Raw genomic sequence first — 72,089 nt, forward strand, 5'->3', positions numbered from 1 at the left:
GTTCATTTGTCTTTCTAAGTTGAATTTCAAATGCATGTTGATAGAAGAATATGATTTGGATAATTTGTGTCTGATAGATATAAAATAAATGAAGGCATAAACACTTCAAAAGATAATTGTAGGGCTAAGAGCCCCACAGGGTCGTGGGGTGTCCCTTATGCTGTGCAGAGGCGCAAGATCTGAGAAATAAAGAGACAGGACATGGAAGTACAAAGAAAGCGCAGCTGGGCTCAGGGGGGCCATGCCACCTATAAGCGGAGAGAGGCGAGGCCGCGAATGTTCATTGGGTACAGGTTAGGGGGCAGAGTAGTGAGTGAAGTCATCCTTAAGGATAGTGATAGGGTGACGAGTAATAAAACAAGGTGTCCACCCCCATTAGGCCACCTAGGCTAGGAGGTGGACAGTGCACAGCAAGGGGTCCACCCCCGTTAGGTCACCGAGGTATGGTGGTGGGCCGTGCACAGTGAAGAGGGTGCAGTGTGCAATCCCTCCATCTATGGGCATGCTACTCCTAAGAATACCTATAGGAGGATACTTAAGTCACACACCGACAGAGCTGTCAGGGTCTACTGCTACCTGCTGGCAGCTTCCAAAGAGTTCTATAGGAGGATGCTTTTGAGCTAACACAGTAACAAGAGCTGATAAAGTTCAGTCACCAAGGTGTGAGTATCCAGAGGGGTCTTGAGCCCTCAGATGCTGGAGGGATTGCCGGTCTTAGGGCAGCCTTTCACAAGAACTGGAGCAAGGTCCTACAACTCCTTTATCAGGAAGAGTGGCTCTTGCCCAAAGCCTGCCATATAGCAGTTATCTTTACGATACTGAACGCTGCAGCCTGGGCCATGGATTCTTGTCCTGGTATAACTGTTTTTCCCTTAAATCATCTCTGCATCATGTCTGCTCCAGACATTCCTCTTACTATAAGCTGCTTATTCCTTAGTTCATGCTTCGTACTGTGTCTACTCTAGGCATTCCTCTGAACTAAGATACAGTTATATATATATGGAAATAAATGAGTGGTAAAATATCCTTTAGGCACTCATTCTACAAACAAATATGATTATATAGAGAGGATTATATAAAGGGAAATGACTGAGTAGTAACACTATAAACTGAGATATTCAGGCACTAATTGTGCCAGGATTCTGTTTACCTCTCCTTCCTCAGTGCCTATTTGGGGGTTACCCACAGATAATACCATATTTTCATAGTATTCATTATATTTCTTAGTGATAATCAGTATCGTAGTAACAATGATAGTCATTGTCTGGCTGAAGCAATAACACAATCACAGCTCACTGCAACCTCTATTCCCCAGGCTCAAGTAATCCTCCTGTCTCAGCCTCATGAGTAGCTAGGACTTCAGGCATGTGCCACTACATCGAGCTAATTTTTTTAATTTGTAGTAGAGACGAGGTCTCACTATGCTGCCCACATTGCTCTAAAACTCCTAAGCCCAAGCCATTCACCCACTTGGGGATCCCACAGTGCTAGGACTACAGGCATGAGGCAACACATCCAGACACCACACATTAATTTAGATTTGCATGTTTCTTTTAAGTCTTCATTATCGTTTTTCTTACAATGTGTCTGTTACTAAGATGTAGCTGTGCTTCTTGCATACAGTGGCACAGACTTTCAATCATATTAATTAAGAGCTAAAATTCTGACTCTGAAATTAGTTTTCCTAGTGTTTAATAGATGTTACATCATCTACTAGCTATAGACATTATAAAAGCAATGATAAAAAGATAAAGAAAAAATGAGACAATAGATTTAAAAATTGTTAGATCAGTATATGTTATCTAGTAAGTGTTCAAATATTTGTGTATGTTTTTAAGCAGCTTGTATTTCTTTCATGCCATCTAAGAGGGAATTTTCTACCTTAATATTATTTATATGCTTATATATTTTTCACATGTGAAATACATTTTTGGTTTCTTTGGTTCTTCCCTACTCAAATAATTGTATCATTATTAACATGATATTTAACTTCTGCATAAGAGGCAGGGAGAATTCACATTTTAATAGTGTAGAACAAGGGTTTGCAAACTATGGCCCATGGAACTTAACTGGCAAATGGTCTATTTCTGCATAACCAGTGAGGTAGGAATTTTAAAAATATTTTAAAGGATTGTTTTTAAAAATCACATGTTGAAAGCATAAAACATTTACTTTCTACAACAATGAAAAAATTACCAAACTCTGATTTTGGAGCCTTTCTATCAAGTAATATTGCATAAATATTCATTTGTTTAAGTTAGTATTTGAAAGATACTAGGAACATTTAGATCTAGACTGGCTAGATTCAAATGCCATTTCTGCCACCTACTATATATGTGCATTGGCAAGTTTCTCTAAAGCTCAGTTAACTTATCTATAAAATAAAGATAATAAAATAATTACAGAATTCTTGTGATGAATAGCTTTGTGCTAATATATGCAAAAAACTCAGGATGAGTGAAACAAAGTAAAGGCTTGATAAGATTTGTTGGTTATTCCATTGTGTTGCTCTTTAAGCAACATATATTATTAACAAAAGGAAATTTCATAACAAAGCTTCAAAAGATAACACATTTATCTCAGTAATTGCTGGAACAAGCAGAAAAAAAATATTATTATTAAGGTTAGAGATTTGTTCATTGGTTAATCAACTTTACCCAATGAATATATGTAGAACACACTACTTACAACAGCAATGTATTTTTTTAAGTACATTTCAAACATTTGCCAAAATGGACCATATGCTAGACTGTAAATGAAGCCTCAATTATTTTCACAGAAATAAAATTATACAAATGATGTTCTCTGACCACAGTGAAATTATTAAAGTAGAAATAATAAAGAACTAAAAATTTTCACATTTGGAAATTCAGCAATATAAAAAATCCAAGAGTCAAAGAAAGAATCTCTTAAGAAATACTTAAATATTTTGAACTGAAATGTAATGAAAAACAACATACAAAAGCATGTAGGATGCTGCTAAAACAATGTTTAACAGAAAGTGAAAAAGGGTAAAAAAAATTCAGTGATCTCAATCTTCTACCTCAATCTCAAAAAGAAAAAAAGTACAATAGAAAAGAAATAATAATATAAGAATAAATACATAAAATATTAATATACGGAATAAAAAGTCAATAAATCAAAATTTTGAATTTGTCAAAAATATTAGCAAAAGAAATAAATGAGAGAGAAAATGAATTAAAAATACAAAAAAAGTGGCTATCACTACAATTCCTATAGAAATTGTAAAGCCAGAAAGAGGCTATTTTTAACAAGTGAAGGTTTTCCCATAAATTCAACATTTGTTAACATTTGAAATTAATGTGATCCATTAACAGAGAAAAAAACAAAACCATATTCTCATCTCAATTAATAACAAGAGAACTCTGTTGGATGGTTTGTAACACAAAGGATATATGCTTGATGGGATAGATACACCATATTCCATGATATGATTATTACACATTGCATGCCTGTATCAAAATACCTCATGTACCCCATAAATATATATACCTATTGAGTAACCAAAAAAATTAAAAATAAGTTTTTTAAAAAGAGAACATCTGATAAAATTCAACATTCATTCATGAGAAAAGAAACAAATATACTAGGATATAATGGACCTTCCTTAATTTGATATAGCGTATATACTAAAAATCAACAAAGAGCATCATAATAATGATGAAATACTATACTTTTACTTTATTAGATGATGAACAAAATAAAGATGATAAATATTAATCGGAATGTCAATTCTTTTTGGATAGAGTTGAGCCAATGAATCTTGCTATTCATTTTCAACTATTTTGGTAAGTTTTGCCTTACCCTCAACAGCTTTCCATATATTTTTGTGTTAAATTAGTTAAATGTCTGTCTAATTTATGATCTGTATTGCCAAAAATCTCTTCTTGAATGCATTTATTATTTTGGATATTTGTTCATTGTTTCATTATGCTAATATTTTATAATTAATCATTATTTATTTGTTTTCTTCAAATTTATATTGTAGTTCTTTTTCCACCTTCCAGGTTAGAATCCTTAATTCACTTAGCTGTTTTTATTTTTCATTTCAATTCTTTTACTTAAATGTAGACCCTTTTCTAAGTAGTTGTGTGTGAGAACAAATTATTTTGCATTCTTTTTTTGAGCCAGCAGAGGTTCGCTTCTAGAGAGCAGTTTACCCAGCAGAGTTCCTTTTACTTCCCCAGATTGCAAACATATCTAATCTGCGTGAATTCTCATTCATTTTATTTTATCCTGATTCCTTTGGGTAAAATCAGAGTAGAGAAGCTCCTAACTTCATCTGTTCGACTCACTTTTCTGTTCTTTTTTTTTTTTTTTTTTTTTTAAAGATGGGGTTTCACCAGGATGGCCCAGCTGGTCTTGAGCTCCTGACCTCAGGTGATCCACCCACCTCGGCCTCCCAAAGTGCTAGGATTACAGGCGTGAGCCACCGCACCTGGCTATTCTCACTTTTCTATTTTCATTGTCCAAAATATGGTATTGTCAGTTTTGTTGAAGAGTATAAGTCTCATACTAGGGAGAAATTTGCTTTGCAAAATTTGTTTTAAACCTTCACTTGGGAAAGCATAGTTAGCCATATTTTCTAACCAGTTTCAACTTTATTGCATAGTTAGCCATATTTTCTAACCAGTTTCAACTTTATTGCATTTACAATTTGGGGTTACAGACAGTCCTTTGTTGTGTCTAGTAATTGCAATGTGGATCAAGTGGCAATATCATATGAATGTCAGAATTTATTACAGTATTAATACTGGAATATTTTATTTAAAAGTCAGTTTCAAATACATAAAGAAATAAGTAAAACTAAATAGGCAATACATTTCTAAATAAAGGCATAAATGCATTCTAAATCATCAAATAAAACTAAATGGGTTTAAAAAAAAAAAAAAAAAAGCATTGGCCTAAGGAGCAGAAGACAAAGCTATGTTGGATCGAGAGCATGCAGATCATTGAGATGGTGACTATGTGCAATGGTCTTGGTGATCTGTTGTATTCTCTTCCCAATAGGCCTGTGCCTCCTGCTTGACCAGGATGTCCTAAGTACCATCCTCTGACCAGCACTCTTGCTGGAACTCCACTCAAGTAGCCAGTGACAATAAATTGGGTTTCCCTGTGACCTGTCCAGGATTCATTTGTGGAAAAATATTTCAGTTTGTGAAATTTTAGAACTGGCCACACATCCTTGACCCTCACCTTGACCCCCTACTCTCTATAACACCACACGCCAAACTTGGCTAAAAATTTCCTTCTAACTAACCTCAATATTCTCCAACACCATTTACCTGAAAACTTTTGCTAAAAGTTTTAGGTAAATGGAAGTAGGATGAGAATAAGCAAAGTACGGGAGAGTTAAGAACAAAGGCAGTATGAAGACAAAAGAAAATAAAGGCGGAGGGAAAAGGAGATGGATTAAGGTTATTTACGAGTAATTTCTGCTGACTTTATCACTTTCAAATAATTCTTTCTGGTATTTGACTATTTGGGAGACATCTTTATGAACATTTTAAAGAAAGACGAACAATATGACAGTAGTCAGTAACAATTTCACTATTTATATCCTCTCCACTATTACAAGAGCCACTAGCCTCGAAACCATATTTCTCATAATAGTTAGCAGCATGGTTCCAGGATACATTTTCCCAATGAGAAGCAATTATGCAAAATTTGGAAAGAAAAGAGAGGTAGACGCCATTATGAGAAGCAAATAACTCAATCTGATGGTATAAACAATTGATATAAACCATTTAGATTTTTTCCTGCTATTCCTGTATTTTCTGGGCCCATTCTGGCTTACCTGCGTTTTGCTCTAATACTCTTCCAGTATTTTTATTCATTTCTAATTTCCTATTTTAAATTCCTTCCTGTTTGGAATATTTGGAGAGGTTTCCATTTTCCTGACCAAATCATAGCAGATACAGACTGCAATATATTTATTGACAGAACTGCTAAACTTTCTTTCTAGAAAATCATTTATTTTTGTTCATCTGAAGTTCTTCATATACATGTAGATGTTCTGATGTTAAATGTATAAATTGTAATGCTATATTATTATATTTCATATGTTTAGAAAATATTTGAATGACAATAAGAATTATATTGCAATTTTAACTTGCAATAACATAACATAGTTACTTACTGCAATTCTATAAAACACACACCTGTCTGGAGTTTAAACTGCCAATTCTTTTACAAATAAAATAATCTGTCTTGAGCTACAGATGTAAATGATTTAGAAACTAAATTTTAAATTGACAAAATAAGGTTATTACATCAACAAAAGTACATTTTCAATGCTTAAAATACCATGTTCTGGTGAAATGTTTAAAAATGGACAACTGTTATTGCAATCACTAGTTTCCATGAAAATAGTTTGTATATTTTTGTAATTCTCCCAGATATATACTGGTTTTTACCAATAGAAAAATGCATAAATTATCTCTTTTTGTTTAATTCTTTCTAATCTTTCCCTTATTCTGCAAATCTTCACCTATTATAACCCAGGTATCTCATCATCATTGAATAAAATTAGATAAATGTGGAACAGAGTTTTTTTCCGCATCTAATTTGAAGAGTTGTAGTTTCTTTGCAACTAAATGGGTAATTACTTAAAGAATAATGTAAAGACGTTTGTCATCCTTTTTAAATTGTATTTAAAGCTATTTCTTCTCTTAACTCATAATAAAACATATGATAAAGAACATTGTATTAAAAAGGGAAACTGGAAACCACAGTCTTTAGATAATCATTTTATCTCCCATACTCTTTACAAACTCTAATTCAAATTGTTATCAAACCCAATGATGGATTAAACAGTGAAGACAATCATTTATGTAGGAATGGTAATTTCCGTTCTTGGAAAAATGAATAATTTATAGCTATTTGTATCTAAAAATATGCAGTACTCAATTTTAATAATATATTACACTCTTATTATAAAAATAAAACAATATATTTTTCTGTAACAAATTTTTAACATATTCATATGATTCTTTAAAAAAATCTTTCGTCGAAGATGATTGTCTGATAGAAACATCGGAAAGATTAAGAATTCTGTTGGTAGAACCCAGCTGAGGAGCTTGAGAGAAAAACAAGATTAGAATGATTTCAGAAAGCATGAGTTTAAGAAACAGTTTTACACTTTTTTCGTCTGTCCCAAGGACTAAAACATTTGTTTGAAATTTGGTTATTTTAAATATAGAAACTCACTAATTACATTGTAGAACACAATATTGCAGTGACTCTTTTTCACTGGATGCAAAAAACAAGGTCTTCTGAGACACATTAGTATGGTTTCAACCTGTTACCTTGGCTGCCTATTGAAACCATGTTTACAAATACTGGAGATAAATTTATTTTCGAAATATTGAGCAGAATATGTTGTTTTACTAAGGAAATTATTAAGCAGAATATGTAGGGTATTTTTCTATATAGTTTTCCAAGAAACAATAGAGATGCTTATGAAGTGGTTTTGATAAATGAATATGATTTGAGGCACTTTATCAGTTTAGGAAAAGGACATAAAATGTGGGAAACAGAGTTTAAAATAATATGCTTTTGATTGTTTTTTAAAAAATTGTTGAACTCTCCAGGAAGCATTGTTAAATGACAGATTATTTCTGCATGTTGAATATGTGGTATTCTTAACATTTTCAACTTTCCCCCTTCATATATTTATCTAAACTATTTTTTCCTATACTTGAATTTCTATTGAGATTTCAAATAATCTTTATTTATTTATTTCATGCCTCATTAAATTTACATTTAAAGAGTTATCAAGGCAATTCTATTCCTGTCATAACTCAGGAGTGTATCAATTTGCCAAAAAAAAAAAAAAAGAAAAAGAAAGAAAGAAAAGATTTAAATTTGTAGATAGAAAGCAAGGAAGCCCACTCCTTAAGCCAGCCTGGTGCATACTACACCAGGATTGGTAAAAAGTAATTAATAAAAACTGAAATAATAAAAACAGATTATGTAAAATACCTAGAGTTTTAAAGCCACTCTTCTCAGATTTAACATATTTAAAAACAAAAGGTATATTTGTGGCATTACTATGAAAACTAAGTTTTCCTAGCAAATAAATTGTTTGTATCTGATAGAGATAAAAATAAAATAGAAGATATCATAAAACATAAAAATATTTCTCAATTTTTTATTACACAGGTTATGTATTTAAAATAGAGAACACAGCCTGGGCAACATAGTTAGACTTCATTTAAAAAAAAAATCAAAAAATTAGCTGAACTGCTATGTATGTACCTATGTAACAATCCTACATGTTCTGAACATGTACCCCACAACCTAAAGTGCAATAAAATATATTTTTTAAAAAATTAGATGAAAGTGGTGGTGTGGACCTATAGTCCTAGCTCTTCAGGTGGCTGAGATGAGAAGATTTATTGAGCATGGGAGGTTGAGGCTACAGGTCTCTCTCTCTCTCTCTCTCTCTCTCTCTCTCTCTCATAAACACACACACACACACACACACACACACACACACACACATACATACACATGTTGCTTTAATAAGGAAATTTCCTGTTTTACTAAGAAAATTATGTACAAGGAAAATTATTAAGCAGAATATGTAGGATATTTTCCTACCTAGTTTACAAAGAAACAAGAGATGTGTATATATATCTACTATATTTTCTCTCTATATATTTTCTCTCTCTCTCTCTCGATATATATATGGAGGGAGAGAGAGAGAGAGAGAAGCTCCATTGACCTCTCTTTCATATATATATATATAAAATCATGATATCATTTATATTGGCACCACAAAAAGAAGATGCACTTAGGAATTTAACTGTATATGCACAATATCTTCATATGGCAAATTATAAAACTCTGAGAAAAGATATTAAATAACTAAATAAATGGAGAGAGAATTCATGTTAATGGATAGAAAGACTCAACATTATTAACATGTTAGTTCTTCCTAAATTAATCTATAGATTGAACACAATACCAATCAAAATCTATCAGTTTAAGGATATTAAAAAAATAGATCTAAAGTTTAAATGTCCTAAAGTCCTAAAGTTTTGCAGAGCCTAAAACCCAGAATAGTCAAATGGATGCTGAAGGAAAACAACAAAGTTTACATGCCAGCATTACCCAACTTGAGGATGTAGTATAAATCTGCAATAATAAAAAGAGTTTGGTATGGGTGAGAGAAAAGACAAACAGTTCAATTAACAGAATATGGTTTCCAGAATTCAACTACAGGAAAATAATCAATTGATCTTTGACAAAGTAGCAAAGGCAATTCAGCGGAAAAAAGATACTTCTTTCAAAAAATGATGGTATAAATACTGGATATCAACATGCAAAAATCAATAAGTGAATGTAGACACAAAATTTACTCAAAATTAGTAACAGAAATAAATAAAAACAAACTGCAAAACTAGCAAAAAGTCTAGAAGATAACGTGATAGAAAATCTAGATGAGTTTTTAGATATGCCAAAAGAATGATCCATGAAAGAAAAAAATTAGTAAGTTGGTCTTTATTAAAATTAAAACTACTCAGAGAAATACAACATTTGTTTCTTTTTTAATTGTACTTTAGGTTCTGGGGTACATGTGCAGAACATGTAGGATTGTTGATCATGCAGGATTGTTGCAGATCATGCAGGATTGTTGTGCATAGGTACACACGTGGCAAGGTGGTTTGCTGCCTTCATCCCCCTATCATCTATATCTGACATTTCTCCCCTCTTTATCCCTCCGCCTCCCCCCCACTATCCCTCCCCTAGCTGCCCCCCTACTGACCGCAGTGTGTGATGCTCCCCTCCCTGTATCCACGTGTTCCAATTGTTCAACATCTGCCTATGAGTGATAACATGCGGTGTTTGGTTTTCTGTTCTCGTGTCAGTTTGCTGAGAATAATGGTTTCCAGGTTCATCCATGTCCCTATGAAGGACACAAACTCATCATTTTTTATGGCTCCATAGTATTCCATGGTGTATATGTGCCACATTTTCTTTATCCAGTCTACTGATGATGGACATTTGGGTTGGTTCCAAGTCTTTGCTATTGTAAACAGTGCTGCAATGAACATACGTGTGCACATGTAAAAATACACCACTTTGAGAATGAGAAGAAAAGCCACAGACTGGGAGAAAAGACATACTAAGCACATATCTAATAAAGAACTATATCCAAACAATATACAGTACTCAAAATTCAACATTAAGGAAAGACGACAACTTGAAAATAGGCAAAGATCTGAAGAGACAGCTCATCAAAGAAAATATACAGATGGCAAATAAGCATAAGAAAAGATGTTCAGCATAATAATGTCATTAAGAAATGCAAATCAAATAACAAGATACCTATTAGAATGGCTAAAATGCAAATTAGCTGACAATGCCAAATAATGCCAAGGTTATTGAGCAACAAAGTAATCATACATTATTAGGAGAAATGTAGAGATATATAATCACTTTAAAGGACGATTTGCATTTCATACAAAGCTAAACATAATCTTAACACAGAACCCAGCAATTGCTTTCTTAGATTTTGACCCATATGAGTTAAAAGCCATATCAACATAAAAACTAGCACATGAATTTTTATACAAGCTGTATTTATAATTGCCAGAAACTAGAAGCAACCAAGATATCCCTCAAAAGGGCAAGTGGATAAAAAGTTGTGGTACATTCAGACAACGTAATATTATTCAGTAATATAAAAAAGTGGCCTTCAAGCCTCAACAATATGGAGGAACTTTAAATGTCCTTTGCTAAATAAAAGAAACCAGTCTGAAAAGGCTACATTCTGTTTGATTCCAACTACGTGCTACATTCTGTTTGATTCCAACTACATGACCTTTAGGAAAAGACAAAACTACAGAGACAGTGAAAAGATCATTGGTTACCAGTTGTTCAAGTTGGGAGAAGAGAGATAAATAGTTATATCCAAGCTTTTAGTATATTTTATTATACATATAAAAATATTTTGTAGGCCGGGCACAGTGGCTCACACCTGTAATCTCAGCACTTTGGGAGGCTGAGGCAGGCAGTTCACGAGATCAGGAGATCGAGACTAGTCTGGTCAGCATAGTGAAACCCATTGTCTACTAAAAATATAAAAAAATAGCCAGATGTAGTGGTGTGTGCCTGTAATCCCAGTTACCTGGGAGGCCGAGGTTGGAGGATCAGGCAAAGCTAGGAGGCAGAGGTTGCACTAAGCCGAGATCGCAGATGGGAGAAATATGTTAATAGGTAAAACACAGGGGATTTCTAGGGCAGTGAAACTAGTCTACAAGATACTGTAATGGTGGTTATGGGATATTATACATTTGTCAAAATCAATAGAACTGCACAACTCTATATTAGCATTAACTCTAATATAAACTATGGATTTTAGTTAATTAATATTTCAGTATTGGTTCGTTAACTGCAAGAAACGTACCACAGAATAGAAGAAACTATCAGCAAGGGAGAATGAGTACACAGGAATTCTATATGATCTGCAAAATTAAAATTGCTCTAAAAAAATTCTATTTAAAAACATTAATCTGTAAACAACATAAATAACTCCACTAAAAAGTTAATCAACTAGGATATATTTCCCAATTTAAAAACAGATCATATTAAAAAATGCACTAACTAAAATTTATATAAAACTTTGCATATAATTTTCTTTGTAAACAATGTAACAAATGGCAATTTGTAATCAGTAAAATAAAATTAAATCTATATAATGTCCAAATGGTTTGAGATATATATATATATATATATATATATATATATATATACACACACACACACACTTTTTTTTTTGAGATGGAATCTTACACTGTCACCCAGGTTGGGGGGCAATGGCACAGTCTCGGCTTACTGCAACCTCTGCCTCCTAGCTTAACTTGATCCTCCTTCCTCAGCCTCCCAAATAACTGGGATTACAGGCACACACCACCACCACATCCGGCTACCGGTAAAACTTCCGAGTAGCTGGGACTACAGGCTCCCACCACTACACATGGCTAATTTTTCTATTTTTACTAGACACAGGGTTTCACCATATTGGTCAGGCTGGTCTCAAGTTCCTGAACTCAGGTGATCTAACCGCCTCGACCTAATGAGTTGCTGCCACCACACCCAGCAAATTTTTGTATTTGTAGTAGAGACAGGGTTTCACCATATTGGTCTGGCTGGTCTGGAGCTCCTGACCTCAGGTGATCCATCCACCTCAGCCTTCCAATTACTGAGATTACAGGCATGAACCACCGCACCCAGCCAACTTGTACATAATTGCAATAATTATGTACAAGAAATATCCATAATGACTAACTACATTTTCAGCAGGCATTTTTCCTGAATTAATTTGAAAACATTCTTCTTCAGACATTTTCAGATCTCAGACCTGTGAATTCAGTATCTAGTAACATAATTTAATTCTATCTTCATATCTCAAAAGACAAAAAAAAATTAGGTAAAATGTTCACTAATTATTCCTATTCTCAGAGGTGGTAACAGCATAACTTATGATCATCACATCCAGAATATGCTTGTTTTCTATTTCTCTGATGGGAATAAATTTATCAAAAAACAAATTAAATTCAATTACAAAAGCCCACTATGTACCCCTATTTGAATAAAATGCATTGAAATAATTACTTGAAACCGGAAAGTACAAGTTACATATTTAGAGAAATGATATAAAATGTACACATGCAAGTTTGTTTTCTTTTATTCATTTTTTATTAAAGATTTTTTTCAAGAACAAATTTCATCGAATTAATTAGTGGGATCAAAGTCTATTTTAAACTTAGGCAATAGTGTGCAGCAGGACAGAAGTCCAGCAGCCTGGAATACGAACCAGGAAGGAGTGAGGTCGCAGAGAAAGCAGAGTTGGGAGTTGGGGGAGTTAGTAAGGCTTCTTGCCAGGGTTCACAGTCCCAGGCTTAATTAACCATCTAACTTTGTGTTTTATCCAACTTTGTCTGTTTCCATTGTCATTACCTCTTTTACGTATGACCTGCATTTCCTTCCTTACCTTTTTGAAATATAAAAGAGACTCACAGTGAAGTAAACAGAATAATGATCTCCTGAAGATGTCCACATCCTAATCTCCAAAACCTATGAATATGTTAGGCCAGTGGTCCCTAGCCCTTTTGACATCAGGAAGCAATTTAGTGGAAGACAATGTTTTACATGGATGGGGGTTGGGGGTGAGGGATGAATGATTTCAGAATGAAACTGTTCCATCTCAGGTCATCAGGCCATTAGTTAGATTCTGATAGAGATTGCATGACCTAGATCCTCTGCATGTGCAGTTCACAGCATGGTTCAGGCCACTATGAGAATCCATTGTCACTGCTAATCTGACAGGAGGTGGAGCTCAGGTGGTAATGGTTGCTCACCTGCCGTAGGCCACAAGACAGAGGGAAATTAAGGTTGCTGATGGAATTAACATTGCTTATTACCTGTCCTTGTTTTGTTACAACTGCTAGAAAAAAGAATGAGGAGAGAGAAAAAGGGGCAGTTTGTCTTGTAATTAGTAAAATCATCAGCTAGATATTTTAGAATGATGTTCTAGTTCTCAGACAACAAGTAGTTGTATTTTCTCAGGGTTACCATAAAAATTACTATTCAGTGCCTTAAAATAGCAGAAGTTTTTCTGTCATAGTTCTTAAGGACAGAAGTCTAAAATCAAAGTGTTGGGAGGACTGCAGTCCCTCTGTAGTCTCCAGAGGAGAATCTTTGCTCATCTTGTAACTTCAGATGTTCCTTGGCAGGGGGCTGCATAACACCAGTCTTTCCTTCTGTTTTCACGTTTTTTTTGTTTTTTTTTTTTCCCCTGTGTGTCTTTTTCCCTGCTTGTCTCTTATAAAATCACTTGGCATTAAATTTATGGCCCATTATAAGCCAGGATAATCTCATCAAGGCACTGTTATCTTAATTCCATCTGCAAAGACTCTTCTTCCAAATAAGATCACATTCACAGGTTCTGGAGGACACAGCATTTGGGAGGCTCATTAAATCCACTACCCCAGCTTTGTGTCCTGTATTCTATATATATTATTTAAACATCAAAAGAGATTGGAGAGGATGCAAGAAATAAGAATAGTACATTTAGATAAGCATTAAGATAGTTTTTCGACTTTTAAACACCCCTGGTTTACCAAAGTTATAAAATCTAACAATAAGTGATGTTAGTAAAGATTTGGAGCAGTAGTAACTCTTGTGGACTGAGGGAGGGATTGTAAATTTATACAATGAATTTGGAAAACAGTTTGGTTTCATCTAGTAAAGTAGCAGATGCACACCAGTAATTCCACCTTGGGTATATAAACAAGGAAAACTCTTCTACATGAAGCAGGAAACATACGCAAGACCATTCGTCTTGTCCATCAGCAGAAATACAGTTGGCAATAAAAATAATTAATACAGAAACTTATAGGGCAAATCAAATGTCATAAACATTATATGAAGTTAAAAAACACATATAGACCATGAAACATATGTATAAAGTTGCAAAATAGGCAAAATTAAATCATTAGGGCTCAGTATAAGATGATGAAACTGTAAAGAAAAGTAATAAAATTATTATTTAAAAATCATATGTCTGGAAATTTTTAAGAGAAAAAGTGGTCTTTGGAATTGTACAGAGGCATCTGGGGAGCTTCCGAGATGCTGGTAATGTCTTATTGTTGACTTCGGCACTAACAGGGGTGTTTTCTTTATCATTATTCTTCCAAATAAACATATATATTTTCTAAACTCTTTTCTGTGTAGGCTGAATCTCATAATAAAATTAATAAAATAATGAATGAAAGAAATAGAAGGCGAGATAATACTCTATGCTTTGACAGCTTTTGAATGTGATAGAAAGGAGAGAAGACGGTAACAACTACAGAAAGGCAGAGAAATAAGAGATTTATTTTTCTTGCATTCAGATAATCTGGACAAAGTTCCTAGCATGTCAATAAAAAAGGGGGAAAAGAGTAATGTTTTAATTTCAGTTTAAGTATCCTATTAAACCATCTATAATACTCTAAGAATCACAATGTAAAGAAATGGAGTGCTGCTGAAGATCCTCTGTGTGACTCTGGTGTTAGAGTAGGGTTACTATAGCACTGGGCAAAAGGCTGGACAAAAACCTCCACCTGGGGCTTCTTCTTTCCTCTTATTAGAAGTCTGGCTGCCCCTTTGTTATCAGACAATAATCGAGGCTGTGCAGAAATAATGCTGAGATAAAGAATGAGGACTGACTGTCTTATGGATAAGGTTTGGAAGAATTGGGGAGAGAAGACATCATTGGCTCTTGCTATGTGCCAAAAGGAGAAATGAAGAGAGAGCGAAACGAAATCACAACTGGAGCAATAGGGGAAAAAAGAAGCTCATGTGGTCATATGGAAAGAGATAAAAAATGGGTTCCTGAGCTCTCTGTTCTGCAAAATTGAAATATACTGCAGTCATTAGGCTGTCAGTAAGCTGTAATGAAGTTAGGAAATGTTAATGCAATACATTAGCTCAATTTAAAACACAAGTGTCAATTTGATTTTAATTGATGAATAGCAGTGGGATATTCTTCTGAAATGGAAGACTAATGTAAACTTGGTTTAGAAGTCGAAATATAAATTCAATTTCTGTTATACTTAAATCCTCTTCTGCAGAATAAAACAAAGAGCCAAGTAGCAAGGTAGAGTTTTTCAGTACATTTACTTGTTCAATAAACATTTACTGGGCATTATTTGCCAGGAATTCCTTAAGGTCCTAGGGATTCACAAAAAATAAAAAAAATTTAAAAAGACACAGTCATATGTGTTGGTTGGGTAAGAGGAAAGTGGGGCATTCATTAGAGATGAGCAAATGCGTTCAATATAATATGGTAAATACAATGACAAAAATTACTATCAGACTCTAAAAGCAATCGTTACACACACCTCACCTAGGACTGGTGCATAGGGGAATTAATAACAGTAGTTATACTCCATGACAGGAAAAATGAAAGTATATTCTAGGCAAAAGAAGTTGAGTTAAGTGGAGGTAGTGAAAAACATTGAAGTGTGTTTGTAAGAGAAATATACTAGCTATTCAGTGCTACTGATACATTAATATTAACAGGGAAAAATGATAAATTAGTTTGCAGAGTTAGGTATGGGGCTTCATCTCAAAGGGCTTTACACAAAATATAAAGACACTGTTCTTTACACTGTGGCCAGAAAAGATATTTTTAGTAGGGACATGGCATAATCAGATATATATATCTAAGGTAGGTAATTCTGAGAGCTGTGTGCAGTTGAGAGGCCACAGAAAATATTAACACTTGCTGAGAAATCAGTCATGAGGCTTTGGAGCAATCCGAGACAGAGATGAAAATCTCAACTAAAAAGAAATGTTGGAGATTGAAAATCATGTGATTGAGTCAGGAATCCCTCAGTTCCAACTGACAGAGATTTCATCCCAGAATGCCACAAACAGAAGAAAAAAAAAGCCTACATAAAAGCACAAATTGATAAGAGGCATAAATGATGCCATTATGCAATCCCTGGCTTCTGTATGCCAGTTGTGTTTCTCTCAGTTGAGCTCTATTTTTAGGCATTTTCTTCTCCTGCGCTAACAAAGTAGAAATGACAGCTCCAATCTCATAGCCAAACAATTCCAAGCAAACCCAAGAAAAGTGAATGTTTTGTAACAAATTTTATAAAAATCTTGAGATTTTCTTTGATTATACCAGCAAAAATCACATGCAGAACCATGAGAAATTAACAGTGACAAATGGTATACAACTGATGGGAAAAATAGTAGGTTGGGCACAGTAACTCACTCCTGTAATCCCAGCACTTTGGTAGACCGAGGCAGGTGGATCACGAGGTCAAGAGATTAAGACCATCCTTGCCAACATGGTGAAATCCCATCTCTACTAAAAATACAAAAATGAGCTGGGCATGGTTGCACGCGCATGTAGTACCAGCTACTTGGGAGGCTGGGGCAGAAGAATCACTTGAACCTGGGAAGCAGAGATTGCAGCAAGCCGAGATTGCACCAATGCACTCCAGCCTGCCAACAAAAAACAAACAAACAAAACCACCACAACAGAACTGCATTTTCTAGCATTAAAAAAAAAAAAGGTTCATAATAAATGCCAAATAGTATGGCATGGAGGAATTAAAAATTGGGTTCTTTTGCCCTTGAGTAAGATATATAACCATTCTAGGAAACTGTGGATCCAGTAAATAAGATAGAAAGATGCTCATTTTCTAACCACTACAATCAACAAAAATCCCTATTATTTTTTGTTATTGCAATGATCATTACAACCATTCATTTTATTTCCTAGCCAAAAAAATATGATTCATAAAGATATGAACAATGAGTCTAAATCTTAGAAGATATCTAGATTGCAGATGGTTTGGTTTGATTATTATCAAAATATGTATGGTAATCAGACTTGTATGGGATGACCAGGAAGTGTATAGGATGAAAAGAATGGCTAATTGCATAAAATGTCGGTTTATAGTGATAATTATTATTGTGTGTCACTATATTCCTTATTATCCTCATACACTATTTCATTTATTTCTTAGAAAACTTCTAGTGAACTCCATTTAAAGTATGAAAAAACCTAGGCCCAAGAGATTTTTTTATTTTATGACTTTTTTCTTTCCTAGGTTGATATTAGTAGGAATAATACAGCTTAAATTGTTAAATTATTGGGGAAGAGTCTCAGCCCATGTTACTTGTCACAGCTGATCAAGATACAGAATCATCAATTCAACTAATAGGCATTTATTAAAAAAAAATCAAAACTGCTTTTAGGATTTTCCATTGCGTGAGTCAACATTATGTTCCACAAAATGAACACTGGTCAACGTCATCACCTCCAATAACATTGGTAGAAGCTGATGGAGGTACTTAGGCAGATAAAGAATGCATTATTCAACAAAGTCATTCTTAATTCTGTTTATATATAATACATTAATAAAATGTGAGAGTAGTCATCAGCAAGCCCAGAATCACAGTATTTCCAAAAATAACTTTGGAAATTTCCTTACATTTTTATAATTTTGTTATGAAAGTGCTGTTACCGAATATAACGTTTTGAAAATGTTACCATTTCTCATGCTTGGACATTTAAGAAAAAGTAGAGTTACAGGAGTTGTATTGTTTCCTGTACATGCTCGTTGAGTTTACTTTAGAACAGAGAAAATAAGTATGCTTATTACAATATAGGGGCTTAATTTTCATAATATAGAGTAGAAAAAGTAAACAAGAAATATCTGTTGGATTTACTATTACAGAATGTGAACCGACATCAGCTAATTCTAACACAAGCAATTATTTTATTTGTTTTGGGGGTTGAGAACTTGTTCTTTTTTTCCTTGCCTGTATGCATTCTCATCAGGGGTGCACATTCACTATGAGGTTCTATTATTTTTATGCAGTTATGATAAAGAGGGAAAATCATGCAATATACTTCCCAAAGAATGAGCAATGCTTGCCCTCCCAAAAGCTGGTATTACTTCAATGCTGCTGGAACATTGTCTCCTTCTCTGTACTGTCTTTTTCTTCTCTGCAGTAAAATTAGGTATTTGAAGAGTAGAAACATGCCCAGGGGGTCTCGTTTCTTCTTGACTGGTATGTTTTGTTCCACATCACACCTCACACATTTATTACAAATTAATAGAACTTATTCTTTTGGATTTTTCTTCTGTCCTCACTTTAGCATATTTTCATTAATCATAAAAAATTATATTAAAGGTTGAAGGGAATAACAAACTACTAGCTTCCCCCCCAAAAAAAAAAAAAAAAAAAAACAGAAATCTTTTTCACTCAATAGTCTCAGAATACTTTCACTGTATTTAAACTGTTTCAGAGAAATAAATTTTGAAAATATGAACACATAATTAGTGAAGATAGTACAAAGACAGCTCCTTGAGGACATTCTCAATTTCTAAGATTTTTTTTTTTTTTTTTTTTTAGTGAATAGTACAGTATTCTTAGAAACTTCCTGTAAATCTGTAACATCTCTGCTTCACTATCCTCACAGATGAAAAAATAATCTTCAGATGACTTTAGTTGGTGACCTTATCTTATTTCTCCTGATTTATACTCTATGGAAATTTTTTACATGTAGCATAAGTCCTTTAATGCCTTGGAAAATTGAATTTTTTAGATGAAATGTGTTTGAAAAATGTGGTACACATTTGAGAATTCATAATGAACATTAGTATTCTTCAAATTCTGAACACTTGACTCACATATTTAGATCACTATCACAACTTGGATGCTTCTGTATACAAGAATACTCAAAATAAGTAGTTTACAAAACTAAATAATGCTATCAAATTAAATGTCATGAAATGGCACCATTATCTACCACAGTATACAAATGGTAGCAAGAATTCTAAAAGGCTCTGATAATCTAGGCCCTTTAATAATCTTCTCTCCCTGACTATGAGAAACCTTTAAATATAATGGGAGATTAGTCACACAATTAGGTTATTGAATTAGGGGTCTCTAGAGGGTCAGAAATAATGAAAGATTATATACACACATATATATACGTGGGAAATTTATTAGGTGTTAAGGACATGATTACAGCATCCCACAATAGGCTGTCTGCAAGCTAAGGAGAAAGGAGCATTAGTCTGAGTCCCAAAACTGAAGAACTTGGAGTCCAATGTTCAAAGATAGGAAGCATTCACGATGGGAGAAAGACGGAGGCTGGGAGGTTAGGACAGTATAGACTTTTCACATTTTTCTGCCTGCTATATATTCTAGCCAGGCTGGCAGCTGATTAGATGGTGCTCATCCAGATTAAGGGTGGGTATGCCTTTCCCAGCCCACTGACTGAAATGTTAATCTCCTTTGGCAAGACACTCACAGACACACAGAAAATCAATACTTTCATCCTTTAATCCAATCAAGCTGACACTCAGTATTAGCAATCAGGAGTAAACCCCTTGTGAACTAAAACCTATATACATCTGTTGGAATTCACTAAGGATGGTGGCAAAAACATTAACAGAAAAATAATATAGAAATTTACACAATGTAGTCTCAAACCCTTTTTGAAGGCCTAAGGGTTTTATCATAGTTTCACTGTAAGATTTGACTGAATGCAGCCTAAATCCCCTTTACATTTAGTTAATAAGTAAAGCATATAGCTAGTGTATGTGGGGGAGTTTAACTAACTTGTTTCCTCCTATAGTCTTTAAAGTAACCTTTGAGCTGGATGGCCATCTCGAGGGGAGGTTGACCAGGGATATTATCCTCTAATTGTGTTTGCTTTGGGCACTGGATCCTGTGCTTTAATCTTTAATCCTTCTGGTGTTGACTCAAGCCTTTGTCAACTCAACTTTAGTAAATAAATACAAGTCTCATTGAGTGGTGGGGGCCTGTGGTTGCAACTGTTTACAGGATTCTCCAGGGTGTCTGTAAAGTGGCCTCGTACCCTCAGGTGAACTGGAAAAGCATAATATCTGTGTGTCAGTGTACTTTATTCATCTTTCACTAAGTCAGGGTCCGCAGGGCACACCCCCGAATATGGCGATGACCCTGCAACACATCTCCTGAGATCACACATAATCTTGAAAGACAATAAAAAGGTCATAACTTCACCTCATATAATACAACTATCCTTTGCACAACTGGAAATACACCAATCCCCAAGCCAATTACTATTAAATAAAGTTTACAATACATAAATGCTGATATAAAGTCAATAAAACTTATATCCAATGACAAAGAAAAAGGGAAATTAAATGAAAATATTTTCATTGTACAAGTTTATACATGCACAAACACATTTTTAACAAAAGAAGGAAGAAATACTCTTAAGCGTTATACTCCTTGTTTCTGCAGCTGGTCATGTGGTCATACTTGGTATTGAGGACTAACTTCTTCTATGATACATTTTGCATTTCCTTTGCCTTCAGCAGGACTTCAGTAGGTCATGTTTTTTTCATAATGGAGTGACCCAAACCTTCATTCTGAAGGGTCTAGGCCGTTTCTAGTCTTGTCTGGATTGGGCTGTTGTAGTTTCACATTGACCTTAAGCACAGGACATGGTAATACAAAGATATACCCTAAGGGATCTCCTGTATTCCACACATACTCTTCCTTACTTCCCTTGTGGAATAATAGACTGATTTCCTCTTGATAGTCTGGGTAAATTACACCAGCCAAAACTGTAACTACCTCCGTAACTTGTTGACTGAAAGGTAGGAAAAGACCAAAGTGTACAGGTGGCAATCACAACATTCAGTTTAATGGAATCCTTGTTGTGTCTCCCAGTGGCAGCGTTCCTCCCACTGGAACCAAGACCTCTAGACCAGCAAAATATAATGTCGCAGAAACAGGAAGCAAAAATTCTGCTAGTGAATCACTAAGGGTAATGGTGTGTGGTGCCACTTTCACTTCTACCCCTTGATTTCTGGACCAGTAGATCCTGGCTATGGGAAAAAGAATACCATATACTGTACACTGATTCAGAGCATACACGGTCCTCTAAAGAACTCTGCCCAAGCCCGGCAAAGTATTGTCAAATACTTGGCAGTGTAATTGTGACTTCAAAAGGCCATTCCACCATTCCATTAATCCAGCTGCTTCAGGATGATGTGGTACATGGTAATATAAGTGAATTCCATGAGCATGAGCTCGCTGCGGCACTTCCTTACCTGTAAAGTGAGTGCATTGGTCAGAGGCAATGCTGTGTGGAATAACATGACAGTGCATAAGGCACTCTGTGAGTCCAGGGTTTGCGGTTTTGGCAGAAGCATTGCATGCAGGATAAGCAAATGCACATCTGGAAAAAGTGTATATTACATTGAAGACAAACTCCTACGTTTCTATGATGTAAGAGGTCCCATATAATGAATCTGCCACCAGGTAGCTGGCTGATCACCCTGAGGAATGGTGCCATATCAAGAGCTCTCTGCTGCTAGCAAATTGGGCATTCAGCAGTGGCCTTAGCCAGGTCCACTTTGTTGAGTGTAAATCCATCTTGCTGATCCCATGCATAACCCCCATCCTTGCCACCACGAACACTTTGTTCATGTGCCCATTGGGATATGACAAGAATGGCTGGGGAAAGTGGCTCAGTATTGTTCACAGAATGTGTCATCCTATCCATTTAATTATTAAAATTCTCCTCTGCTGAGGTCACCTCTTGCTGAGCACTCACATGGGACACAAATATCTTCACAGTAATTGACCACTCAGTGAGGTCCATCCACATACCTATTCCTCAAATTTCTTTGTCACCTGTTTTTCAATCATACATTTTCTAATTCCCTAACCATCGAACCAAACCATTGGCTCCAGCCTATAAATCAGTATAAAATTGCACATCTCGCCATTTCTCCTTACACGCAAAGTACACAACCAGGTGGACTGCTCGAAGTTCTAACCAATGGGAAGATTTTTCTTTACTGCTATCCTTCAGGAATGTCCTTGAAAGAGGCTATCATGCTGCAGCTATTCACTTTTGGGTGTGGCCTGCATAGCATGCAGAACCAGCTGTGAACCATGCCCTAGTCATCTCTTCCTCTGTCTACTTACCATAGGGAACTCCGCATGAGGCCATTGTCACAGGCTGGTGACAGAAGACAGAGTGGCAAGAATGGAGAACATGTGCATTTGACCCAATTGCTCATGTAACTTACTTGTCCCTTCAGGACCCGCTCGAGCCTGATCACATATATACCACTTCCATTTGATGATACAATGCTCCTGTGCATACACCATTTTGTGTTTAGATGGGTCACAATGCACCCAGTCCATCAGATGCAATTCAGGTCACATGAGGATTTGATGACCTATAAAACATTCAGGTACCACCACAGCCCAGTGACATGCCAAGAGATGTATCTCAAGAGGAGAATAGTTATCTGCAGAAGTTGGCAGGGCCTTGTTCCAAAATTCCAGAGACCTCCATTGTGATTCACCTATGGGGACCCACCAAAGGCTCCAAACAGCATGCCTTTCTACCACTGACACCACAATCACAATTGAATCTGCTGGATCATATGGCCAGAGTGGCAGAGTAGCTTGAACAGCAACCTTGACCAGTTATAGAACCTTCTCCTGTTCTGGACCCCAGTCAAAACTGACAGCCTTTTGGGTCACTTGATAAATGGGCTGGAATAACACACCAAAATAAGGAATGCATTGCCTCCAATATACAAACAGGCCCAATAGATGTATTTCTTTCTTGATTGTAGGAGAAGCCAAATGTAGCAACTTATCCTTCACCTTATAAGGACTATATCAACAGGCCCCATACCATTGGACCCTAGAAAGCTTACCGAGGTAGAAGTTCCCTGAACTTATTCAGATTTATTTTCTATTCCCTGACATGCAAGTATCTCACACGTAAATCCAGCGAGTTTGCTACTTCCTGCTCATTGAATGCAATTAGCACAATGTCATCAATGTATTGGACCAGTATAGAAGCAAAGAGTGATCAAGGTCTCTGAATGAGATCATAACACAAAGCCAAAGAGTTGAGATACACCTAAGGTATGACAGTAAACATATATTGCTGACATTTCCACCTGCAGCAGATTGCTTCTGGTATGGCTTACGGACAGTAATGGTGAAAAATGCATTTGCAAAGCCAATGGCTGCACACCAGGTACCACCAGATATGTTTATTTGATCAAGCTGATCTAGAACAGCAGCTGTAATTGAAGTCACCATTTGGTTAAGCTAACAACAATCCCCAGTCATTCTGTCCTACAGACTCTACGACAGAACATCAGCTTTACTTCAATTTTGAGCCTGATGGCTTTTGGACTACAACCTACACCATTGGTTCTCCTGGTACTCAGGTCTTTGGAAACAGATTCAAAGTACCCATCAGCTCTCCTGGGCATTTAGTTTGCCAACAGCAGATCCTGACATTTAGATTAGAAAACTCTATAAACCACTTCCTTATAATTACCATCTCTCTTTCTTTGTGTGTGTTGGGGTGGGGCAGTGTATGCGTGTGAACGTATACACATGCAATCAATTTTCTTTCTTGGAAAATCTTGCCTAATACAAAGCCTTTTCCTTTAATTTATAATATCCACATTTCTTCAAGCCAGGAATATGTTTTCATTGAGATTCAAAGACAATGTTCTCAAATTCCTTTTGAAAAATAGGCATGATTAATCCTCCATGATTCAGCTAGACCATGAAAGCAGATACCATCTTCAGAATTGCTGTGGCAGCATGAAGACAGCAAAACACAAGAATAGGAGCCAAAGGTTTTCATCCTTGATTTTTTGCAGAACCAAGCCACAAGCTCTTCAAGGATGATGTCCTTTGCAATATTAGTGTGAAGACCTCTAAGACAACTTCATTTTGAAAGGCCTATTCATTATCAATCATATATTTAAACTCCATTTTGGTGACTGATCACCATTCTGTTTGCGACACAACTCCATAAAATACTTTTCCACTGCTCTCACACTACAATCAAACAACAGCCAACACAGGAGACATCTGTGACAAAAAGTTTGGGGGTCTTTCTCCACAAACCAACCGACAGACACCCACTGGGTGCCCTTCAGTTCAATTCTGACACTATCTATTTTGACATCTCAAAGCTTGGGGCCTCAGTCCACAAGGATACCCCCACTCAGACAGCATTCAAAAATCTGGGCTTCTGAAAATTCTGACAGACTGCTTCAAGTTGTGGTTCCATGGATCCCTAATTTGGGCTTGATTATCTGGCTGGGGCAGCTCATAGTACTTCGAGAAACAGTTATTAATGTTTGTGGGTTTATTATAAAGGATACCACACAGGATAAAGATGAAGAGAGGTGAGGCAAAGTATGAGGGAACAGGCATGGGGCTTCCCTGCCCTTCCCTGGGAGAACCAATACAGAAACCCAAACTGTTTTTGTTTTTGTTTTTTTGTTTTGGTTTTTTGGTTTTGGTTGTTTTTTGTTGGTGCTGTTTTTTTCTGAAGGCTTCATTACCTACATATGATTGATATCTGTGTGAAAATGTATCTGGACAAAAATCACATGATCTAAGCCTAGCAAGTCCTCTCTATTCAGATTTTTCATGGCCTCTGGGTAGAATTTCTTCCCCTAAGATATGGTGCAGGATCCTTTCTTGAACAAGAGTCTTTTGATCCACAATCAGATAAGAGTCCTGTCATGGGCAAATAAAAGGATAATAGGAAACTGTGAGATATAGACAGACAAAGAGAGAGTGAGTGTGAGAGAGAGAGATATTGTGTTTCCTGAGCCAACTCCCATCATCTAATATACCCAACATTGGAACAAAAGACTGTAACAAGGGCTATGGGAATTATAAGCAAGAATTGTGAAACAAACCCAATACATATATATAATCATGATGTCACAGATTCTTTACTCTTCTCCTTGCCATTTCACAATGTCTCCAACCCCATTCCCTTCAGGAAAATAAACCTTTGCTATTTACAATATTGGTCTGCAGATCAGCACCATCAATATCACCTAGGAAGGGATCAGACACTCAAGAGTCTCATATCCTAACCCAAACATGCTAATTCAAGTCTGGATTATTTAAAAGGCCAGTGTGTGATTTGTCTAGTCATTAATATTTAAGAATTTTTCTGGCCCAAATAAAAGGTACTATGCTTCAGTGAGAAGAGAGATTTAATTGCATTAATTAACATAGTATATTTATATTTCATGGAGATCTTTTAGACCATGAACTCTGCATAGAGTCCACTCATTTCACAATTCAACTTTGCCATTTTTTGTATGCAAAAAAAAAAAAAATAGGACTGAGAATATGATTTGGTTTGCTTTGAACTGGGTAACATATATAAATGTTACGAGAGTGTCTATTTTACATGTGTGTTACATATTACCTTTATTTCACAAACATTCTACATAACCCATCACCACACACTCTTGGATTCAAACTTCAGTTTTCTAAGCCCCTTCTTCTTATAGGAGAATGTATCTGATTAATATTCAAATAATGTCTAGTGTGTCTAATTTTTTCACACTTTCACTTCTCTGTCTTGTTTTCATCTTTCTCTTTTTATTTTGTCTCCTTTTCCCCCTCTTTTTTCCCTTATTTCATTTTGCAAAGCTGAGTACTTCTTTGTCCCTCTCACCAGAGTGTGCACAAACATTTTTGTGGTGTAAACCTCAGTAAGATGTATGTAAATATTTGGCTCCAAATTGTAGTTCTGTTGTAAGCCAAGGCTAAAAATAAGTGCTGGAGCATCCCAAAAGCAAAATAAAAGTACCTAGTGGTTTAAATTTATTATTCCTTTTAGAATTGAACCACCCTATGGAAGACACTTGGGGAGACAACAGAGCAAAGTCAATGGCTCTGGCTTAGGAGTTGAAAATTAGGCATACAAATTCTGTCTTTACTAACTCTTTCTAGCCATGTGGCAGAGAACAAGTTTCCTGATTACACTGAACATTAACGTAGTCATCTGTAAACTCTTTCACAGGTACTCTAAGTGTTCCAAGATACGATGCATGTAAACTGCTTAGCACAATTCCTAAAACTTAGTAAATTATTACATATGTTATCTCTGATCATCATCATTTTTATTATTATACACAGTATGAGTCAATTAATCGAGATTAGTTGCTCTCAGAGGGGCAAACCCCAAATACATAAGTCTAACTTGTATTAAAATGACTTATATTTTCTCCTTTTTTCCTTTAAATTTTTCTCACCTGAATTTTTTACTTGAAACTCTCCATCTTGCACAGACTAGAGTCAGTCTTTCCCAACACTTTTTTATTCCTCACTTTTGCTGTGTATAACTTTCTCTTCTTCTAATTCTTTCTTCTTTAATTTGCTCTTCGTTTCCACGCCATCCAATGATTTTAGCTTTTCTTGTCTTTCTAGAAATTCTGAATTAGTTTTTTGACATATATTTTTCTAGAAAAAAATCTAAAATAATTTTATGTGTCTCTATGTCATTCAATAAATTACTGTGTTCATTGTTATATGTGATATGTCTACAAATTGGTTATTTTGATAGTTTAGTGATCCTTCAATATTCATCAGTCTTAATACTTTTGTGATTTAAATTATTTTACCCTGTGTGATGACATATTGTAAGAGATGTTAAAAATCAGTTCTTGAGCATATTTGATGGTCTCTTAAATAGATAATTTTATTTTGCCTTCATACATTTAATATCTATTTTCAAAGTACTTATATTTACTATAATAACTCAGTTGTGTCCAGGAAAATGTGGTATAATTTTTTTAGAGATCCAATTTAAATTTTTCACTATGTAGAATAAGCTGGTAATCTAGAGTTTAAATTACACATATATTGAACTATTTACCTAAGTAACACAGCACTTGTGTCAGTATATTAATACCTATTGAGAATATAAAGTGTTACTTCATATTACAGTAATAAAATGAGTTGAATTTTTACTGAAAATATAATCTCCAATTTCCCTAACGCATCATCAAATAAATTCTTCATTTTCTCAATTTATTTTAAGTTGAAAAGCCCCAAATTAAACCCAAGTTGCTTCTTTTTTTTTTTTTTTTTTATTGAGATGGAGTTTCGCTCTTGTTACCCAGGCTGGAGTGCAATGGCACAATCTCGGCGGGTTCAGGCAATTCTCCTGCCTCAGCCTCCTGAGTAGCTGGGATTACAGGCACACGCCACCATGCCCAGCTAATTTTTTGTATTTTTAGTAGAGACGGGGTTTCACCCTGTTGACCAGGATGGTCTCAATCTCTTGACCTTGTGATCCACCCGCCTCGGCCTCCCAAAGTGCTGGGATTACAGGCTTAAGCCACCGAATCCGACCTCCAAATTGCTTCTTAAACAAGAAAATGTGAACTAAGTAGTATTGGCATGTGGTGGCTAAACAGGTACACCACAAGAAAAAAAAAAAAAGAGTGAGAGAGAATTAGCCTTGGGGATAACAAACTCTATACAGTTTCTTTCTTAAGCAATAAAATCTTTCTATGTATTTTTAGGATAAGTACAGAAGATGTCCAATGATTTCTCTCAGTGACCTCTCCTGGCCTGAGGTATCTGAAATCAAAGTGATCAGTTGGCTGAAAGAGCAAGTGTGTCTTACTCATAAAAAGTCATAATTTAATATTTTAATGTCATATTTTACATGATTATTAAAATAACATTTGAAGTAAATTGAGATATTTCTATATTTTTTAAATTGGCCAAAATGTCTTGAAACAATGATTCCTTGTAAGTACTATCGTTTCACTAATGCTATTTCCATAGAACACTGCTTTTCAAGTAACCATTTTATAATCACACAGAAATCATCTACCAAGCTCATTGCTTATTTTTCTTTCTCTATCTTTCTGAAATAAAATGTCATGGTAAGTATAGAATCCCCAACTTAGCAACACTTCCTGTAAATAAAGGAAATGGTGTCTCATCCCAAGTGCTTCAGAGCTACTATTAGGGCAGCGGAGAATATGAAAAAGAAATCTTTTGACATTAATCAGTAGCTTTGGGTGGAAACATGTAAGACATCCTTACCTTTCTGTATCATGTTCTTAGTTAACAAATGTAACATCAATGCCAACTGGAATGTTATAAAATGTTGTCCCTATAAACACACTTAGGTCTTATGTCATAATTAACTATATATGAAATAATATATATTTTTTCTTGCGTGCATCCTGTTTCCATGCACTAATTACATTGACTGAATGACAACAATAATTAGTATTTACATTAAAAGTAAACTATGTTTTAGCATTGTTTGAAGTTACAAATACTATTCTTGTGTAATTTAAGTTACTCCTTTCCCAGGCTGTAGCCAAGTCTTCCAAAGAAGATTTAAAAAACCCAGGCTTAATTTCATTAATAATATGATTTAACAAATGATTTTTTATAATGTTTAAGTTCCTAGATAAACATACAGTTTTCTTATGTACATAAATGCCTGTTACAGGGGTTTGTTTTACAGATTGTTTTATCACCAAGGTATTAAGCTTAGTATCCATTAGTTATTTTTCCAGATCCTTTCCCTCCTTTCAACCTACATTTTCAAGTAGGCCACTGTGTCTAAGGTTCTCCTGTGTCCATGTGTTTCTCATAAATTAGTGCCCACTTAAAAGTAAAAACATGTGGTGTTAGGTTTTCTGTTCCTGCATCAATTTGCAAAGGATAATGTTCTCCAGCTGCATCCATGTTCCGAAAAAGAACATTATCTCATTCTATTTTATGGCTGCATAGGATTCTGTGTTATATAGGTATTAAATTTTCTTTATCCAGTTTACTGCTTATGGACATTTACGTTGATTTCATGTCTTTGCCATTGTGTATAATGCTGCTATGAACATCTGCATACATATCTCTTTATGACAGAATAATTTATATTGCTTTTGGTATATAACCAGAAATTGGATTGCTAATAGAGCTACCTTACTAGCTCTATTGCTAATAGAGCTACCTTAAAATAAGGTAGCTCTATTTTTTGGTCTTTGAGGACTTAACTCATTGTTTTTCCCAATGGTTGAGCTAACTTATACTTCCATTAACAATGTGCATTACTTTATCTCTGCAATCTTGCAAGCACCAATTATTTTTGGACTTTTTATTAATAATCCTCTTGATTGGTTTGAGATGGTGTCTCATTGTGGTTTCAATTTACATTTCTCTAACTGTCAGTGGTGTTGAGCTTCTTTTCATGTGCTGTACTGGGTGCATAATATATATTTAGGATAGTTAGGTATTCTTGTTGAATTGAATGCTTCAGTATTATGTAATGCCTTTCTTATCTTTTTTGATCATTACTGGTTTAAAGTCTGTTATGTATGAAATTAGAAATGCAAACTGTTTTTCTATTTTCCATTTGCTACTGATATTTTTCTCCATCCCTTTATTATGAGTCTATTGGAGTCATTCAGACGGATCTCTTGAAGACACCACAACAGTATGTGTTAGGGATCTTTATCTGGTTCTCCATGCACTGCCTTTCAATTAAGGCATTTAACTCATTTACATTCGAGATTAGTATTGATATTTGTAAATTTATTACTGTCATCATGACATTCCCTGGGTATTATGCAGGCTTGTTTGTGTGGTTCTTAATAGGATCACTGCTTTTGGTACTTCAGTTTGTTTATATAGTGGCTTGTAATGGTCTTTCCTTTATATGTTTAGAACTTCCTTCAGGAGCTCTTGTAAGATAGGTATGGGGGTAACGAACTCCCGCAGCATTTACTTTTCTGATAAGAATCATATTTCTGCTTTGCTTATGAAGCTTAGTTTTGCTGAATATGAAATTCTGGGTTGAAATTTATTTATTTAAGAATGTTGAATGTTGACCCCCAGTATCATCTGGCTTGTAAGGTTTCTGCTGAGAGGCCTGATGTTAGTCTGATGACCCTCCCTTTGTAAGTGACCTGACCTTTCTACCTGCATTTAACATGATATCATTCACTTTGAACTTGGAGAATCTCATGATTATATGTCTTGGGGATAACCTTCTTGTGGAGTAACTCAGTGGGGTTATCTGCATTTCCTGAATTTGAATCTTGGTCTCCCTAGCTAGGTTGGGAAAGTACTCATTGAAAAAATCCTGAGGTATCATTTCCAAGTTGCTATACTCTCATCACCTTCAGAGACACCAGTGAGTCAAAGATTTGCTATGTGTACATAATCTCATGTATTCTGGAAGTTTTGTTCACTTTCATTTATACATTTTACTCTATTCTTGTCTGACTTTTTCATTTCATAAAGCCATTCTTCAGGCTCTACAAAAGAAAGAACTTTAATGAACTTATACTTCCATATGGATGGAGAAGCCTGAAAATCATGGCATAAGGCTGGCAGGAACAAGTCACGTTTTACAGGTATAGCAGCAGGCAAAGTGAGAGAATTTGTGAAGGGGAACTTCTCTTTATAAAACCTACAGATCCCATCAGACTTATTCATGATGATGAGTACAGCATGTGAAAGACTTCCCCCATCACTCAATTACATCCCACTGGGTGGCACATGCAATGTACTGGAATTCAAGATTATATTTGGGTAAGGACACAGCCAAATCATATCACCCCACTCCTGACCTCTCCCAAATCTCATGTTCTTACATTTCAAAACATATTATTCCTTCCATATAGTCCCCTAAGTTCTTAACTGATTTCAGCATTAACTCAAAAGTCCATATTCCAAAGCCTCATCTCAAAGAAGGCAAGAACCTTCCACTTATAAGCCTGTAAAATCAAAAGGAAGTTAATTACTTCCTATATACAATGGGGGTACAGGCATTGAGAAAATCCAGCCATTGCAAGTGAGAGAAATTAGCCAAAAGAATGTGGCTACAGACCCATGAAAGTCTGATGTCCAGTGGAGCAAGCAAATGTTAAAACTCCAAAATGATATCTTTTTACTCCATGTCTCTTATGCAGGTCATGCTGATTAAAGAGGTGGGTTAATGCAAAAGACAACTCCACCCCTGTGGCTTTGCAGGGTACAGCCTACCTCTCAGCTCCTTTCACCAACTGGTGTTGGGTGACTAGAGCTTTCCAGGTACTTGAGGCAGCCTCTCAGTGGTCTACCATTCTGGGATCTGGAGGACAGTGGCCCTCTTCTCACAGCTCCACTAAGCTGTGCCCCAGTAGTGACTCTGTATTAGGGCTATGACCCTACAATTTTCTTCTGCACTTCTCAAGCATAGGTTCTCCATTAGGTACCTGCTCCTACAGCAAAATTCTGGCCTGGGCCTGTGGGCATTTTTCTTCATCTTCTGAAATCTAGGTAGAGGTTATCAAACCCCAGTTCCTGAACTCTCTGCACTTGCAGATTCAACACCATGTGGAAGCTGCCGAAGCCTGGGGCTTATATCCTCTGAAGCTATGGCCTGACCTTTGCATTGGTCCCTTTCAGCCACAGCTGAAGTGGTTGAGATGCAGGGCACCAAGTCCCTAGGGAATGCACAACATGAAAACCCTGTGTATGACCAATGAAACCATTTTTTCATTCTAGGCCTCCAGGCCTGTGATCAGAGGGGATGCCATAAATAACACTGATATGCTCTGGATACATTTTCCCCACTGTCTTCAGGATTAAGAATTAGCTCCTAAATACTTTTCTAACATTATAAAGCAGACTTGAATTTCTCCACCAAAACTGGGATTTTTGTTTCTGTTACATTATCACGCTACAAATTGAACTTTTAAGCTCTGCATCCCTTGTAAAACTGGATACCTTTAACAGCACACAAGGCACCTCTGGAGTTCTATACTGATTAGAAACTCCTTCTGCCAAATACCCAAATTCATCTCTCCCTACTTAAATTTCACAAACCTCTAGGGGAAAGGCAAAGTGTCACAATTCCCTTTACTAAAATGTAACAAGAGTCACTTCTACTCCAATTCTCAAAAATTACCTCATCTTCATTAGATACCAACTCAGCCTGTACTTTACTGTCCACATCATTATCAGTATTTTGGTCAAAACCATTCAAGAACTGTCTAGGGAGTTCCAAACTTTCCGACATTTTCCTGTCTTCTTCAGAGCCCTCCAAACTGTTGCAACCACTGCCTGTTACCAAACTGTTCTCCAACCTCTGCCTGTTACTGACTTCCAAAGTCACTTCCACATTTTCAGATAGTTTTTCAGCTGCACCCCAATCTACTGGTACCACTTTACTGTATTAGTTCATTTTCACATTCCTGATAAACACATACTCAAGACTGGGAAATTGACAAAAAAAAAAAGAAGTTGAATGAACTTAAGAGTTTCATGTGGCCTGGGAGGCCTCGCAATCATGAAGGAAGGCAATAAGGAGCAAGTCATATCTTCAGTGGATGGAAGCAGGCAAAGAGAGAGAACCTGTGCAGGGGAAAAACTTTTCATAAACCCATCACATCTCATGAGACTAATTCACTATCACAAGAACACCATGGGAAAGACTTGCCTCCATGATTCAATTACCTCTCACTGGGTGCCTCCCTCAACATGTGGGAATTGAAAATGAGATTTTGGTGTGGACACAGGCAATTGATATTAGGCTCTAAGATTCATTCGTCAGCTTTGTTTATTCTGCTATTAATACTTGTACTTGAATTATGGAATTATTGCAGTGTATTTTCTGCTCAATCAGGTCAGTTATGTTCTTTTATATACTGGCTATTTTGCCTGTAAGCTCCTTCCTTTTCTTCTTTTTTGATTCTTAGCATCCTTCTCAATTCCTTTGATTTGAGCTTTCCTCATCTCTTTCACTAATACCTACAGAATAGCTTCAGGGATTATTCCTGTCTAGTATTCTCCAGTGGTTCATAAAGGTTTAGGAAATCCCTTAAAAACTGCATTATATCTGAAATTCCAAAAGTTCTTAATACACAAAACAATAATTGATCAGTGATTTTATACAATCTTTAAAAACATGTGGTAACTTGAACTTGAAAGTAACTAGAGGTAAAATTTTAATATACGTAAGATTTTAAGTGTATTATCTATTAGATGTCAAGTTTCAACTCGTGATTTGTAAAATTTTATTTTTTACTAGTAATATATACTTACCAAGTACATAGAATAATGTATCTAATAATCAAAGCATATAACCACAGGTTATATTAAAGGGACACAAATAATTGGAAAGTTCCCATCTTTTTCTTCAGTTTGTATATTTTTAAATTAACATTGAAGACATTTATAAGAAACTAATAAATACTACAAGCCCTTATTTTGTCTGAGGATTTTTCTAACATTTTGTTTTCAGCATTTGATGGATTACACAATCATATTCTCATAATCTGTTGAAGTTGGTGCTACTATTTTCATTATTATTTTTATTTTACAAAGTAGAAACATGAAGCCCAAGAAGGTTGAAAATATGCTAAATAAGAATATAAACAAAGTTGTAACTAAGGACAAGGATGAAAGTCATTAACTTTAACTGGGGAAACATCTGGATAAAGTTAATGCCCTCTGTCTTTGTCTTTAGTTACTACTTTGTTTATATTATTTCTTAAAATATTTATCACAGCCTGCTTTGCATATTCTAAGTTATGTAAGGGTCTCTTCTCACTACAGTAGCCTCCATAACAGCCAGGATTTGTATAAATTTCATACACATATTGAGTTTCCCAAACATGGAGCACAATTCCTTGTTTAAAACTTGAAAGTATTGTTTATAATAGTTTTTAAGGAAAAGTTTATTTACCTTGTTAACTGTATAAAATCTCAGCTATATTTCAATCATTCATTCTTTATTCAATGTGAATGGTATCTCTCAACCAAGCCTTCTCTTTCCCTGGTATAGGAAGCCTGGGAATACATTCCCTGGACTCCGTTGCCAAACATCTGTCTGTTAATCACCTGTTTTCAATGAGAATCACTAATGAAGACTGAAAGGTAGAAAAAAAAAAAAAAGGCAGTTTTTTACAAAACTCGTAGTGCTTCTTGCAGTGGCTACTAGAAAAGCAGAAACAAAAAAGAACCCTTATACCCAAGACAATCCAAAGCAAAAAGAACAAAACAACAGGCATCACACTACCTGACTTCAAACTATACTACAAGTCTACAGTAACCAAATCAGCATTGTACTAGGGGCTAAACAGATACATAGACCAATGGAACAGAACAGAGGCCTCAGAAATAATGACACACATTTACAACCATCTGATCTTTAACATATCTAACAACAACAAGCAATGGGGAAAAGATTCCCTGTTTAATAAATGCTGTTGGGAAAACTCACTAGCTATATCCAGAAAACTGAAACTAGACCGATTTTTTATACCTTATACAAGAATTAAGATAGATTAAGGACTTAACCATGTGACATAAAACCATAAAAATCCTGGAAGAAAATTTAGGCAATACCATTCAGGACACAGGCATGGGCAAAGACTTCATGACTAAAACAAAAAAACCAACGGCAACAAAAACCAGAATGAGGAGCAATTTTTTGCAATCTATACATCTGACAAAGGGCTTATATATACAATCTACAAGGAACCTAAACAATTTTAAAAGAAAAAATACACAATAAAAACGTGAGCAAAGGATATGAACAGACACTTCCGAAAAGAAGACATTTATGCAGCCAAAAAACTTATGGAAAAACCTAATTATCACAGGTCATTAGAGAAATGCAAATCAAAACCACAACAAGATACCATCTCATGCTAGTTAGAATGATGATGAATAAAGTGTCAGGAAACAAGAGATGCTGGAAAGGATATGGAGAAATATGAATGTTTTTACACTGTTGGTGACAGTCCAACCATTATGGAAGAAAAGATGGCAATTACTCAAGGATCTGGAACCAGAGGTCCCATTGCTGGGTATATACTCAAAAGACTATGGATAATTCAACTGTCAAGACACATGTACATGTATGTTTATTGCAGCACTATTCACAAGATGGAAGACCAATAGAAATGCCTATAAATGATGGACTATATGAAGAAAATGTGGCACATATAGACCATGGAGTAGTATGCAGCCATAAAAAGAATGAGCTTATATCCTTTGTGGGAACATGTATGAAGCCAGAAACCATCATTCTCAGCAAACTAATACAAGAACAGAAAGCCAAACACTACACGTTCTCACTCATGGGTAGGAGTTGAGCAATAGGAACACATAGACACAGGGAAAGAAACCTCACAAGCCAAGGTCTGTCAGGGGGTGGGGGGCCAAGTGAGATATAGCAATAGAAGAAATTCCTACTGCAGTTGATAAGTGCAGCAAACCACGATGGCATGTGTATACCTATGTAAGATACCTGCACGTTGTGCACATGTATCCCAGAAGTTAAAGAAAAATAAAATATCTTCTATGTTCTGATTGAAAATTGATTTGATATACCTCTGAACTGATATATCCCAGAAATTTATGACTGACTAAGCAAAAGCTGATCTTTGTGATTTGATGGTTAATAATAAGTATCGACTTAATTGAATTGAAGGATGCACATTATTGTTCCTGGGTGTGTCTGTGAGGGAATCGCCAAAGAAGATTAACATTTGAGTCAGTGAACTGGGAGATACATACCCACTCTCAATCTGGGTGCAGATGATCTAATTAGCTTACAGGATGGCTAGAATAAAAGCAGATAGAAGAACCAGTAAAGACTACACTGGCAAAGTATTTTGGCCTCCATCATTCTCATGAACTGGATGCTTCTTGCCATGAAACAACAAACTCCAACTTCTTCAGCTTTTGGACTCTTAAACTTATAGCAATGATTTGCAAGGGGCACTCAGGCCTTCAATCACAAACTGAAGGCAGCACCATTGGCTTCCCTGCATTTGATGTTTTGAGACTCAGACTAGCATCCTAGCCCATCAGGCTGTAGATAGCCTAATGTGAGATTTCCCCTTGTAATCATGTGGGTCAACTACCCTTCATATATACATCTATCCTATTAGTTCTTGCCCTCTAGATAACCTTGGCTAATACAGATCTTGGTACCAGGAGTCATTCTAGAGTTACAGAATCTTAAGGAAGGATTTATTCAGTTGATTTCCAGGTTTATGGAGTTAGCTGCTGATATGAGTTGGCTGTGTCCCCATTAAAATCTTACCTTTAATTGTAGCTCCCAGTATTCCTACATGTTATGGGAGAGACCCAGTGGGAAAAAATTGAAGAATGGGGGCAGTTTTCCTCATAGTGTTCTCGTGGTAGTAAATAAGACTCATGAGATCTAATGGTATTACAATAGGTTTCTCCTTTCACTTGACTCTCATTCGTTGTTGTCTACTGACATGTAAGACATGACTTTGTTCCTAATTCGAGTTCTACCATGCTTCTGAGACCTCCCCAGCCATGTGGAACTATTAGTCAATTAAACCTCTTTCCCTCATAAATTACTAGGTGTCAGGTATGTCTTTATTAGCAGTATCATAACAGACTAATGTGATTAGATCCTAAAATTCTAAGGAGTCTATTTCTAATAATATGGAGAAAACTAATATTCCTTGGCTACAACTATTTAGAGAGCTATGCAAAATAAGTTCATATCATGCTCCTGTTTCACCTCTCATGAGAAGCAAGGAGTTTAATGACTCTATCCATAATACATTTGACCATATAAATAACTGACAAATATACTGAAGTTAGTAGGTTGCTCCTAAGTTCACTGGACAAAGTGAGAACAAAATCATAAACTAAGGAATCCTATTTCCTGGCTCCAGATGCATATACTGAGCCTCAGATCTTCCAAGATTTCTCTGAGTGGGAGAAAGAGGTTATCTCCTGTAGAAAAAGAGCTAAAATTGTGGAAAATCGGACACAAGCTCTTATCACAGAAGTGGCTGACCTACAACAAAATGTGCACGCACATCCTCACCAGTTGTTTACTGTTATGGTGAGAGCTACTATGGTGGGAAAGGCCAAATTGAAGCCATAGGGCTGCCTCTACCTAGAAAAATAGTAAATCAAAAACAATATCGCACCCCTGGAAGAACTGCATAGATTAATGTCACCATCAAGAATTTGAAAGATCCAGGGGTGGTGATTCACAACAAATGCCAGCTCAACTCAGCTATTTGGAATGTGCAAAAGATAGAAGCATCTTGGAGAATGACAGTAGATTAACATAAGCTTAATCAACTGTTGACTACAATGGCATCTTCTGTACCAGATGTGCTTTTATTGCTTCAAAAAAATAACACATCTCATAGTCCCTGGTATAAAGCCATTGATATGAGAAACACCTTTTTCTTCATTTCTGAACATAAGACAACAAGCAATTTGCCTGCTGCTGGAAAAGACAAGCAATACACTTTTACTGTCTGATGTAAGACACTATTACTGTCCTGTATCAGAAAGGTATATCAAGCTTTGTCCAGCTTGGTGCTATAATCTTGTTTGGAGAGATCTTGATGGCTTTTCATTTCCAAAAGACATCACACTAGCTCATTACATTGATGACATTATGCTGATTATATCCAGTGAGCAACAAGTAGCAAACACATTGGATTTATTGATAGAACATTTATGTGCAAGAGGAGGGGAAATACATCCAAATAAAATTCAGGAAACCTTTAAGTCAGTAACATTTCTAGGGATGAAGGGGTGTGGGGCCGGTTTTTTTTTTTTTTTTTTTTTTTTTTTTTAAGGTTCCCCTCTCCTCCGTGTGGGCATTAGGTCATACTCCTTTTTTTTTTTTCCTTCTACAGTGAAGGATATGTTGCTTCATTTGGTTCCTCCTACAACCAAGAAAGAGACACACCTAATCAACCTATTCGAATTTTGGATGCAACACATTACATATTTGGGTGTCTTACTCTGGCCAATTTTCTGAGTGACCTGAAAGGCTACCAGTTTTGAGTGGGGTCCAAAACAGGAGAACATTCTGCATCAGGCCCAGACTACTCTGCATCCTTCTCTGTCAATTGATGCATATGACCCAGCAGAGCCAATGGTTTTTGAGGTATCAGTCACAGACAGGGATGTCATTTGGAACCTTTGGCAGACACTCACAGGTGAATCACAGCAGAGACCCTTAGGATTTTGAAGTAAGACCCTGCCATCTTATGCAAATAACCACGCTCCTTTTAAGACATAGCTCTTAGCCTGGTACTGGACTTTCGTAGAAACTGAATGTTTGACTATGAGTCATCAAGTAACCAAGCAACTGAAATGCCTATCATAAACTGAGTATTTTCTAATGCATCTAGCCATAAAGAGGGACATGCACAGCAGCATTCTATCATCAAATGGAAGTCATACTTAGGTGACTGGACTTCAGCAGGTCCTGAGGACACAAGTCAGTTACATAAGAAACAGACTCAAAAGACCATGGTGTCTGCTCCTGCCACCCTACCATTCCTCTCCAAGTCTGTAGCACAGGCCTTATGCAGAATTTTCTGTGATCAGTTGATAGAGGAAGAGCACACAGAAATGTAGTTTACAGGTGGTTCTGCATGATATGTGAGTACCATCAGAAAGTAGACACCTGCAGCACTACAGCCCCTTTCTAAAACATCCCTGAAGGACAGTAGTAAAGGGAAATCTTCCCAGTGGTCAGAAATTTGAGCAGTACACCTGGTTGTGTACTTTGCTTGGTAGAAGAAATGACCAGCTGTGCAATTCAGAAATGAAGGTTTAGACCATTCCACCAGGTAAAACACCATGACCTGCTGAGACGGAGGTGCCTGCTGAAGGCAATGAGAATACATAATGGGTACTAGAAAGTAGTCATTAATACAAGTTATAACAACATGAATATTTGCATAAACAAGGAGTATAACCTTCATAAGTATTTCCTCTTATTTTATAAACAACATTTTTATGCATGTATAAACTTACATTAAGAAAATATCTCCATTTTACTGTTTTACTTTTTCTTTATGTTGAGACAAAAGTTTTGTGGACTTACCATTGGCATTTAAATTCTTTTATCTTTATGTAATAGCATTTGGATTGGGGATTGGTGTGTTTCCGGTTGTCTGAAAAGTACCTGTATTATGTTTGGCATAATTATAACCTTACTATTTTCTTTATTTGAAAAGTATGTATGTGTACAGGTTCAAGTTGACAAAGGTTGGACTTGTGATGTCTAACCTTTAGTGTCAATTAATTGAATTGAAGAGTGCACAGTATTGTTCCTGGGTGTGTCAGTGAGAGAATCACCAAAGGAGATTAACATTTGAGTCAGTAAACTGGGAGATGCAGACCAACCCTCAATCTAGGTGGGCACCATCTAATGGTCTGCCAACATAACTAGAATAAAAGCAGGCAGAAGATACACTGGCTACGACTTCTGGCTTCTATCTTTCTCCTTTACTGGATGCTTTCTTCATCTGAAACATCAGACTTCAAGTTCTTCAGCTTTTGGACTCTTACACTTACATCAGTGATTTCCCAGAGGGTCTTGGGCCTTTGGTCATAGACTGAAGCCTCCACGATCAGCTTTCCTTCCTTTGAGGTTTTAAAACTCGGACTGGCATCTTGGATCTCCAGAAGGTGGACTACCTATTCTGGGACTTCACTTTTTGATTGTTTCACTCAGTTGACTTAATAAACTCCCCTTCATATGTACAACTACTCTATTACTTCTGTCCCTCTAGAGAACCATTACTTCATACAGTATTGTCACCTTGGTACACTACAGTGTACATTGACTAAAACATTCAAGCAGAGTTAAGACGGGATTCAAATACATTGAATGAGTGCATAAAACAGCCAAAGAACGTATACATTCTCACTCTTTTATTCACTCACTCAACAAATATTAATCACACTTATGTGTCTGACCCTCTTCAATACATTCTCTTCTCTTTTCTTCACTCACTAAACAAATATTAATGATACTTCTATTATGTGCCTGACACTCCTCAATACTCCAGACCAAGAAAGTCAAATACTTGCTTCCATGGAACGTACCTTCTATTTTATGGGGAGTCAGATATTAAATAAATAAATCAACATATAAAACATTTGCTATGACTACAATACAATCTGTGTAACATTATTTGAGATTATCAGATGGGGTGATCAACTATTTTGTTCTATCACATGAAAATAGCATTTGAACTCTATGCTCACTCACCAAATAGCCCATAATCCTAGTCAATTTATAATGAAAACATCAGAAAAACCCAATTTGGACATTCTATAAACTTCTGACCACCATGACTCAAACCTGTCACTATCATCAAAAACAAGGAAAACAAGGAAACTCACAGTCGTGAGGATCCTAACTCTATCACAGCGATTGTTCCAATTTTATGATGATAAATTTACACCTATAATAAGGCTTTAGCTGATGCATTAAGCTTTTATTATAAATGCTACATTCTTGGCCAAAAATAACATAAATTCTTTTTGCAAATGTTAAAGTAACTGTTTTGCAGATTATATCACCCTCTCTGTTTAGTTCAAAATGAATCTTCAAGATTAAGTTTAAAATTCTCACTTTGAATAATTTAAATAATACTTGCCTAAAGAAATTGGTGCTATGTTTTCACAGTCGATTTTATTTTTATTTTATTTTATTTTAAAAATGAGTTTATTATGTGTGTTATTGCTACTAAACTTTGCCATTTAAATGAAAATGAAACAATGTCACATTTCCATTCGGTGTTAGAATCTTAAGGGAGACTAAATAAGGGAAACCTAAAATTAGATTTTGATCAAGAGAGAAAGCAGAAATAACCATATCATTACAACATGAAACTTAAGGTTAAACTAACACATAAACAGAATCTAAAGTATTTTATGAATAAATAGGCTTTTTCACATAAAATAGCATGTATTAAACAATCAAAGCAAATTAATAAAACATTTCCTCTCAGAAACTAAAAAACAACAAAAAAGGGAATTCTATTTGTTTTGCTTGGTGTAAAGAATGGTATTGATCTACCATAAACAAAAGTATGAAAGAGGAAACATTTTGTAGAAATTACATTAACACTGGAGGAGTCTCTCATCTGGAGGCACTTCCTACTATTGTTATGATTTACTAGTTAACTCCTTTGTAAATCAAGGCTACTCAAAATGCTATGATGAGGAACACATCTTTTTAATTACATTATAATCAGCTTTTCAGGGACATATATATCATAGATTACATTCTCAATGGTTGCTTTCCCTAATAGAAACTTACTTGAAAAGTTTTATTTTTCCTAAAACTTCCTTTAATATATAGTTTTCTTACCTTCCATGTTTAAGAGGGTGATATGAGCAATATATTTGTTTTTCATACCACTGAGTCATGGAGGGGGAATAATTTACTTCAGAATATTATTACCAAGTAATTAACACTTGTGGATGAATTGTATGTGCTAATTAGCTGACAAAAATCCTATGAAAGATACTACCTAATGTATGTAACTATTTCTTAGAGGAAAGTGGTTTTGGCTCCTATTGTCCTTATTTCCTCTCTACCCCAACTCTTCCCTTGACTCCACCTGCTGAAATTTTATCCTCGTTAATCTATTACATTGACAACTAAAATTACAAACTTTATTCTCTTTTCCCTAAAACTAAGAGCATTTGTTGATACTTTTCCTTAGTTTTACTATAAAAACGTATAAAAGAAAATCTGGCTTATTACCAAACATTCTTTTCATTACTTTTCAAAAGATCTTCTTCACGACTTTTTAAAACTTGCTGTTGACCCCACCCCAGAGCCACAAAGTGAGATTCCATGTTAGATTTTCTGCTCTTTTTTGCTTTGATGACTATAATATGATAAACTAACAGTTAGCTGATATAAATTACCATATAATTAAACCAATAAGCATCATTTGATGATGGAATATGATGATACAATAATTGTTCTATATAACTGATTGAATTATAGTTGATGGAACAATTGTTCTATCCTACATTCACATTGTTTTAGAAAAGACATAGCAAAGGTAAATCCTGTAAACAAAGAAATCATTCTTTCTCCTGGATGTTAAAAGACAGATCAGGGGAAGTTATAGCCACTGTGAAAGCTAATGTTTTCCATTCTATCTAGTATAAGCAATAAATCTGGCAATTATACTAATTCTATGACTTTTGCCAATACCCACTTACATTGCAAAAAGGACATTATGGTTAAAAAGAAGAAAGGGAAGGGGAAGATTATTAGGGTCTTTCAGAATAAATAGCAACACCTGGGGAAAAGTTTTCTATATATGTTTGCACAGTATTATCACTACAAAAAATTTGTGACTTGGATGAATACACATGGAATATTTTCTAGTTTTCTGTGTATGAAGACTACAATATTATTTTAATAATGTCACGTGCATCTTACTAACATAGTATCTTACTAACAAAATATCTTACTAATATAACATAATTTAAGTTTTCTTCTTTAATTGATACATAGCTAATTTGACATAATCAGAACCACTTCAGAGTCTAATACTGATAACTCTTCTGGTACTCTATATATGATTTTAAAGTGTATTATTTTATGAAACAGGTAGTTTTGATTTAGCAGATTCTCTACAAAATTCTAAATTCTTTAGACGGTTTTCATCCAAGACATTTGTATGCCCCAATGGTTGTTTCTATTTATTTATTTTTACTTAAGTTAACTCAATACTCCCAAACACTCAATAAGAAACCACTAAAACAAATGTGGCATCACAGCAGGCATTCCGAATTCAATGCAGTCTCATAAATTAGACAATATGAATCAGAAGTCATGAATCACGATGAGCTCACAAAGCTATAAATGAATTAGAAACCAGAACCCCAAAATAAGAATATGAGTAAATCTAAACCACAGATCAACATGATTCTACTTATCAATAGGCAACCAAAATGTCTGTTTCAAATTTCAGGTTCACTGAAAAGACACTAAGAACCTGGCACATATGTTTGCCTAAACAAATCAAATCTAACTTGTTTATTTCAGTTTTTTTGTTTTGTATCATATGTTTTAAAACATCCATGTCTTACTTTTTAAAGGTTGGCCTTTTAATGTCTTATTTTTAAATAATTTAAAAGGTACAGACAAATTGCAAGATTACTCCAAAGTATTCCCATATACTCCACACAACAGTTACTCAATCATTAATATTTTTAATCATTTAAAATATTTTTTCTTTATTTTGATTTCTATATTGATTCATGAATTCTTATTCAACTAAAATCTGCTAGTATCATTATTTACTATGATACTAAAATTGTGACAGATGTGGCTAGTGAGGTGTGCCTTCATGCTGGTGTGTACTTTTCACATCACCATCTTGGAAGAGTTAGCTACCCTGATCATCAAGAAGAAGTAGGACTTCCATTCACAATGTGGGTTGGCAAAAAAAAAAAAACCTAATGGCTAGACAATTTACATTGGAGCCACTTATTCCTTTACTCAAGTTCTACTATAAATTACAATTGAAGTAGCCAGAAGGACTAAGGGCTCAGATTCCTCAGGGTTAAAGACTTGACATCCTTAACTAAGACACTGAGGCAGCTGATCAGTTGGTCTCTGATGGTGAATGAAATGTAGGATGTATAAAATAGGAGAAAACAATGACTAGCAGTTCTAGCTTCAAAATACCTGCAGTGTTAGGGACTATGTTTTGTTGTCCTAACCATTCTCTTATAAAACTACCCCAGAAAAAGAGATCCACTGGTATTCGGAAGGAGTGGTTCAAAGAACTTAAATTTAAAAAGTGTCTTTTCCAACATAGCCTTGAATCCTTCATACTACCAGACTTTTTCTCCCAACCTTGTTAAATTTTGTGACTGTAGCAATCCCCTACATCTTTTTAGGGGTTACCATCCTCTTCACTATAAGTGTCCTACAAAAGTACAGGTAATTCATTAATTAACAAGGTACTCAACATCATTATATTGGTACAATGAGTCAATGTGATATTTTACAGAATGTCCAGTCTCCTTCAAATTGTATCTGCCAGAGACGAAAGAAAGGTAAGGTAGCCCTAGGGCCAGGCCAATAAAGTGCTTTCTCCAACAAACTGATTTTCCCAGTGCCCTCACAATCTGAATAGCAATCTGATTTCCTAGTCATTATACTTACTATTTTCCCTAAACCTTTCCAATATTGAGATATTGCATTTCGAGTATATCACTTTTCTGTTGACAGCCAGTAAAATTTGGCAATTAAAATAGTACATAATACCTGATGCTATAAGTAGGCCATATACTGTCATTGATGAGGTCTTCATTGCCAGTAGCCAATTGGTGACACAGCTACAAAATTTCCATTTAGAATCTGTTTATAACACTATTCTTGACACCAGCTACTCCTAAAAAACAGACTCTGAGACATAATTTGTGTGAAGGTGATTCATTGGCAATTCCTCTGAGGAACCACATCGGTAAGGGATAAATAATGGAGACTTGGGTGAAGGAAACAATGAGCTACAAAGCAGTTGAAAGAGGCCTTGGATAAATTATTAGAAGCTCAGAAGCTGGGGTGTCCATCAGAAAAGTACCAAATAGAAGTAAAGTAGCCAGACTTTCGTAAACTCTTAGATGTGGGCTGTCCATATATAAAGCAGCTATCGTTGACCAAGGTTAATTTCCCAATAGCAATTACCTACTATCAGCAGAAAATATTCCTGGCCCCCAAAACAATGATTGTCTTGGTATAAAATGGGGTTGTGGTGGCACACCACAGCATTAATGAGATCTACAGTTCATTAACATGTGAAGTGCTTCACTTTATGAAAACATCACAATTAATTTTCTGTCATTGTATTAGGTTTGCTTCCAGTATTCTCCATTTACAAACTGTACTGCTAAAACATTCTTGTATTTGTGTCTTTATGTATACTTGAACAAAGATTTTTTTAAAAGATTGAGACCAAAATATATTTATAAAAGAAAGTGCTCAATTGTTTTGAAAATAGTTAGACAAATTTTAACTGTAAACAACTAATTTGATTCATACACTCTCCAAAATTTGATATTTTCAGATTTCTTAAATTTTTCCCTGACAAGAGGGCACAAAGTTATATTTTCTCATATCATAATTCTTTTATACATCAGATTTGAGTATAAATTAATTAAATTAGAATTGCAGCACTTCTAATATAGATAACTACTTACAAAAAGATAAAAATATCTCTTAAAACATTTAATTTAAATAAGTATGTGTTACAACCAGCTGGTAAGCTGTAGGAATCTGAACAAAATGATATTTATTCTCAGTTTTCAAAATATTAAGAGCTCTTCAAGAAGATATTAATTCTAAATGATTTGAATTTTCTTCATAATTACCCCAGTATGGGTTTCTATATGCTCTTCATTCTGTTGAAAATTATAACAAACATCTTTTTTATTTAAAAAAGTTGTACTTCGGGCCAGGCGCGGTGGCTCAAGCCTGTAATCCCAGCACTTTGGGAGGCCGAGGCGGGTGGATCACAAGGTCAAGAGATCGAGACTATCCTGGTCAACATAGTGAAACCCCGTCTCTACTAAAAATACAAAAATTAGCTGGGCATGGTGGCACGTGCCTGTAATCCCAGCTACTCAGGAGGCTGAGGCAGGAGAATTGCCTGAACCCAGGAGGCGGAGGTTGCGGTGAGCCAAGATCGCGCCATTGCACTCCAGCCTGGGTAACAAGAGCGAAACTCCATTTCAAAAAAAAAAAAAAAAAGTTGTACTTCACATAAAATTTAAATAAGTTTACCATATTTTAGCATATGAGTTTAATTTTCAGAAATGCTCTAGCTGTATTCAAGATCTATTTAGTTTATATATCTGTATTTTTATTAATAAATATTGGCACTAAATCTTGAAGTTGAAATAAAGGAGCAGAGGTTTATTCTTTTTTTAAAACACCTAATTTTTCTAACTAAAGCAGATTAATTTTTAATATTTTAGATTATATAATAACCTTTAATATATTAGATTATTAAATGAACATTATTAAATAGAACAACAATAGCATTTTTGGCATCTGATTCATTTTTAATTGACATGTACTAATTTTACATATTTAGGGGTTACATGGTGATGTTTTCATACACATAATATATAGTGATTAGTTTACTATACTTACCATGTACACTGCCTCAAGTATTTTATCCCTTCTTTGTGTTCACAATATTTCATATCCTTCTTTTACCTATTTGAAACTGTATATTATTATTAACTTTAGTCATCCTACAATGCTATAGAACAATAGAATTCATCTCTTTTGTCTAGCTATAATTTTATATCCTTTAACAAATCACTTTCTATCCTCCTCCATCAATTTCTTTAACTATCATAGAAATTGACTTGCTTCACTGCAATATTTGTGAACAGCTCTGAGTTGGTTTTCTAACATTCATGTATGAATTCAAAGAATGTGTATTGACCACGTTTCCATTCCATGTGCTATGTAATGATGTGAAACTTCAACATCCCTTCTTTTACACAACATGCAAGAGAGTAAGCTAATGACATTTAGAAAATTCTCCTAACACTGCATTTTACAATACACTGTATTATTTGGTATACCTACATAGCAAGCACTCATTAGTCATAATAACCACATAGACATACGAAACTATTATCAACAATTGACACTGTATATGACATATTCAGCTCATCTCATCACTCACTCAGAATCCACCTCCTAACAACTATATCGTTGACTGTATGACTTGCAATTGTATGTTTTGTTGCTAACTTATACAACCTATCTGGAAACTACGTGAATATTTCCTCCTACCATCTCTTATCTTTTACCTTGCCTTTCTGAACTGGGTCTTCAACTTGGAAAAACTCTATAAATTACATTTCTTTTTCTATTCCACATACAACAATCAATCTCAATCCAACTTGCTTACTTAACTCTTTCCTTCCATTCAAATCTACTTCTAATTTTACCTTGCCCTTTCACCATCAAGGTTTTCTTTTGCCTCTTCTCCTTCTCACATTTTGAATTTTCTACTACCCTTCAACATTTTCTTCCTCCAATGTATTTTCTCTTCTTTCTCTACATACATACATTAGGATGGTTTTATGACTACTCTTGTATGACTGCAGGATAGTTTTAGGTTAAACTGATATTTAATAACCATTAGTACATTCCTACACTGCTATAAAGGTATACATGAGACAGAGTAATTTATAAATAAAGGAGTTTTAATTAGCTCACCGTTCTGTGGACTATGCAGGCTTAATTTTGGGAAGAACTCAGGAAACTTGCAATCATGATGAAAAGGTAAAAGGAAAGCAGGCATGATCTTAACATAGCTGGCAAGACAGAGAGAAAGTGCATCAGAAGGTGCTACACACTTTTTAAACAACCAACTCTCATGAGAACTCTATCACAAGACATTACTGTACTGGAAAGATGGTGTTGAACCATTAGAAACCATCTCCATGCTCCAATTACATCCCACCAGTTTTCACCTCCAACATTGGCAATTACAATTCAACATGATGATTGGGTGGGAACACAGAACAAAATCATATCAATAACCTTTTGGGTACCAATGCTTTAGTCATTGTTTAATACATTCTGCATACTACAAGCATTTCTCTAAATATTCACTCTAATTCTGGAATCAATTTCATTTTTAAAGGACATCATTTTGATAATATAAAACATACAGAGTATATTAAATGTAGTATTTGAATTTCCTCCTTATCAAATATAATGGTACATTCCTTTATTTAAAATTTAATTTTAAAATACTTTTTTTCTGAATATCAATCTATTATTCATTTGAAGACACAGAAAGAATTTATTTTTGTTTTGATGAGATATGGATTCTTATGAGAATTTTTTAAACAACCTTTATTAAAAGTTAATGTAATAAAGTCATTTTTTGTTGCCTCTGAAATAATTTGTAGTATTTGATATATGTAGGATTGTCATATTTAGGAAATAAAAGTATAGCATTCTTTGTTTAATTTCAACTTCACATGAATGATAAATTTTGGGGGGGATAAGTGTGTTCCATACAATATTTGCTACATACTTATGCTAAAAATTATTCATTCTCTGAAATTCACACTTAGCATTGCATCCTATATCTGTCAAGTGTAAACATATATAATCATTACTTAAAAACATAGTTTTATTGACATATTTTTCTAATATGACAAGTGGAGAACAAATTCTACATAATAAATTATCTCCAATAATTCCACACTTAACTTCCTCCGAGATGACAATGGTTAACTACTTGGTACAACATTATCTAAAGTGTACAGAAATCTACTTTCAATAGGAACAGCAATTGCATGAAATATTTTGAAATTGTGTTCATGTACAATAAGTTTTTTTCATGGAAAGCAACACTTCAAATTAAATTCATCATGTTAGACTTACATTTTGCTTCTTTGGGGTTATTAGGCTCATGAAATACTTTGCTTTCAGGTTGCTATGGGACAATATTTGTTTACTACACTGAAGATTTCAGTAATTCTATTACAGCAAAAAGAGATTTTAATTAGTCTATTATTTCATGCCAATTCTCTGGGAATAAATAATCATACCAATGTTTCAGAGTTATTTTTAAGTTTACAATGAATAATTAGGACAGATAATGGAGCAGCCCCTTGACATTTTCTGTGTTACAGATACTGTTTACAAGCTAATGAAAGTTAGCTTTATTCCACAACATGGAATACATAATACATAAACATGGACACACATTTTTCATAAAATTTCACAGAATTTACAAGTACTCTGAAGACCATTCATAGACATCAGTTAAAAATCCAGAAAGTACTCAGGAAATGTAATAAGTTGGACATTTAAAATTTAATAGCTCATACTTATTGTTTCATAATTTATTGAAATATTTTTACCTGACAGTTCAATAAAAAAAAAATGTCAAGTACAAAGTAGCTCACATATTAAAACACACATAAATCACACACATACACATTTCTTTGTTTTTTTTTTAAACTTCTCCAACAAGCAATAACAAATTAACATTTAGGAATTCACCTCACTTTATGTATGGATCTCATAAGTAAGATGAGAAAGTAGTGTATTTACTGTTTTATACTTCAGTAATTATTAATATGTATATATTTTATCTAAACATAGGATTAGGATTAATTTCTCTTAAGAATGGAAGAATATCACATAATTGAGCACATTCTGTGCCCTTAATTAGCAATTGCAAAATCACCCTAATTTACCAAAGTAGTTACGAGATAAAGCAATGCCCTTTATACTTTATTCATTGATAAAGATACTTGAATTGAGTGATTTGACTTGGTTACCTCAAAAAGCATGCCAGAAACAATGAAACTAAGCTTATTAACGTAAGTGCATATCCTTTCAAAATGTATTTATATTGCTTTAAAGAATGTTAACCACAATTTTAGGTGAAGAGATAAATATTAGCTCTCATTTTCTCATTTCAATGTGTTTTTTTTAATTAAATAGAAATTATCATATCACATGATGGCAATACACTATTTCCCCTTCTTTTTTTTTATTCTCAGATAAAAATAAAGAACACTTTCTCTTGGTAGAGTGACAGAACTTAATCACACTGTCATCAAGTATCCTAGAAAACATGTCACACGTTTTGCAAACAAAGGGGCTATATCTCCTGTAACGTTTCCAGAGGATTGGCATGGAGAAATAAAAGTTGAGGAAGAAGAATGGTGAATATTACCAATCCCATAAAACACATAATACTTACGGTTGGCTTCTATTTTGCAGAAGACTCTTTTGCCTTTTGTAGTTGAGACTATGCATGGCATAATGTATTGTGGTTGCCTCCAAATGTGATTCGTACACTGAAAAGCAAAAGCACAGAAGACATGTCTGTTCTTTTCGTGGAGTCACATAAACATTCATAATGATAATATAGTCTTCAGGTGGTCTTGAAATCTTTGTCATTGCACATAAGGGAGTGCCTATATAAATGGAATAGCATTACCAGAAGCTTAAATAAGTCCATCACCTAGAAAACATAAAGACCAAGTGCTTTAAATTTTTAGGAGGATTGTTCTAATTTACCACAGTAGAATGATAATTGTTGTGTTATACACATAATAGACATTCTACTACTGAGACAGTAACCCAATCAAAATTCATTCACATATCTTTTTAAAATTGTATATTACAAATCACATGTGCTATCTAGATTTTCTGTTTGTATGAGAATATTTTAATAATACCACGTGAAATGTGATATTTTTACATGAATGTACATAATAAAACATGAAAAACATTAAGGCATTATATTTAATATAAGATATATTTTCAGCCATGTAAAATTCACTGTAGTTTATATAAAATTTTCTTTATCTCACATTAAACTTCTGTTAAAATGTAAGATCAATGAAACTGAAATATTTGGACAGTAAAACATCTATGACCTTCAAATGTACTTGTTAAGAAAACCATGTTGTGAGTCAGTACAAAAAGTCGATGACTAGATATGTTTTTGCTGTGGTCAAAAAAGACTAAAAAATTTAAAATGGAAATGAAAATTGTTGGATTTAGAAAGAGACAAAGATGTTCTAAAAATATGTTTTAAATAAGATAAAATTGTTCTTACATAAAGTTCAACAGGCTTTAACATTTCAAAACTATAATTTTAAAGCCCCAATATATTTATTAACTACATTAAAAATATAGGCTTAAAAGATTTCACCTGTATACATGCTGAAAAACTGCTATAATTTTGAAAACTTTATTTATGTATGTTTAATCCAATTTTAGTAAACTATTTATACAACCGTGTAGATTCTATGCTCTGCCAATTAAAAAAAACACAACCCTAGTTCACATTTTTATTGCTATTTTAAAAAATCTATATTTTGAAAATAAGTTGCACAGTAGGCCAAGATAAACATCCAAATTTGTATGACTTAAATTTTTGATAATTTAATTTAAAACTACATTATAATTTCACACACATGTGAGTAGGATTTTTGTTTTTAATGAATCACTCTCTCAGCTATGGACAGTTACCTGTAGTGTATAGTGGCAAATATATTTGGAATTCATCAGCCTAGTATGTAAAAATATAGAAGCAAATGAATAAAATAATTACCAAAAAAAGGAATTACTAACTGTACAGATAAAAGTTACTCCATGTGACAAAGAATCACCTATATTTTCATCCTGTCCTTTTCATTGCACAGTTGCTTGTGGAAAATGGGTATATTAATGGAAATAGAAAGCTATAAATAATAAGAAATAGGAAATGTACCTTCACACCGCTAAAACAACACAGTTACAATCGTGATCTTTTAACAATGACTAATACAGCAATTTTTGTTAAGTAATCAACAAATGAAAGCATTAACAGTCAGTCATTGTCTTCCAGTAGAATTTCCAGTTAAGATTCCAGCTGGCAGCTCTAAAAAGCAATTAAGGTTATCCCTTTACAGTAATTCACTCTAATTTGAAAAAGATGTTTCAAAAGGCTATCATAGAATTTCTGTGTTACAGAGAGAGCAGTGTAAAAAAGAACTATCCTCACAGTGCACCTGGCTGTTACTTGCATACAGTTTTCTTGACACTGTATTGGAAAAGTTAAACTAGATATCAAACAAGTACAGTAAGTTTAATAATATTCAACTACCTTTAAACAGAATGCACATAATTTCCCGCCTATATATTCAAATTCAGACACCTAAGCCAGAAACTTAGTAGTAATATTACAAGACTTCTAAATGATAAAATCAGTAATAGAAGTGACTGCCATGAAGTGACTTACCAGAAATGAATGACACAATATTTGGAGCATCAAATAAGGACATTTCCACCTATTCTACTTCCAATGATTCTGTTCCTAACCTTTATATGCAATAGTTGTGACAGAAATTGGAAATAAGATTTTCATAACAATTCAAATGTTCCCCTTGAAAATCTGTCTATTTATTTGTGGTAAATTATTTTACCTTCCCATGTTTTAGTTTTCTCATTTGCATACTGCAAAAGTAATACTAAATTTTTAACGTTTTTGAAACGTTGATAAACCACATAGTACAAAGCCTGATACCTAGCAAACGTTCATGAAACACAGGCAATTTTTCTTATTCCTATCACCTAGGCATTCTAGCCTGAACTGTGGTAGCCATAGTTACAGAAATTTATAGTGCAGTAAGAGTACACAGGTATAATCAACAGGTTACCTGTCAGACTCAGGTGTGAGGAAAATGTGATTTGACTACAGACAGGGTACTCATTTTGTGACATAATTGCTTAGTACATACTGAGAGGCACCCAGAAGAAGTCCTTCTTTATTAGCCTAAGGTAGGTGAAAGGTACAAATTTAAATTCATGTGGAAATATTGTTTGGAATAGAGTATTTGTTTTGTGATAAAATTATGTATTTATGAGAGTTGATTTTTTAAGTTCCTGAAGTGAAATCTTTATTTGATGCTGTAGTATATTTTATCATTCTAATACTGAAAAAAATTGTACAATCCTAAAATATATGGGCCGACACTCTATTAGAAAATGGCAGCAACCATTTGTTGCTGTTTTCTTGATTTATTTTTTCCAGGTTTGGCTTGAAACAGCTAAAAGTTTCTAACAGTGTACAGAGATCAAAGAAATCAAGAAATATTACTGTATGTTGTACTTAGGTTACAGTAGCCTTTTCTTATAAGTCCAGATATCATTGATAAACACTGAAGGCAGGGAACTTCTGGGCAGAAGAGGGATGGTCCCTAGTGAGGGCCCTACCTTCAAACTGAAAAGCCTGAGATCATGGACCAAAATGAGAACTTAAATGCCTGTTTTACACTCAAATGTTGAATATTTCAAAATCATCCTGACCCAACTCTCACCCATCCTGCACCCAGAAAAAAACCTGAATTCAGCCTGTAGAGAGAGGAGAAGCAGCTAGACACTAGAGACTACAGTTGGATGTCAGAGAGAAAGGGCTTGACTTCAGAGGGACAGCTTCACATCAAAGCTTCAGAGAAGAGTCTGGACAGGAAGATTATCTTCATGCTCTGTCCCCATTTTATCTCACCTTCCCACTGAGAGCCACTTTCATCAGGAATAAAATTTCCTGTATTTACCATCTTGAATTTATTTGTGTAACCTCATTTCTCCTGAATGCTGGACAAGAAGGTTAGTGCCAAAAGTATGGAAACAAAAGGCTGTCTGATGATTAATACTGACTGTCGACTCGGTTGGATTGAAGAATAAAAAGAGTTAGTCCTGGGTGTGTCTGAGAGGGTGTTGCCAAAGGAAATTGGTATTTGAGTCAGTGGGCTGGGAAATGCAGACCCACCCTTAATCTGGGTGGGCACCGTTTAATAAGCTGCCAGCAGGACTAGCATATATGAAGGAAGAAAAATGTGAAAAGAGTTTGTCCTAGCCTACCTGCTAAGAACATGGACCAAAATGAGAACTTACATGTCTGTTTTACACTCAAATGTTGAATATTTGATATCTGATAGCTTTCAGTTTGAAGGTAGGGCCCTCACTAGGGACCATCCCTCTTCTGCCCAGAATTTCCCTGCCTTCAGGAATTTAAAAAATCAACTGGTCATAAATATTTGCCTACTGTATTGGATGCTTCCAGCCCTTTCAGAATCCAAGTTCTTCAGTTTTGAAACTCACACGAACTCTCCTTACTCCTGAAACTGTACACAGCTTATTGTAGAATCTTGTGATCATGATAATTAAAACTTTATATATATATATATTTCATTAGTTCTCTCCCAATGGAGAACCCTAATACAGATTTTTGTACCAGGAGTGGTTCTACAGGTAAAGAATATTAAGAATGAAGTCCCTTCATTGGTTTTAGGCTTTCTAGAGCTATCAGCTTAATAAGATTAGACCTCAAAAATACTAAGGACTCTACTTCTAATTGTATAGAGAACACTGATACTCCTTGGCATGAACTGTTTAGAGAGTTCTACGAAATTAATGCATCTGAAACTCCTGATTCATCGCCCATGAAATGCACAGAGTTTAATGACTCTATACATAATACTTTTTACCGTAAGTGTAGAACTAAGCACCATAATGAAACTGGTTGGCAGATCCTAAGTTCAGTGGAGAAAGTAATGAAAAAAATGATGAACTCAGGGATTCGATCTCCTGGCTTCAAAAGCAGATACTGAGCATGAAATCTGCTAAGATTGCCCTGAGAGACAGTCTTATCTCCTGTGGGGAAAGAGCTGAAATTGTGGAAAAACAGACACCAACTCTTATCATGCAAGTGGCTTACCCGCAATGAAAGGTACATGCACAGACTCACCAGGTGTCTACAGTTATAGTGAGGGCATTAATTAGAAAAGAATGTGATCCTGCAACTTAGAATGGGGGCATGTGAAAGGACCATGATGAAGCTGGGGACAATGAATTTGTAAACTCTGATGAATGTTTTTTCCAGAAGAAACAGCTGTAACATCCCCATTAGAGGCAACATCCCTTCCACAACCCAGGCTGCCACCAGCCAATCCAACTTTCACTTATGTGACAAACCCTGTGCTACCTGAGGCAACAGTGAAGGCCTCCCTTCAAGCAGTTTCCAAGCAAGACGATGTTAATTCTCCCAAGGAGCCGCTGCCAACAGTCCTGTTTGCTTCTGAACCTATAATTAGACTAAAGTTCCAGTGGGCCCCTACAGGTGAGGTTGAGAATGTAACCTATGAGGAGGTGCACTACACGCAAAAAGAAACACTTGACTTTTCAAATTTATGTAAAACAGAAATCTGGAGAACAAGCATGGGAATGGATATCAAGGGTGTAGGATACTAGTTGAAGGAATATTGAGTTGAACGACACTGAATTTATTAATTTGGGGCAACTAAGTAGAGACTCTGCATTCACTGTTGCAGCTCAGAGAGTTTAAAAAAAAAGTTCTGATAGTTTATTTACTTTATTAGCTGAAATACGGATGGCTCATGGTAAGCAACCTGAAATAATTTTTCTACATCTTTCTAAAGAACTGTGAAATGGTCCATTGCAAGCACGCTTAAAATGCCTGATCTCCCTGTGTAGAGGAAAGCATTCAAAGGCTTAATATGACTGGGATGCTGGAGTGGATTAGTCACTTTAGACCTACTCATTCCAGCTGGGAGGGTACAGAAAATATACCCTTTACCAACACCTTGTGAAATAGATTTGTTAGGGCAGCACCTGCATCTTTGAGCCCTGTAACTATTATTCTCTGTATGTCAGATCTAACATTGGGAACCACAGTAACTCAACTGTAAAATTTAAATACAATGAAATTAGTCCTGCCATGGCAAGTGCCATGTGACAACACTCAACAATCAAAGGCAAGGTTGGTGTAGCTACATTAACGGACAGCAGAGGCAAAGCAGCAATCAGAATAACATTACTTGTGTAGAGCTCAGATATTAGCTAATTAACCATCTTTCCTGCAAGTGAAAGTGATAGGAAGCCTACTGCATTCCTACTTAATTTATATAAACAGAAAACATCTGGGTCAAAATGAAGGAAGATTAATTTCAAATATAAAAAAAAGAGAATGACAGCCCCTCAATCAATTTCCAGACTTCAGCCAGTTAACAGACCCAGAACACCTTGAATCAAAGGAAGGCCAGGTCCCCTTGAGAAAAAACCCACTACATGACCAACAATTTATGCAGTAAATTCTTCTCAAAGGAGACTTCTTACCTTTTAAAAAGATAACCGTGCTTTGGAAACAGGGAAATCATCAGACATTTTGGACACCACTAGACACTCACTGTGTGATGATGTCATGCTCACCAGAAGCAATTTGCCTTCACCTGGCAAGGCCACCAACATATCTTTACATTCCTACCTCAGGGGTATATCAACTCTCCAGCTTTGTGTCATAATCTTATTCAGAGAGATCTTGATCAACTGTGCTTCTGCAAGATATTACATTTACCCATTACATTTATTACATTATGTTGATTGGATCCAATGAGCAAGAAATAGCAAACACACTGGATTTATTTGTGAGACATTTGTATGAAGGAGATGGGAAAAAAATTCAACTAAAATTGAGAGATCTTGCACCTCAGTAAAATTTCTAGGGGTCCAATAGTGTGGGGCTTCTGGAGACATTCCTTGAAATGTGAATAATAACTTGCTTCATCTGGCCCCTCCTAAAACCAAGAAAGAGGCACAATGTGGCCAGGAGCACTGGCTCCTGACTGTAATCTCAGCACTTTGGGAGGCAGAGGCGGACAGATCAGGAGATCAGGATATCTAGACCATTCTGGTCATCATGATGAAACACAATCTCTACTAAAATGCAAATTAAAAAAAATTACCCAGTTGTGGGGGTACATGCCTGCTACACAGGAAGCTAAGAAAGGGGAATTACTTCAACCCAGGAGACAGAGATCATAGCCGAGATCATGACACTGCACTCCACTCTAATAACGAAGGGAGACTACGTCTCAAAAAGAAAAGAAAAGAAAGAGGCACAATGCCTAATGAGCTTATTAGAATTTTCAAGGCAACACATTGCTAATTTGGTTGTGTTACTCTTGCCCATTTATTGAGTGACCTGGAAGGCTGCGAGTTTTGATTGGAGTCCAGAACAGGAGAAGGCTCTGCAACAGATCCAGGTTTCTGTGCAAGCTGCTCTGCCACATGAGCCATTCGAACCGAAAGATACAATGATGGCTGAGGAGTCAGTGGCAGATGGGGAGCCTTTGGCAGGCCACCATAGGAGAAGCACAGTAAAGACCTGTAGGATTTTTAGAGCTTTTGGTAGGTCCCCATAGGTGAATCACAATGGAGACCTCTAGGATTTTGTAGCACAGCGCTGCCATCATCTGAAGACAACTATTTTCTTACTGAGAGACAGATCTTGCCCTGCTACTGGGCTTTAGTGGAAACAGAACGTTTGATTCTGGGTCATGAAGTCACTAGGTAGCCAGAACTGCCTATCATGTACTGGAAGATTTCTGACTCAACAAGCCATAAAGTGAGGTGTGCAGAGTAGCATTCCATCATCAAATGGAAGTGGTATATACATAATCGGGTTACAGTAGGTCCTGAAGGTACAAGTAACTTACATGAGGAAGTGGCTGAAATGCCCATGGTCTCCACTCTTCCACACTGCCTTCTCTCTCTCAACAAGCATTGACAGTGCCATGCAGAGCCCCTGTGATAAGTTGACAGAGGAAGAGAAGACTACCTGGTTTACAAATACTTCTGCATGATATGCAGGGACCACCCAAAAATAGACAGCTGCAGCACTAAAACCTCTTTTGCTGACATCCCTAAATGACAGCAGTAAAGAGAAATCTCAGTGGTCAGAATGTTGAGCAGCACACTTGATTGTAAACTTTGCAAGGAAGGAGTAATGTCCATATATGGGAATATATACTGATTCTTTTGTCACCAATAGTTTCACTGCATGGTCAGAGATTTGGAAGAAACATGATAGGAAATTAGGTACCAAAGAAATCTGTAGAAGAGGTATGCAGACAGACCTCTCTGAGTAGTAAAAGACTGTAAAAATATTTGTATCCCACTTGAGTTCTCAAAGCTAGGTAACTTCAGGAGAGGAGGATTTTAAAGATCAACCGAATAGAATGACCTGTTCCACAGACAACACTCAGCCTCTTTCCTATGCCACCACTGGCATCACCCAATGGACTGGTGAACAAAGTGTCCATTTAGCCATCAATGGAGGTGATGCATGGGTTCAGCAATGTGGACTTCAACTAACAAAGGATGATCTGGCTATGATCACTGCTGGGTGACCAATTGACCAGCAGCAGAGACAAACAATGAGAGCTTGATATGGCACCATTCGTCAGGGTGATAAGCCAGCTACCTGTTGGCAGGTTGATTATATGGAACGCCTTCTATCATGGAAACGGCAGAGGTTTGTCTTCACTGGAATAGACATTTACTCCAGATATGGGTTTGCCTATCATGTATGCAATGCTTCTGCCAAGACTCACATCCCTGGACTCATAGAATGCCTTATCCACTGTCATGGAGTTCCAGGCCTTTATTACTTTACAGATAATAAAGTGTGTCAGTGGGCTCATGTTAATAAAATTCACGTCTTACAATGTTAGCCATCATTTTCAAGCAGCTGTATTGAAAAAAATGTTGGAATGGTCTTTTGAAGTGACAATTACAATACCAAAGCAAACTGGTGGCAATACTTTACAGGGCTGGGCCAAAGTTCTCCAAAAGACTATGTATGCTCTCAATCAGCATCCAATGTATGGCACTGTTTCTCCCATAGCCAGAATTTAGAAGTCCACGTATTAAGGGTTGGAAGTGGAAGTGACACCACTCACCATTGTGACTAGTGATCTGCTAGCAAAATTTTTACTTTCTCTTTCCTCCACATTACATTCTGCTGGCATAAAGGTCTTAGGAGTTACAGAGGAGGGTGTGGTGATTGATTCACACTATCAAGATGAAATGAGTCTACTACTCCACAAGGCAGGTGAGGAAGAGTATGTATAAAACAGAGAAAATTCACTGGGGTGTCTATCAGTATCACCATACCCTATGATTAGAGTCAATGGGAAATTACAACATCCTGATCCAAGAAGGATGAGAAATAAACCAGACTCTTCAAGAATGAAGGTTTGGGTGACTCCACAAAGAAGAAAACTGTGACCTGCTAAGGTGTTTGATAAAGGCAAACAGAATATAGAATGGGTAGAAGAAGACAGTCATCAATATCAGCTATGACCAAATGAACAGCTACAGAAGCGAGGTCTGTAATTGTCATGAATATTGCCTCCTTTTATACAAAATATGTTTGTGCATGTATACACTTGTGCCAAGAAAAGTCTTCATTTTATTTCCCTTATCATGTGATGTAAGATTTATTGACTTCATATCAGGATTTAAGTATTTTTATGTAACAGTAATTGGGTTGGGAATTGGTGCATTTCTGGTTGTATGAAAGATACTTGTACTATGTTAGGGATAATTTTGACCTTAATATTGTCTTTATTTGAAGATTACGCATAATCTCCAGGAGATGTACATGCATTTGATAAGCAGTACACTTATGATGATTAATACCGATTGTCACCTTGATGGGATTGAAGTGGGAAACACTGGCTAGGTGCTGTGTAGTGTCTCCGGTTCTTTAGACTTCCCTTAGTCACTGGCAGCAGCTGCTGTTCTCTCCCACCTAGTGCGGCCATTGAGGCTGGCACGTGCATGCTGCCAACACGCTGAAGTGCTCTTGCTGGGCTGGAGAGGGTGAGGAGTGTTCGCCTTGCACTGCCTGCAAGTAAAGTTATTTTGGTGGAGGTCGGGATGGCACCTCTAAGAATAGAAAGAAAGTGTATTGTTCTGAATGCATATCTGATAGCTGGGCCAAATTCTTATTGTTTCTAGATATATTTCTGCAGTTTGTGTCAAAGCACTTAACATTATAAACGAATAGGTAGGACACATTTCAAGTCATGGAAGAAGAAAGGAAAATTCCCATAGAAAAGTCAGGAAGTGTGGCCATGTCCTAATGAAACAGTCAGAAACTGGATTCAGTCTTGGGGCCTTTCATCAGCATCAAGGAGTGGCCTCAGGCAGATGTCTTCATTTGATGCAGAACTTCATTCTTGCCATGAATGTACCTATGAAATAATCTTGCATGATCTGCACATGTACCCTGGAATCTAAAGTACAATAAATATAAAATTTAAAAAAAGAGAGAGAAAAGAAATAAACCCTACAGGTACCTCTAGGAGGGAGCCAGCTTTCTCCAGCCTTGCTTCTCTAAGTGTAACTAATCCTTCCTATCCAGTTTGTCTCTCTTGCTTGATTCCTCCTAGAAATACTCAAATTAGACAAGCCAAGTCTCCCTCTTAGCCCTCGAACAGATGTCTGGTGAATCTGGCACCAGTAAGGTCAAGGTACCCGTTTCTTAACAAAATTGAAGAAAAATTAAATGTGATCTTGGAAAGTTTTCAGATGACTCTGACAAATACTATAAAGACTTTCCAGAATTTATCCCAGGTATTTGAACTCTCCTGAAAAGACATTATGTTACAAACAGAAGAAAATTAAATGGGATCTTGGAAAGTTTTCAGATGACCCTAACAAATACTATAGAGGCTTTCCAGAATTTATCCCAGGTATTTGAACTCTCCTGGAAAGACATTATGTTATTTTTGAATCAATAACACTAAGAAGCACATTGCTCTGCAACCGGCAAAAATTTGCAGATTAGCTGTGTATTACATATAGTGTCAAGCAGAAAGTCAAACTTTATTCAGCTGGAGAAGCAGTATCATTGGATCACCCTAAATGGGATCTCCATAATGAGATGTGAGAATGGAAGAGGAGATACTTTCAAGTGTGTATAATGGACAGCTTCTATAGAACTACAACTAATCCTCTAAATTATACCAAGTTATCTATGATAGACCAGGGACTTGGGGCTTCAGGGGTCATGGGCACCCCCACCTCCAGATGCTGCCATGGGGCTAGTACAGAATTCAGCCTTGCTGTCACTCAAAAGCATTCACTCCAGCTCCTTCACCCACACACCTGCATATTTCCCTTCCCATGAGGGGCACAACACAGCTGGTTGAATGTCTGGAGTTTCCCACTGACAGTGAAAATTCGGCTGGCTAGTTCCAGCACCCGAGCATTACAGTTCCCATCTCCTGTGAAGGGTTCACAGAAATATCCTGCTTCACGCTGTCCACATAACTCAAGCCTCATGACCACACTTTAACACTAAATCCACTATAAATGTTTGACTATTAGTTTAGTTCAGAACTATAATTTTATTTAACAAATTTCACTGACACTTTTTTCTTTAAATGAGAATTATAACAGGGATTTATTGAATTAAAAGCAAATAGTTTTCAAGCAAAATTTTAGGAACTATGAAAAATAAATCACCTCCAGACATATTGAAACCATAACCTAAAAAAATCTTATGAAGTTTTTGTCTAGATTTGGGTTTTCCTGGAAGAAACTTCTGAGGGATATTTTACTAGAACGAACAATTTTGTTTACTTTGAACATGCAAAGTAATTTTATCCTGACACGATATATAGTTTCATGTAAAGAACAGAAAAATAACGACATGTATAATAGAGAGAAGCGTGAGGTCAAAGGTTAATTGCAGATTATGAGGCCCTCAGTAGTGAGGCCTCTGGGCCTAGCTGCACACAGAGTGTTCCTAGAGAGGCAGCTGGTGTGTTAGTGGAAGAAGCTAAAAAAATTATTTTTGCTTTTCAGTTATGTAAGCCTCTGAAAAGATAATCCTCATCTATTCCTCAATTTTTTATCTCAATTCCTTATTTTAATTTTTTTATAATAAAAGTTTTTCCTTTGTTTACTTTGTTACCTAGGAGATAGGTGACAGAAGAGGAAATGAAACAAATGAAGGCTGTTGAGAGGGGAGAACACTGGTAATTTTTTTTCCTGATAATTTGTAAACCTAAAAATACCTGACTGAAAAAAAATTAAAGTTCAAGGGAATGTCAAATTATTGTTTTGAAGGGGTATCAATAAAAAACAGATCTATGTAAAATTTGGTAATATCAATTGCGGAATACATATTCCTATCGTGTCTTTTGATAAGTTATATTCATTTTATCCTGGGAATTTTTTCAAACTATTATTTCTAATATTGAAACATGGATTATATTTATGTATATTTGGCTATTAAAATTATCTAGCAATATATTGAAAACTGGATGTCTAAAATCTAACTAGAAAGAGAAGGGATATATTTTGTAGCTATTATTAGTCAGTCAGTTTGCACACAATACTTTCACTCTGTGAAGACTGTTACTAACATTTTAAAAATGAGAAAATTGAGGCTTAAAGATATAAAAAATAACATTAATGGAGCCTGCATCTGAGAGTCAATGTTGACCTAGTACTAAGTAAGTATTAGTACTCTTTTCGACTAGGACAGACCTATGACATAATCCAGACTTTCTTCCTATCTATCTGAATGGCAGAGATGCTGTGATGCTCAATAACTGACTAAATCTCTCTAACTCTTTTTCTTATCTAATAACCATGTGTTATGAAAACTACTTCGAGTTATTCTAAAGATATATGGTAATGCTGGCACAGTGCTCATAAATACTTATTATTTGAAAATAGCTGTTATTGCTATACTATTATTGTTATTATTTCTAGGTCTATCTGATTCCAATATTCTTCCCTTACCACTCTGATATTCAAATTGAGTTCCAGACTTTATCATTTGCTATTTTTATTTCTATATTCTAATAGATTACCATAAAATAGACTTGCTTCTTGAAATAACAGTAAATAAAAGCCTCTTTGACCATTCATTTTTAACAGGTAAATCTCATTCCTCTGATCTTCAATAAGAAAAGGAACAAAAATGGTACTCTGATTTCAAATTATGAGCATAGTAACTATCATAACTGGAGCTGGGTAAACTTGTAAAACAAAATAAAAAGTTTTATAAACTTTTCCCCGTTCTCTGACATTCTTCCATTTAACTTTAAGTATATCTGCAGTCACATTTTACCTGCAGTTATATTTTCTAAAAGTCCTTATTTTCCTTTTAAAAGAAAATTAGTCATCACTAAATAACTGGACAATGTATTTTCTAATGGAAGGAGTCAGATACAACCATACAAAAATTCTGAAAAATGATTTTTAAATAATGGCAATTAAAGAGACATGACAAATGCAATCCATGATACTGAATCATGAAATAACGTTGCTATACGAGACAGTAATTTGAACAAAAAGTTCAAATTTGGATATAAATCAGATATTAAAAAATTAGTATATATTAAAGTAAAATTTCTGATTTTGATAATTGTGATTATACAAAAGAATACACTTGTTCTCTGACATTTACACGGAAGTGGTTGGAGTGAAGGTGGAGATTTCTTGCAGCTTTCTCTAACATGGATTGTGCAAGAAAAAAGAGAATCGTAATAAGAATATCCACAACAGTGTAGCTTCCAAGATCGCTGAATAGGAACAGCATCAATCTGAAGGTCCCAGCGAAATTAACACAGATGGCGTATGATTCCAACATTTCTAACTAAGCTACCCAGTTTATTTCATTGGGACTAATTGGATAGTGGGTGCAGTCAACAGAGGGTGAGCAGAAGCAGGCTGGAGCGGTGCCTCACATGGGAAGCACAAAATGATGGGGGATTTCGCTATACTAGACGAGGGAAACCGAGAGACTGTACCAGGAGAAATGCTGCATTTGGACCTAGATACTAAGGTTTCGCCAGGCTCATTGCAACTGACACACTAGGATGTTCTCTCCGATACCTGGCTCAGCAGGTCCCACCTCCACAGAGCAAAGCAAGGTAAAATTCACTGCCTTGAAATTCTCATTGCTACCACAGCAGTCTGAGGTTGACATTGGACAAGAGATGGGTGGGAGGAGGGGTATCCTCCATTGCTGAGGATTGAGCAAGGAATTCCATCCTCAAAATGTAAACAAACTTGCCCAGAAGTTAAAACCGGGTAGATCCCACTACAGCTCCCTGGGACTGACCAACTTGGGAAAGCAGCCTAGATGGGTGCATATTCACAAAACATAAATGTACCTGCCTGTCAGCTCTAAAGAGAGCAGTGGTTCTAATATCACAGTGTTCAACCTCTGTTAAGGGAGAGACTGCCTCCTCAAATTATTCCCTGACCCCCCAGGTATCCAAGACTTGAAGATATCTTCCAGTAGGGGAGGACAAACACCTCACACAGAAGAGCTCTAGCAGGCATCTAGTGGGTGCTCCTCTTGGATGAAGCTTCCAGATGTAGGAAAACACAACAATCTTTGTTGTTCTGTCGCCTCTTCTGGTGACACCTAGGCAAACAGGGTCAGGAGTGAAACACAAGCAATCTCCAGCAGACCTACAGCAGAGGGATCTGACTGTTCGAAGAAAAACTAACAAACAGAAAATAATAGTATCAACATCACCAAAATAAAAGACAGGGTAGATAACTCCACAAAGACAGGGAGAAATTATCAGAAAAAGGGTGAAAATTCCAAAAACCAGAATGCCTCTTCTCTTCCAAAGGATCACAACTTGTCATCAGCAACTGAACGAAACCAGACGGAGAATAAGTTTAACGAATTAACAAAAGCTGGCTTCAGAATTGAGTAATGACAAACTTTTCCAACCTAAAGGAACATATTCTAAACCAATACAAGGAAGCGAAGAACCCCGAGAAAAGGTTAGAGAAACTGCCAACTAGAACAAACAGCCTAGAAGAAAACATAAATGACCTGATGGAGCTGAAAAACACACCATGAGAACTTCATGAACCATACACAAGTATCAATAGCTGAAAGAATCAAGCAAAAGAATGTCAGAGATTAAAATCAACTCAATGAAATAAAGCAAGAAAACAGGATTGGAGGGAAAAAAAAAGAGCGAATGGAAATAAAACCCTCCAAAAAATATGGGACTAAGTGAAAAGACCAAATCTACATTTGATTGATTTATCTAAACATGATGATGAGAATGGTATCAAGTTGGAGAACACTCTTCAGGATTTTATGCAGGAGAACTTACCCAATCTAGCAAGAACAGGCCAACAATCAAATTAAGGCAATACAGGGAACATCACAAAGACACTCTTCAAGAAAACCAACCCCAAGACACATAATTGTCAGATTCACCAAGACTGAAATGGAGGAAAAACACTATGGGCAGCCATAGAGAAAGGTCAGATTATCAACAAAGGGAAGACCATTAGACTAACAGTTGATGCTTTAGCAAAAACCCTATAAGCCAGTGGAGAGTTGGGAGCAAATATTCAACATTCATAAAGAAAAGAATTTTCAACCCAGAATCTGATATCCAACAAAACGAATCTTTATAAGCATAGGAGAAATAAAATCCTTTACGGACAGGAGAATTCTGAGAGATTTTGTCACTAGCAGGCCTGCCTTACAAGAGCTACTAAAGGAAGCACTAAACATGGAAAGAAACAACTGGTATCATCCATGGCAAAAAAAAAAAAAAAAAAAAGTAACAAATTATAAAGTACAATGACACTGTGAAAAAACTGCAAAACCTAACACACAAAATATCCAACTAGCATCATAATAAAAGGATCGAATTAACATATGGTAGTATTAACCTTGAATGTAAACAGGCTAATTGTCCCAGTTAAAAGACACAGAATGGGAAACTGGATAAAGAGTCAAGAATCATTGGTGTGCTATATTAAGGAAAACTGTTTCATGTTCAAGGACACACAGAGGCTCAAAATACACAGTTAAGGGAAGATTTATGAAGCAGATGAAAAGCAAAAAAAAAAAAAAAAAAGCTGGGGTTAAAAAAAAGCTGGGATTACAATCCTAATCTCTAATAAAACAGACTTTAAACCAAAAAATATCAAAAGATAAACAAGGGCATTACAGAATAGAAAGGGGATCAAGGCAACAGGAGGAGCTAACTATCCTAAATATATATGCACCCAATACAAGAGCACTCAGATTCATAAGGCAAGTTCTTATACACCTACTAAGAGACTTATAATTCCACACTCCCACACAATAATAGAGGGAAACTTTAAAACCCCACTGTCAATAGTAGATCCATGAGACAGAAAATAAACAAAACAATCCATGACTTAAATTCAACTCTGGACCAAATGGACCTAATAGACATATACAAAACTCTCCACCCCAAAATCAACAGAAAATAAATTCTTCTCAACCCGATATTCCACTTATTCAAAAACTGACCACATAATTGGAGGTAAAACAATCCTCAGCAAATGCAAAAAGAATCGAAATCATAACAGTCTCTAAGATAACAGTACAATTAAATTAGAACTCAGGATTAAGAAACTCACTCAAAACTGCACAACTACATGGAAACTAAAGAACCTGCCCCTGAATAACTACTGGGTAAATGACAAAATTAAGGCAGAAATGAAGATGTTCTTTAAAACCAATGAGAACAAAGACGCAACGTGCCAGAATCTCTGGGACACATTTGAAGCACTGTGCAGATGGAAATTTGTAGTACTTAATGAGAAAGCAGGAAATTTACAGCATTTCCCACAAGATAAAGAAGAAAATATCTAAAATCAACTCCCTACCATCAGAATTAAAAGAACTATAGAAGCAAAAGCAATAAAATTCAAAAGCTAGAAGAAGACAAGAAATAACTAAAAACAGGGCAGAATTGAAGGAGATGGAGACACAATAAACCTTCAAAAAAAAAAAAAAATCAAGGAATCCAGCACTGGTCTTCTTAAAAAGATCAACAAAATCGATAGAACACTAGCCAGATTAAGAAGAAAGAAGAGAAGAATCCAGGAAACCTACTAAAAAATGATAAAGGGACATTACCACTGATCCCACAGAAATAAAAATGACCATCAGAGACTACTATACAGACCTGTATGCAAAAAAAAATTAGGAAATCTAGAAGAAATGGATAAATTCCTGGATACATACCCTCCCAAGACAAAATGAGAAAGAAGTAGAATCCCTGAATAGACAAGTAATAAGTATTAAAATTAGGGCAACAATTAATAGTCTACCAACAAAAAAAAATTACACCACCAGACATAATCACACCTGACTTCTAACAGAGGTACAAAGAGGAGCTGGTCCCATTCCTCCTGAAACAATTTCAAACAACAGAAAAATAGGGAATCCTCATTAACTCATTTTATATGGCCAGCACCATCCTAATACCAAAACTTGGCAGAAGCACAACCAAAAAAGACAATCTTAGGACAATATCTCTGAGGAACATCAATGCAAAAATCCTGAATAAAATACTGACAAACCAAATCGAGAATCTCATCAAAAAGCTTGTTTCAAATAATCAAATTGGATTCATCCCTAGGATGCAAGGCTGGTTCAACATATGCTACACAATAAGCACAATTGAAAACACTCCTCAGCAAATGCATGAACAAAACCAATGGAAAAAAACACATAATTATCTTAATAGATACAGAAAAGTCTTTAGAGAAAATTAAACAGCCCTTCATGCTAAAAACTCTCAATAAAGTAGGTACTGATAAAATGTATATCAAAATAATAAGAGCTATTTATAACAAATCCCCATCCAATATCATGATAAATATGCAATAACTAGAAGGATTCACATTGAAAATCGGCACAAGACTGCCAGCTCTCACCACTCCTATTCAACATATTATCAGAAGATCTGGCTAAGGCAATCAGGCAAGAGAAAGAAATACAGGGTAGTCAAATAGGAAGACAGAAAGTCAAATTGTCTTTGTTTGCAGATGACATGATTGCATATTTAGAAAACCTGATTGTCTAAGTTCCAAATCTCCTTAAGCTCATAAGCAACTTCAGCGAAGTCTCAGGATACAAAATCAATGGGTAAAAATCGCAAGCTTTCCTATATACCAATAACAGAAAGAGAGCAAAATAATAAGTGAATTCCCATTCACAATTACTACAAACAGAATAAAATACTTAGGAATAAACTTACAAAGATCTCTTCAAGGAGAACTACAAACCAGTGCTGTAGGAAATGAGAGAGGTCACAAACGGATGGAAAAACATTCAATTCTCATGGATAAGAAGAATCAATATTAACAAAATCTCCATACTGCCCAAAGTAAGTAACAGATTCAATGCTAGATTCATAAAGATACCATTGACTTTATTCACTAAATTGGAAAAAAAGACTTTAAATTTTATATGGAACCAAAAAAGGGCCCACATAGTGAAGTGAATCTTCATGAAAAAGAACAAGTCTGGAGGCATGCAGCTACCTGATTTGAAATTATAGTACAAAGCTACAATAACAAAAACAGCATGGTGCTAGTACCAAAACAGACATATAAACCTATGAGACACAACATAACCCTCAGAAATAACATCACATGCAGTGGCCAGGCACAGTGGCTCAAGCCTGTAATCCCAGCACTTTGGGAGACCGAGGCGGGTGGATCACGAGGTCAAGAGATCGAGACTATCCTGGTCAACATGGTGAAACCCCGTCTCTATTAAAAATACAAAAAAAAAAAGTAGCTGGGCATGGTGGCACATGCCTGTAATCTGAGCTACTCAGGAGGCTGAGGCAGGAGAATTGCCTGAGCCTAGGAGGCAGAGATTGTAGTGAGCCGAGATCGCGCCATTGCACTCCAGCCTGGGTAACGAGCGAAACTCCGTCTCAAAAATAAATAAATAAATAAATAAATAAATAAATAACATCACATGTCTTCAATCAAGTTATCTTTGACAAACCTGATGAAAACAAGCAATGGGGAAAAAATTCCCTATTTACTAAACGGTAATAATTTAATGAAGTAAACTAAAGAGCTTCAGCAATACAAAAGAAAATATCAGAGTAAACAAGCAACCTACAAAATATGAGAAAATTTTTGTAATCTATCCATCTGACAAAGGGCTAATGTTGAGAGTCTTCAAAGAACTTAAACAAATTTAAAAGAGAAAAACAAGCAACCCCATCAAAAAGTGGAAAAAGGATATGAACACACACTTCTCAGAAGAAGACATTTATGCAACAGACATATGAAAAAAACACTTATGATCACTGTTAGAGAAATGTGAATCAAATTGACTATGAGATACCATCTCACACAACTTAGAATAGGGTTCATTAAAAAGTCAGAAAACAACAGATGCTGGAGAGGATGTAGAGAAATAGAAACATTTTTACACTGTTAGTGCTACAGTAAACTAGTCCAACCAATGTGGAAGACAGTGTGGCAATTCCTCAAATATCAAGAACTAGAAACACCATTTCACCCAGAAACCCCTGTACTGGGTATATACACAAAGGTTTATACATCACTCTATTATGAAGACACATGCATATGTATGTTTACTGCTGCATTGATCACAATAGCAAAGATTTAGAACCAAGCAAAATAACAATCAATGATAAACTGGATAAAGAAAATGTGACACATATACAACATGGAATACTATGGAGCCATAAAAAGGATGAGTGTCATATGCAGGGACATGGCTAAAGCTGAAAACCATCTTTCTCAGCAAACTAAAACAAGGACAGAAATCCAAATCCTGCATGATCTCACTCACAGGTGAAAAATGAAAAATGGAAACTCATGGACAAAGAGAGGGAAACATCACATACCAGTATGTGTTGGGGTGGAGGGTTAAGGGAATGATAGCATTAGTAGAAACCCCTAATGTAGATGACGGGTTGATGGGTACAGCAAACTGCCACAGCACATGTGTATCTGTGTAACACACGTGCACCTTGTGCACATATACCCCAAAACGAAAACTAATGTCCACACTGATATGTCTTGAGGGATGTAAAATAAATGTGGCAAAATGTTAGCGACAAATGAGTCTAAGTGAAGGGTATATGTAATCTTAAAAGTTTAATTTAAGAAAGATTAACACCAAAAATGTCTATAGAATAATAAAACAAAAGCAAAAGTGGAACATGATCAAAAGATTATTTGGACTTTAGCATCATACATATAGCAACAGATTATGAAAGGAAAAGAAAATTCCAGTCTTCAGAAAGTTACAATCTAGAAAGTCAAATGGGTATACACAGAAAAAATGAAATACTATAACAGCTTATAAAACACTTTCTCAAGTGCAAGAAAATGTTTCATTTGAATATCAGTATTTCATAAATTGGGTTGTTTTTTCCAGGTGATACTCTATACTACCACTATTACATTGATAGAAATAAAGTAAATTCTAATTATTAACAGCTAAAAATTTATGCATACCACAGAGACATAATACATACAGCTTAGGAATCCAACAGACCTTGGCTAAAATTCCAGAACTACCACTTACTAGTAAGTTGGGGATGTTACTGGTCCTCTCAAAGCATTTATTTTTTTCACTTGTAATTATCCTAAATTCACAAAGTTATTGAAGAAACCATATACATTCACAAAATATTGTGGGCATTTAAGAAACATAGCATGGGCTGAATAAATAACTGACATTATTATAGTCACAATACCTGTATCATCTGTCTCAGGACACCACAGACGTAGCATTCTATTTAGTAGAAGATTACTCTTGATCTTAACTCTTCTAATCATGCAAACATCAACAAGGATTTTTATATATGCTTTTATCTTACTTTATGATAAAAGAAAGGCTCAAATTACTTACAATGCATTTGACTTTTATAAAACTATAGAAAAGACTAATTTTTAGAGCTCGGGGTTCAAATGATAAGAGCAAATATTTAAGACAGAAAAGTTATATTTTTAGTTATTTAAAAAGCTTGACTTTAAATATCAAAACTGAAAGCATGTTTAGACTTGTAATGCATAAAGTGGAAATAATAAGTAAGTAGACAAGAGTTGTTTCCTGTACTTAACTGGTAAGATTTGAACAAGAAACCAAAGAAGAGAAAATCAGAAAGATGACTGGATTTTAAGCCCGGCTAAGTATCTCCAAAAAGACCGAATGCTTAGGTCCTAAGCTCAAGGCTAAGCTATTGGAGTTAACTGGGACAACTGAAACCCTTACATATATGTTTTTCCCTTATAGGATTGGAACTTCTACAGCATGAGAAAACTGTACCTTAGCAACCTAAATTGCTCCAAAAACAGCAGTCTTACAAATGGCTACCATTTACACCATGATTGTTGGCCAGTAGAACAGAAAGGCTTAGAGAAACACAGGGATAGCTGAACCTCAGTGTTTTATACAGTCCAGGATAATGAAGAAACAGTGTCTGAGATTCCTTGATCTTCCCCCTCTGAAAAAGCATAGAATAACTGAGAAGATTAATGGACATCAGAAGTTTTGAGGTTGAGATGAAGAGAAATAAATGTTCCAATAGAGTCATTATTACATTCTAGAGCAGTATCTCTAGAGAAGGTAAGAGGAAAACAGCCCAGGTGAGAGGTTAAGAAGCTGAGAAAAAAATGCTCTTTGCAGTCTCTCAATGCTAAGGACAAAAATTGAAACTGAGAAACAACTAGGAAATTGGGGTCGTATTATACACCCTGAATATTTACTTCGTCTGCAAAGGATACATGCTAATATACATACATACATATATATATATATATATATATATATATATGTGTGTGTGTGTACACACACACACACACACACACACACACATACATACATATATATATATATGACCTGGAAATAAACTCAGTCTCATAGCATCAATGCCAATTTTTAATCAGTTAAAAGTATCATTAGATTAATCTAAACCAGCTACAACTAAACTGCTTACCAGAAGGAAAAGGAAAATCCTCTCTAGAGAAAGATAATTTGATCTAAAAACATAAAATCACATCTGATGATTTTTACATACAATACCACTCAATAAAAAAACAGGCAGCAGAAAAAAATATATAAATGTAAATGAAAAGAAATAATTAACAGAAAATAAAATGAAGAGAAAAATCAGCTAATACATCCATGGAGATCCATACACTGAAATTTGGAATACATAATTTTAAAATAATGGAGGTAAATATGCACCAACATTAAAATTACCAAAAAAAAAAACACAATTTCAACCAAGAAATAGAAAGTATACAAAGAATCAAATAGGAATTCTAGAACAGAAAATATCTAAAATTAAGTACTAAGCAATGTCTAATATAAAAGATTTAGACAAATCTCAAGAGAGAAGCAGTAAACTGGAAAGTATTTGAGAAAATAAATCTCATCTGAAGCACAAAGAATGGAATATGAAAAAATATATAAAGATATGTGAGTCACAGTGAAAGAGTCAACCAACAGGTACTTGGATTTCATAAACAATAGAAGATGAAGAATGTGATAAGGAAATACTTGAATAAGAAATGGTTTTAAATTTTTCAAAACTTCTAAATACATCAGGAAGCACTACAAAGTAGCAGAGTAAATTCAAATATAACAAGTTATTTTCATATACTGCTTAAAATAACTAAAAAT

Source organism: Saimiri boliviensis, chromosome 5 (genome assembly GCF_048565385.1).
Source record: "Saimiri boliviensis isolate mSaiBol1 chromosome 5, mSaiBol1.pri, whole genome shotgun sequence".
Classification (NCBI taxonomy): domain Eukaryota; kingdom Metazoa; phylum Chordata; class Mammalia; order Primates; family Cebidae; genus Saimiri; species Saimiri boliviensis.